General features: G+C 44.6%; 4 protein-coding genes across 7 annotated transcripts; all 4 read right to left on the minus strand.

Annotated features, from left to right (window-relative positions):
- Positions 1-22,534: 22,534 nt before the first annotated feature.
- smek1 (SMEK homolog 1, suppressor of mek1 (Dictyostelium)) lies at positions 22,535-37,917 on the minus strand. Of its 3 annotated transcripts, none has more exons than XM_071920423.2 (15): positions 36,795-37,917; positions 35,940-35,995; positions 35,746-35,844; positions 34,973-35,590; positions 33,792-33,869; positions 33,573-33,689; positions 32,413-32,529; positions 32,056-32,187; positions 31,567-31,669; positions 31,289-31,447; positions 30,966-31,135; positions 28,857-28,996; positions 26,461-26,651; positions 25,865-26,133; positions 22,535-24,908 (listed from the first exon to the last, which is right to left on the minus strand). In XM_071920423.2, the coding sequence occupies exons 1-15, from the start codon at positions 36,934-36,936 to the stop codon at positions 24,789-24,791; spliced, it is 2,511 nt and encodes an 836-aa protein (XP_071776524.1). In that variant the 5' UTR covers positions 36,937-37,917; the 3' UTR covers positions 22,535-24,788. The 3 variants fall into 3 exon arrangements, with proteins under 3 accessions (XP_071776524.1, XP_071776541.1, XP_071776516.1); XM_071920440.2 differs by having other exon boundaries at positions 25,865-26,076; positions 28,857-28,999; XM_071920415.2 differs by having other exon boundaries at positions 28,857-28,999.
- A 332-nt stretch (positions 37,918-38,249) lies between these two features.
- erh (ERH mRNA splicing and mitosis factor) lies at positions 38,250-40,786 on the minus strand. Its single transcript, XM_071920854.1, has 4 exons — positions 40,649-40,786; positions 40,076-40,163; positions 39,221-39,341; positions 38,250-39,107 (listed from the first exon to the last, which is right to left on the minus strand). Exons 1-4 carry the CDS (start codon positions 40,649-40,651, stop codon positions 39,005-39,007), a joined length of 315 nt encoding a protein of 104 aa, XP_071776955.1. The 5' UTR covers positions 40,652-40,786; the 3' UTR covers positions 38,250-39,004.
- A 438-nt stretch (positions 40,787-41,224) lies between these two features.
- On the minus strand, positions 41,225-46,139 carry paplnb (papilin b, proteoglycan-like sulfated glycoprotein). Of its 2 annotated transcripts, none has more exons than XM_071921036.2 (13): positions 46,029-46,139; positions 45,674-45,756; positions 45,275-45,384; positions 44,834-44,894; positions 44,604-44,706; positions 44,185-44,315; positions 43,704-44,021; positions 43,376-43,552; positions 43,109-43,259; positions 42,950-43,030; positions 42,313-42,469; positions 42,152-42,230; positions 41,225-41,823 (listed from the first exon to the last, which is right to left on the minus strand). In XM_071921036.2, the coding sequence occupies exons 2-13, from the start codon at positions 45,728-45,730 to the stop codon at positions 41,542-41,544; spliced, it is 1,707 nt and encodes a 568-aa protein (XP_071777137.2). In that variant the 5' UTR covers positions 45,731-45,756; positions 46,029-46,139; the 3' UTR covers positions 41,225-41,541. The 2 variants fall into 2 exon arrangements, with proteins under 2 accessions (XP_071777137.2, XP_071777129.2); XM_071921028.2 differs by having other exon boundaries at positions 41,225-41,826.
- A 363-nt stretch (positions 46,140-46,502) lies between these two features.
- Positions 46,503-51,480, minus strand: LOC144542730 (uncharacterized). Its single transcript, XM_078289702.1, has 2 exons — positions 51,360-51,480; positions 46,503-48,063 (listed from the first exon to the last, which is right to left on the minus strand). Exon 2 carries the CDS (start codon positions 48,014-48,016, stop codon positions 47,651-47,653), a length of 366 nt encoding a protein of 121 aa, XP_078145828.1. The 5' UTR covers positions 48,017-48,063; positions 51,360-51,480; the 3' UTR covers positions 46,503-47,650.
- Positions 51,481-60,948: the final 9,468 nt, after the last annotated feature.

Raw genomic sequence — 60,948 nt, forward strand, 5'->3', positions numbered from 1 at the left:
TAACCCCCGAGTGCCGGATAACTAACCGCCCCAGCCACCCAGAGCCGGCCGGCCAGGGGTCAGCGAGGCCGAGCCCGAGACCGGCCCTCTCTGTCTGGGGAGGTTTATGACGTCTGGGTCCCTGGGCAGGAGCTGGCTGCCAGGACTTACAGCACTAATCTAAGGGGTTATTCAACCCTTGGAGCTTACAACCGTACAGGCTTTGATGTCATATATTGTTATGGCATCTGACCGCATTCCACGGCTCGGCGACGTGATTAGATTGTGTTGTTCGCTGCACATCTGTGTGTTTGCCAGGCAGGATTAATGGCTTGTTGACCGCGGTTCAGTCTGGGTGTTTTCTATTTCGGACTACAGTGGATTTCATATAATAAGGATCTCTGTCAATCAGGCAGGCTGGAAGCTACACTGTGTTGTATATGTACATCGTATATACAGTGTTCTTAATTTATGAAGACAGTGAGTGGCAAAAATCAAACGACCTGCATGGTCTGTTTGTCTAACAGACAGTGAAATTTCTACTTGTAGACAATAAAAGTTTATATTCTATTCTATTCTATGCTATTCTATTATATTCTATTCTATTCTATGCTATTCTATTCTACCGAGCTGCTACTCATTCCACACTATCAGATCATATAATACCACACACTGTCAAGCAAACTAAACAAACACACACACAAACATGCAGGCTTATGTTTGAAGAGAACAAAAAAAAAAAACATGACACCAAGTCTATTTCAGGGCAGACAAACTGGAAGTGTGAGAGCGTGTCACTGCTGTCGCAGGTGACATGTCCCCAGCATCACATGTTCAGTATCAACAGCGTGGCGTAATGCCTCAGCTGTCACGGTGATGCTGGGTGTTTCCGGCACTCTCGCTCGGAGATCATTTCATTCCGCCGCTGTGCTGCTCTCCGCCTGGCGGCACAGAAACATGGGAGCTCATTTCCATACCGCTCCCCAAGGAATTGTAATTAAATTTCATAATTACTTAGGGGATCTCAACCCCGCCGCTTCGGCCAAAACAATGGGAAAAAGTAGGCTATGGTGTGCGCGCGCATGAAGATGTGAGTGTATTGTGCGAGAGTGTGTGTGTGTGTTAATGTGGCTTGTGTGTGTTCATGCGCACATATCTGTCTGTCCACCCATCAGTCCGACTATTTCTGCCTCTTGCGAAAAGAGCGACCATTCCCGAAGGTAATAAAACCCACTCTATCATTTTTTCCCCCTTCTCTCCTCTCCTCTTTTTCCTCTTCCCTTGCCCTCCCTCTCTCTTTCTTCCCATTTCTCTCCGGCCCATAAAGCCATTGACCTTGGGGAGTTCCACTACTTTACCATATCCCCGGTTGTTTCATTGCTTCCCATTGTGCGTACACTCTGCGGGTCAAAGGTCACGGCGGGAGGTCACGTCGCAGTGAAAGCGCCCAGACAGCTCACTCCGATGCTTTTATTGGGGGGGACCCTCGAGTCTTTACGGGGCTAATGTCTGAAAATGATACCTATCATTTTTGGATCAAATGGATTTATAGCTATTGCAGCTCCGGGAAATTATAGAACGGTTCCAGTCGACAGTAAAGGACATGAAAAGGATATAGAGACAGTAACTCAATCACCAGTAATTCATCAGTAAGTCCAAACAATGCAAAAGAAGCATATGTGAATGAAGTAACACTCGCCCCTCCTTCAACAACTTCATTGGAGGTGTACTTGAGACACTTAAGCTCCCAATCGCTCCAACGCATTGACCTACAGTAGAAGACTGGCTGTGCTGAAAAGCTCCCAAGTGTGAGTGTGTGTAACTGTATGAATGGGAAAAACCGGCGGGGATTAAAAAAAAGAGCATGTCTGCTCAGCAAAAACGCTTTCCGGGATAAATAAGGTTAACGAAAACAAAAAGATTTTCCATTGTTGCAGATGGGATTTGCCGTCGGATTAATATTGTGTAAATTACTAACCGGCCTGAATCCCCAGTTGATGTGCAGCTGGCGGTGCGGCGGTACCAAAGAGAGGAAGGGGGAATACGGCTTTGGCACAGTCGGGGCTCCTCTAGATTTCCCTGTATTGAAATAGAGAGCAACAGGGAAGTGATATAATCCTCCTCTGGACATCGGCCAACATCTGCCATCCTGTGTACCTCCAACACCTTTTCCGCGCTGCGCAGCGTGCGCGTGTGTGTATGTGTGTGTGTGTGTGTGTGTGTGACTGCGTTCTGCCTGTGCCTGTAATATGTGTGGCCATCATAATGTTATATAAGTGAGATGAGAGCTCGCTTGAGGGGGGGGCTGGTGGTAGGTGGGGGATGTACCCCAGGGGATTGGGCTGCATTCCAGTACGTTTTCCTCCTCCCTCCTCCTCCTCCCTGCTCCTGCCCCCCCCTCTCCACACACACCCACACACACACACACAGTAAAGCCTCCCCTGGGCCAGCACGCGACAGGTGCTGACTTAAGAGCCCCTCTCCTTCCTCCTCACGCGTCCACTTGTGCCCCCTTAACGCCCATTACGAAAACACACTGCCACCATTCTGCCATTCCACCAGCAGCCCCAGTCCAGCCCTAAGCTCTCCTTCTTATTCTTTCAACACACACACATGCATGCACATACCTGGACACATGGACCAGATGCGTATATACATGCACACACACACACACACAAACTCAAATGCACAGACAGACACACACACACACACAGGCCGTTCTATAGTCCATCCCCGGCCAGCTGTTGTCAGATTGGCAGATTGATGTGCTCTGCATTGCAGATGAATTTTGCCCAGACACATAGAAGACACACAGCCACACACTGATCAGCAGGTTCTATAGCTGCCTCTATACCTCTCCACCATCTCCTCTTCACTTTCTCTGCCTGTCTTTCTTCTTCTCCTGGTACCTTCCTATTGTGTTCTCGCCTCATTCATTCATCATTCTTTATGTCAGCTTGTTTGTGTATTTTTCCCTTTCTTTCTTTTTCTTTCTTTCTTTATTTTTCTTTCTTTCTTCATCGCTTCCTTTGGGATCTTGAGGGAATTAAGCAGGAATCCTTCATTCCCACAAGATCCCAAAGCTTCCCATTGTCTCTCTCCCTGTCTCTCTCCATCTTTCTCACTTACTTCACCATTCTATACATTACCTCCTCCTCCTCTGCATTAAATTCTCCCTCCCTCTTTTTTCTTTGTCCCTTTTTTTCCGCAGTCTCTCTCCTTCCCCTCCCTCCCTCTTTCTCTCTCCCTCTCTCTCTCTTTCTCCCTCTCCCTCTCTGTGTGCATTGGTGTTAGCCAGTGCCAGACTGTTGTAGAGCGAGCGTTGCAGACTCCAGGCGCTTGATGTTCCCGCCAGCCGTTAGACACACACTGAGTCAACGAGGACAATGTGTCTGGGCTGAGGGAAAAAACGCATGGCTGCGCTGCCACCCTGAGGCGACCGCGGGTATAGCTGCGGCGGGGGTCATCGAGGGGAGAGAGAGAGAGAGAGAGAGAGGGAGAGGATGATGAAATACTGGCAGCTTTTCAGTAACGGCTGAGCCCAGCCAGGGCCCGGGTGGGCGGGGCTGAGCTGCTGTGAGCTCATCGCTGCCGCTACCAGCTCACGGCCACAGCAGCTATTATGCAAGAGAAAGAGGGAAGGGAGGGAGGGAGAGAGAGGAGAAGAGAGAAAACGAGAGCAGGGAGGAGTGCAATGCGGACGGCAGGAGGTTCAATGAGGATAGCGCGCTCGGCGAGGTGATGCACAGAATGTCCTCGGCGTTGGCGCCTTAAATCCCCTCCAAAACACACACACACACACACACACACACGCAGACTTGGGTTTTTTCACTGCTCCTTTGTCTCCAAAAAGTGGCGATTCCTTTCTTTGGACTGCATTCCAATGAGGGCTGGTGCGATTTTCCCTTTCTGCCTTGAACAGTAATCATCACAAAGACAAATGGTGATGTCCTTAGGCACAGTGGGGACCTTTAGCAGATAAATGGCTTTAATTAATCTCGTTGAACGTAGCTCCCAGAGATGTTAATCGATGAAATATGATGAGAACATCCTCAGTTAAATGGATATGCAAATAGTCAACTGCGAGGCAAATTCATTCAAATTTGCATTGTTTCCCCACATTCACCGCGAGTTCAAAGGGGGACAATTTATCGCGTGCGGAGGAGACGCGTACAAAAACACAAGGTGGCCCATGTGTAACTCATGTGAAATTGAAAAGCTGCGCGCGCAAGAGAGAGCGGCGGACCAACTTTAACATGTTTCCCCGTTACGGCTTTCCACTCGATATCCATATTTAAGGTGAGGAGGAGAGATGGAGAAGATAAGAGGTGACAGTCTGGGGGGGGGGCACTGTCTGTTCCCAACATCGTTAGGGCTGATGTTACACAACTCTGAAGAAGACAGTGATAGGCGCAGAGCGGTACAGTAGAGAGTTCAGCGGGGACACCAGCGCTTTGAGCCCATTCCTTTGCGGTAGCTCTTTCTCTCTCATACACAAGCATGTGAATACATCAGGGTTGGGGATCAATGAGGTTAGTCTTCAAAATTCAAAAAACTGGAAATCTTTTTTGCCACTCGAAGGTTATCACATCAGATCGTGAACATATTCAGCATGTGAATTGCAGTTTCAATTTAGAACCGAGTGAATGGGAAATGAATTGACTCTGACCCTGACCCACTCTGTCTCCTCTGCCTTTGTTTATTCTTGCTCTTCATTTCCATCTTACTCCATCTCTCTCTGCACCCCTCCCACCCCCCCCTCCAACACACACACACACACACACACACACACACACCTGCTATCGTACTACATTGAGTGCTGAGGTGACCTTCAGGAACAGACCAAGCGACATACGCACACATGTCTTCTTTCTCTTTCTCTCGCTCTTTTCATCTGTCTATGGGCACGGTGCCTGGTAAGAGACAAGAGAGAAACATTCCACCGTTTTATATTAATTAATCACTAGCTGTATTGCAAAGCATGTTAAACCCATTCGCCTGACATTTGATACTGTAAAGCCACAGCTTCACACGCCCTTTAACCTTTATTTTACCCCTGATTTGTACAGTATGTGGATCCTAGCTGGTCTCTGGGATTTGTGTCTATTTGTTTCCAGCCTTCACATCTTGTTACTCCTCACACAGGTGTCAAGTCGGCTCCGTGTTTGTTTGTGTCAGCGCCTTCCCAGAGTCCTGTCCGCCCAATCAGCACTCGGCCCATCAGGAGCATGGGAAAATCAGTGATGAATATGAACCTCGGAGCACCATCAATTAGGAGACAATGTCTTCAAGGAGCGGGAGGACAAAAGGGGAAGACAAAAAAGGAAAAACATTTTTCTTTTCACGGCCATCTATGAAGACGGTTTAGATGTTTCCAGTTTCGTGGAATTGGGGCCGACAGGCTTCTTCGAGCCCAGTGGGGTATTTATAATTTGTTGGGGGAGTATGGGAGGGAGGGAGTTGGAGAACAATGGCATTGTCCCTGTTGCACTAGAGGCCCGGGCTGCCACCGCTGCCTGCCGGCCTGCAGATTGTTAGCAGTAATTTGCTTTATGTTGAGTGCAGGGGATCAGGGAGGAAGCGAGGCGTGTGTTAATTCCTCTGCGGGGATCACATGGCCTTATCAGTCTCCGATCACAACTCCATCGGCGGGGTTACGTAACCCTGGGTCCATCGCCACTGAGACCACACAGAGCTGTCCTGCGGCGCTGCCAAGTGGGTCACCGGCGGCGAGCGTACGGTCAACTGGCATCATATACAGCAGTCTGCCAGAAGCGACATTCACGCTCGTCCCGCCGAATGATGATCGGTACACAGGATCAATATGTTGTGGAGGAGCAGACGGGGTCAGGCTTCATGCTAGATCAACGCTCAAACACCTATTTGTTTTTTACCACGGCAGCAGGAATTCGAGGATTGATTATGACTGGCTGTGATCAATAGCAGACAAACAATTGTCAGCGTGGCGTCAGCAATGTAAAACCTTAATCCAACATTTGGCTGGAAAGAGCTGACGTGAAATAAGATGAAATTAGCTCGCGCGGAGCACGCAAGATCAATAATCGACGGTTTAAACGGTTTGATCTTGTCCACATGTGACCAGTTAAGCTTAACTGACATCTTCCAGCTTCATTCGGCATGACAGGAGTAATGACAGCAGAGGGGGGGAGAAAAAGAGACCGAGGACCAGAGAGAGAGAGAGAGAGAGAGAGAAAGAGAAAGCGAGCGAAATGAAAATTAGACACAGCTAATGCAGCAGGACAGTAGCTTTGTACGAGTCATTGTGCTGTCCAGTGTGTGATAGCTTCCCTCAGGCCTCCGTGCCCTTCGTTGGCGGTAATTTGCTGTTGTCACATTAGGTTCATATCAAGCCCCTTCTACAGGCCACAACATATGAAAAGACTTCTACAGTTTCCCTATGCTTTCCCGTGGCTCCTGGTCGGAGGCCCAGCGGAGGGGCTCAATGGCCAAGGCAGCCCAGGGTGACAGCTCTCTGTTTGGGGAGGGAAAGGACCCGGTGGGTGGGGGGCGGAGGGAGGGAGGGTGCGCGGCTCGATGGGGTCCCGGAGCCTCCAAAGGTTCTCAAGCTGAGGCCCCGGGGTACAGGCAGCTGTGAGGGGCCTACAGGACAAGAGGTGGAGGGCCGGCGGAGAGGGAGCGGAGTTTTTGTTGAAGGGTGTATTGTCACCACCCATCATCTCTCATTGCCCCATTGAGGGTTGAAGGGCTCGACTCACATTTTTCTTTTCAATTGCTTTCCGCCCCTTCTCCTATATCACAGGCGAACTTGCGCGGATACGTGAGAATGTGTTCTCTGCCGCTCCGTGAGTAATAGGTGGTCTCGGAAAAATACCAGAAGCACGCGGACGCTCGGGAGTGTCTGGTGACCCTGATGAGGAACGGGAAAACATCATCAAAACGTCATGACCCTCGATAAAAGGGTGAGTAAACCGACAGCAGCAACCAGCGCACTGCTCTCACCAACCGTTATCTATTATACACTAACTTCATATTTGAGGAATCAGGGCCCATTAGGACTTTCTTCTTTCTCTAAACACTTCAGGCTCATCACTGGTAGAGCAGGATGGACACATTTATACAGCGGCCCATTCTCCTGCTTTGATCTTCCATCTTCTTCTCTGCCGTGATTGATATTTACATTACATTACCAGAGGAACACACACGCGAGAGGGACCATATGCACCGATACACACATACACACACACACACACACACACACACACACACACACACACACACACACACACACACACACACACACACACACATACCCCATCACAGAGTGGTACTGACACCTCCCAGAGGGGTCTTATTGGCGGAAGGCATCCTGCACATCAGACCACAGGGTCATCATCATTAGTGCGCTATATGGCAAAGAGTAGGGCTCCATCACTCACACACACACAGAGAGAGAGAGGGACAGAGAGAGAGAGAGAGAGAGAGAGAGATGTATCAGGATAAACAGAGCAAGGGAGAGGAATTGAAATAGCCGTGAGAGATAGCGAGAGAAAATAGAGAAATAGCAGAGGGAGAGTGTGACAGTGAAAACAAAGAAACAAAGACAAAGGCAGAAACAGGGCAACAAAGAAAAGGTAGGATGTAGGAAGCAGACAAAGGCACAAAGAGAGCCGACGGTGAGACAGACAGAGAGAGAGAGGGAGAGGGAGAGAGAGAGAGAGAGAGAGAGAGACAGACAAAGGGAGATGATCCACTACCTATGCAGACTACAGCAGTAAAAATCCGTCTGGCCTCCCCTCCCCGAGCAGAGCGAGCGGGGCTATTACCGTAATGAGTGCAACCGCCGGAGTGACGTCACCTATCTATAGCATTACTGCATGCGCCGAGGTATAGGACAAAGAGAGGGGGAGAGAAACGGAGCGAGGGACCGGGAGAGATGGAGAGATGAAGACTGAAGAGGGATTTGAGGAGGAGAGAGAGAGAGAGAGAGAGAGAGAGAGAGAGGGAGAGTAGAGCAGTAAGGGATGAGAGGGAGAAATAACAGGGGGGTGAGGGTGGGGGTGGGGGGGTGTATCGGAGGGGAGGAGGAAGCACAGTACATATGAGAAACGGAAGGGGGTCAAAGACAAAGAGAGCTGAAGACGGCGATGGGAAATTAATTTGCGCGGGGGCCCCTCCCCGTTTTCGACGCGCCCCGGCTTTGTTGCATCTGCGGGCCGGAAAAATCAGCATGAACACATATTAGATAACAGCAACACCCCCCCCCCCTCCATCCCCCCAACTCTCTCTCTCTCACACTCACACACATAAGCACACACACACTCGCACCCTCTCACCCCCCCCCTCCCCAACCTTCTATAGTCCAATTCACAGAAACAATAAAAACACTTATTATGCACATATGCATTTTAGTAGCTCCTCCGCCCGACATGATTAGGATAATGGACGCGTGCGACAAAGGGAGACCGCCAATTATTATGTTCTCCAATCCTAATTGGCTGGAGATCACTATCCCCCCCTCTAATCTGATGTAGAGCGCTTCTGGACCGGAGCACACAGTTTGTGAATGAGGGAAATCTTGTGCTGAAATGAACAGAAATGACAATAGAGGATAGTTGTGTTTTTTTTTCTATTTTGCCCTGTATTTATCCAGGGAAAGTCAACTGACTACGCTCGCTCTTTTCCACTCACACAGTTCCATGCATGCCTTGCTCATTGCTGATTCGAGCTGGAAACCTTCAGGTCACAAGCCCACTTCTCGAACCTCTAGGCCAGTGGTTCTCAATGTGGGGTCCGGGGACCACCAGGGGTCCTTGAGGGTGTTCCAGGGGGTCCCCAGCAAATTGATGAATTGTTAAACTTCAGCATTATTTCATTTACAAGAAGTTAACACAATTAGAGAATGCAGAAGAATGACTGTTTTGATCATAGTTTCTCTGTTATCTCTCTACCTACAATAGAGAGAGTCATGGAATTCAAAATCATATCTAACAATACAAATATTCTCAGATTTGGGTCTGAGAGACAAAATCTCATCAAATGGGGGTCTGTGGCTCTAATGTGGACTAAATTAGGGGTCCATGATCTGAAAAAGGCTACTACTGCCTGAATTGGTACACTCAGCAATAGAGTATTTTTAAGATTTACAAACAATGTGAAAGATAAAGATGATGAATGCACAATCTCCACTGACTGCCTGCACAATAGATGACTTCAAACAAGCAACGTCTTCATGAACTTTTGCAGAAATGGAGGCCTGCACCATTTAAGGGTAATGACCGATGTCCGCGTTGGCAGCTGAAACACAAGCTACTTCTCTAAGGTATATCACTGATGTTTCCAAAGCACAAAGACAGAGAGGCTCTTTATTTTAGGCAGGCAGGGCAGGGGGGGCGACCCGAGGGCTATGAAAAAGAAGGGGGGGCCTCTTGAGCGCGACCACCCCAAAGACAGCCCGCTGCCGGCGCTGACACCGTGAGGGTTTCTGAGGAATTTACCGTGACAGCGGAAACAGCCTCTCCTCAGGTGGACCTTTATGAAGACAGAAAGAGGGCACACACGCTCACCTCCCTGTAACCTTGGCGGTGGGGATTCTAGGAAAAACGTAAGCCCTTCCTCTCCGCTCTCACCTTTTGATCCTCGAAATGTTCTCAGCCTGCCTCGTTCGGGGGCAGCGCTGTCAACACTGTGTCAGATTAACACTCGTATTATCATATTTCCCAGAGAACAAACTTGCGCGGCGAGTATTAGAACCAAAGTCCGCCTCGCTGCAACTTTCCACTTCTAAACAAGACATTTCGGTGCTGAGTTGTATGTTTATGTATGAGCACAACCAGTTAGTTCCTAGAATCTTTGTTTCCCGGGGGCATAATTAGGGGGGGGGAGAAACACTTCCTGTTACACGAACAAGCACCCCCCAAAGCAGCGGTACGGGGGCCTCGGTCTGGCCCGAGACGGGGCTGTTTACATCATGGCACTGGCACTTTGTTGCGGCTCCGACGAAAAGTCGTCACGTGGCCTCGAACACAACGGAGCGAGCCTTTATAACATCCAACCGCTGTGGTGGGAGCCGGGGTGGGAGCCGGGGTGGGAGCCGGGGCAGGCCTGCGCTTGATCAGCCCGGCCCGGTCGTGCATTAGCAGCCGGCTCTCGCTACCCGGGGGCAGATCCATTCCTTGGTTCTGATCCAGATCAATCAGAGAGGTATGCCTGTGAAGAAAGCCTGAACTCTGGCGACCCGGCAGCGCGGGATAAAACAACATGCATCCCGGCTCTACTTCCAGGTATTTCCGGAGTGCACCTTGGGCCTATTTTACAGTGAACCCGCAGATCGGCTTTCAGGTCCGAAAAGTAAGTGAATTTGCGTGTGTGTGTGTATGTGTGTGTGTGTTCTGCGTGCACGTGCGTACGTAGGCATGTGCTATCGGCGCGTACGCACGTGTGCGTCGGCGAACATGTGTTTCTGATGAGTCAATATAGATCTGCATTTCAAATAAAGATAATGGGAAGCAGAGCGGGAGTGAATGAAAGCGAGAGGGGGGGGGAGGGGGGAGGAGGGAGAGGAGTACGGTATCCGTAGGTGGGGAGGAGGGGGGGCGGGGGGGGCACATTCCTGAGGCCTGATGTCGGAGGGAAATTAAAAATATCCCTGGCTGCTTGGAGGGGGTCCAGGGCAGCTGACACACACCACTCAGTCAGGGAGCTCGCTGCCGATCCGGTAAGCGCTCACTCACGGCCAATTATGCCTCCTGTGATGTGCGCTCAACCCCTCCCCCCCCCTCCCCCCTCCACCCCACGCCCCCCACGCCCCTGCCGCCCTGCCTTACCCCTCTGGCAACACCAGCCAGAGAGAGAGAGAGAGAGAGCTGTCAAAACGCCGGGATCAAACCTCCAATCAAACGCCGGCTGTCACACACTCAGGTGATGATTAATGGCTTATATTCTCTGACCCGGAGAAGAAAGGAGGAGAACAGAGGGCGCGCTACAGATGGGAGTTTTCAAGTCATTACAAAGCGCGGTAACATGTGTTGAGAGGACCGGGCGCTCTCCCCGTGTCCGCGCAGCCCCGACGACTGGCATTGGGAGGCAATTACGGCGCCGAGAGATGAAAGCTCCGCTCCATTTAGAAGGCGAGGTTGTCTGTCTATTTTCTTAGCTTCCGTGCAAATTAACAGTGGATACAAGGGGCTCGCTATTCACGTGTGGCCCTCCCGTTCTCTCTCTCTCTCTCTCCCTCTCCGTCCCTCTCATACAGAAGAACAGAGGCTCTCCCTTTCTTTCTCACACACACACACACACACTCACAGTAAGGGTCCTGCCACTGGCGTCCAACCGTGTTCTGCGGTGGAAACCAAACACTGGCCTATTTTGACTGGATGTGATCCGTGTTTCCGGGCGGAACGCTGCCAGAGGCGGATTGATGGCTCTCACCCAGAGGAGGAGGTTTACAGGAAAAACCTCCTGGCTGGAATTCTCCTCCTTTTTTATATTGGACTCGAAACACAGGGTCACAGTCATGGCTGCGCCGGGGCAAAGTGCTCCCCAAGTGATAATGAAGAGAATCTGGCCGCGCATACCACACACACACACACACGCACACACACACACACACAAATACACAGACACACAGATATACACACGGATATGCACACATAAAGACATGGACACATGCAAACACATACATGCACATGCAGATACACATACATACACACACAAGGATATACTTACACACACTCACGGGAATATGCTTCCGCACACACATGCATACACATACAGACACACACACACACACACACACACACACACACATGCTCGCACACTCATAAGGATACACTTATACTACTCACATGCATTCACACACACATACATGCACAGGATTTACAGTGAGTGTTACAGTATGCCTCCTCGGTACACTTCCTAGTCATCACACACACACACACACACACACACACACACACTAGTTGAATCCATATGAGCGACAGGGGCGATGAACGAGCCTCTCCACCACATTCCTCCCCGGCAGCAGGAAGACAGACCAGCCGCTTCCGCAGTGGATCGATAGGAGAGAAAGAAAGAAACTGAGATGAAAGCAGCGCAGAGGAAGAGATGATGGGAGGGGGGGGGGGGGGAGTGGGGGAGAGAGAACAAGAGAGAGACAGAGAGAGAGAGTAATCCATTCGGAATAATCCATTTGAAATATTACTGCGTCTTAAATGGTTTTAGTGCAATTGCTATAGTTATAGTTCTAATTTAAAGCATATAGAAAAAAGGAAAAGAGAGAGGGAGAAAGAGAAAGAGGCGAGAAGAGATGTACAGAAAGAGTACACGTGTTTCAGTATATGTGTTCATATGTACACATATAGTTTGAATTGAATTGAATGTTTATGTATTATATTATTGCTGACAACACAGCTATTTATTGATTTTGTTTATTACTAGTCATCTGTGTCTCATCTGTGTCTTACCTGAGTTGACACACTAATATTGCTTTGACAACACGGGTTTCCTTCCTGACATGAAATTGAATTTGAATTTGAGAGAACCGGAGAGAAAGACAAAGAGACAGAGAGAAAGAAAACAAGAGATACACAGAGGGAAAGAAAGACAGAGAGAAAGAGAGAGAGACAGAGAGAAAAAGAGAACGAGAGAGAGAGAGAGAGACAGAGACGGAGAGTGGTGACAGTGATAGAGAGCGAGCGGACTCCTGGGACAGCAGCAGAGGCGAGTCCATCGATCCGGGACAGTGAGCTGGCTCGCGTTTCACCTCCTCAGCAGTAGCTCCGGCGCTTGGCCGTGGAACTGAGCCCTATATCCCGTCTGGACGGGGTCACCTCCACTCTATATGTGTCGGTCTGCGCGCGTGTGTGTGTGTGTGTGGGAGAGGGAGAGAGAGAGAGAGAGAGAGAGAGAGAGACAGAGAGGTAACACTGCCAAAAAGTATCCACCTCGAGGAGTTATTTAGTCCTGAGTTTTAAAATGTTATTTTTCTTAAAACAAGTGAAAATCTATCAATGGGAAGAGATGATTTCATTTCTTTCCCATGCAAATCAACTTGATTTTTTTTTTTTAATCAAGTGACATTGTCTTGCCATTACTGCCTTATTCCTCCTTGCTTCAAGATATTGATACTTGTTTCTAGACACATCTTGAATCTGCAGTGGAAACAAATGGAAACAAGTATTTCACCACACTAGCAGACTTTTTCACGCAAGTAAAACAATTCTGGACTAAATGTTAAAATGGATATTTTTTGCAGTGAAAGAGAAACTGCCATGGCGAGAGATTAACTGCAGCCAGTTAACAATGAAGAGCATGTCAGCAAAAGAACATGGTGTGTCCATATTTCACAGTGCCACATGGTATCTAAACACACTGTCCAACTTGGACCGTCCCTAAGCCACATGCCGCCCTCGTCAAGGGGAACCGATACCCTGAATGAATCGCGTCCATCCGTAAGAGATGGGCCGTAATGAGGGAGGGGTGAGGGGGGGGGGGCTCTTTTTTCAAAGCCATCCACTGTCACCCGAGAGCCTCTGAGGACAGAGGGCCAAGCCATGTGACAGACGACCGAGCATGTGGCATCTCCCTGACCCCTTGACCCGGAAAACCTTTCCCCTATCTGCCCCCGCGGTGGCTAACGGACGGCCCGGGACCGCAACGGCCACTGGCCACTGGGGCTCCTTTGTGTGAGCGGTCAATCAGATCAGAAAAGGTCAGGTGGGGGTCAGATCACAACCAGGGGAACTTTGACCTGGTGCGGGCCGGTGGGTTGTGGTATTTTGGGTAGGGGGTGTAGGAGAATGGATGAGACAGAGAGTCATGGACAGATGACAGATAAGAGACGTACAACAGTTAGCAGTGAGAAGTAGCTGCAGGAAAACCTCAACAGACCACACAGAGAAAAGAGGAGAAAAATCTGCTTTGTCCATTGAAAACTATTTACAAACATAAAGGTGAGTAAACTAAGACCTCCAGTCAGTCATCATAAGGCAAACAACAACCAACAGAAACAAAAAACAATTATATTTTCAGAAAATAATTAATTCATGCATTTCTCCTTAAAAGACCCTCTTCTCTACTTACTATGATGTATAAGGTTAGTATGAATTTGTGTCATATAGATTTATGTAAAACTAAAACGGTGGGTAAACTGAGCTACATCCCTAACTGTATGACAAATTAAAAACAAACCACAACAAAAGAAGAGAAGAAAAGAAAAAACACTTTTGTCCATTCAAGACAATTTATCAATTATTTTGTCACTGCCGCAAATAATCGAGGCCACTTGTAGATCAGAAAATCAATGGGATAGGTTTGAGCGAGTTAGTAATTCTCCGCTGAGGCAATCGGGAGGTGAGGGAAAGTCTACATTCCCGTGGCCGATGATTTCACATCCCTGCAGAAGGAGCCCGGAGGCCGGCGTGGGATTGTTTCTGGACCGGGCCCAAAACCTTTTCAGCGCCCGTTGGGTTTATAACCCCACCTGACAAACATGACCACCCAGGGGGCCGGCGACATTTACAGTGAGCCGTTTCAGCCCATTAGCCGGTATCAGGTCCACACGTACCTCGTGAGCGACACCACCAGCGGTCCAGGATTTAACCGCCCCCCCCCCTCCTCCTCTGCTGGAACAATAAAAGCTTGGTACTGTACCAGGAAGAGGAAATACAGTTTCCCCGCTGGATTTCTCCACCGCTTTTACTCCTGCTACCATTTCACATAAATTCACACCCGAAATCAAGGCTGACGAAATGACAAAAGGAAACCGTGGCTAACAGCTTACATCCTCTGTATGAGTGTGTGTGTCTAAGTGTGTGTGTGTGTGTAAGAGAGAGAGAGAGAGAGACCCAGGTGTCCAACCAGGAAGACAAAAGCTGAAAGATACGGTTCATCCCGTCTATATTTGGATTTGAATCCTTGACTGATTCACAATAAGCGTGGATAAAAACAACTTTGAGGAATAAATCAAAGACAAATGCTTCTAAAAGCGGCTCAAAGACAGTCTATATATAAAAACATCCTTTTTTTCCTCCTCCTGACTTTACCGTTTCTTGGACAGCGCTCCACAACTTCACAGACTTCATTTCCTCCTGAACTATTGAACTCGCACGGATCCGGGGTCAGGTTGGAAGCCACGAGGGAGCGGTCAAAAAAGGGATCCCTAAACTCACAGTCCTCTCGTCCCAGGTCGGCCCCGGAGCTCGAGGGACAGAACTACAACACGGCTAAACCAACACCACGCTGGTCTCGGGTCAGATATTAAGCACAAGGGAAAAGAAAAGGCCGAACGCCGCCGATTTGGACCGGTGACAGACGCGTTTCACTGGAAGTTTATTTTTGTTCGGAGCCATAGGGCTCACATGCAATCAAAACAGTGGTGTGCGTAGCTGCACGCGCGCACACACACTTACACACACACTTTCACACATAAACACACACACTCGCTAGTGATTAAAGACTGCCAGCAGCTTGACAGGGAAATTCCTGTGTGACCCGTATTCGCTGTGTTGTTCTAACTCCTTATACAATCCTCCAAATGATGTTTATTTTTACTTTTTCCTCAGCAGCAGACAAAAGGCCCTTCACAAAGATGATCTGTGCATCCTTTTTCCTTCCTATAGCTTCCGCAGCTTCACCCGCCATTTCCCTCTCTTTCAGAATGGGACTGTGTTCCCTCTCCATCTCTTTAGGTGTAATATGTTTTCATTTATCTCCGGTTGCTGTATGGTTTTACCATATGGATGTTTTACTGTGGTTTGTGTTACTCCTTGTTTTCAAATGTTGTTGTCTCTCTCTCTCTCTCTCTCTCTCTCTCTCTCTCTCTCTCTCTCTCTCTCTCTCTCTCTCTCTCTCTCTCTCTCTCTCTCTCTCTCTCTCTCTCTCTCTCTCTCTCTCTCTCTCTCTCTCTCTCTCTCTCTCTCTCTCTCTCTCTCTGACCATCTGGCTGGTCAAATGGATGGTGGTCTCTAAGGTCAAGGCAGCGCCGGTCCATCATGACCCTGTCAATATCACTGCTGCACTTATCTGTAATGGAAGACACTCTGTGAGGCCGGTAGTCAGGTGGGGGGTCGTGGACCGGGTGGCACGAGTGTGTGTGTGTGTTTGTCTTCATAAGAGTCGTGCCTATGCTCGATGATTGAACTGCGACGTGCGAGCATCACAGCCGGGATCGCGTCCTTGAAATGCTCGTCGGCCAAGGGCGCGTCGGCAACCGTGTGTCAGAGCGCGCGTTGGAGTGCGCAGCGAAAGGCTAAGTGTGTCACCCGGCTCTGGGAACCATTACGCCCTGGGTCCTTGACACACTGACTAACTAACACAATGTATCTGGCCGCGGCGGAGCCTATAAAAAGCGCTGTCGGAATGAGAGCAGGGCTGTCCTGCCTGTAGCGAGCTGTGATAGCGTAGCGCTTTCCTGCGCCGCAGCCAGATAATAATGAAACGCCGGTGTCAGACAGGAGACAGGGAAAAAGAATCAGGCCTGTGGAACAGAGGGCTAATAATAGCAGCTGAAACTGTGCTATTCCCACCACTGGCAGAGGAACCATCATCACACTTCCACACACACACACAGAGAGAGAGGCTCAGACAGACAGACACACACACGCGCGCGCACTCTGGCTTGGCACCAAGTTTGAACAGTAACCTGATCGAGCCACCGCAGAAACCAAAGCAATCAGGAATCAAAGCAAATCCAGCATGCGTACAGTGCGTGCGTGTGCCATACAAATGTGTGTGTGTGTGTGTGTGTGTGTACACAGTGAGTAGGGCGAGTGAGCCGAAGATAAATGGAAGCAGAGTTCGGTGGAAACCACTTTTCCCTCCATAAAAAGGGGAGCGAATGCCTCTGATGTGCCCTACCAGAGGAACCAGAGGAAAGAGGTCTTTTCATTCAGCGTGAGGAGATCTGTCTCTTCTCCTTTAGCCCCTCATCCCCCCCCACCCCCCCCCCCACACACACACACACACTCCCTCCATCTTCGCTCCTAGAGAGCATCTGAAGCCCATTCTCTCCTTCTCCTCCCCTCTCCATCACCCGCAAATATAACAACGGCTCTCTCTCTCCGCGACAAGACGAAAGGCTTTTTGCTCCTAATTGTACCCAGCCGTCATAGAGACAAAAGAGGACAGCAGAGGAGAGGAGAAGGAGAAGGAGAGGAGAGAAGGAGAGGAGAGGAGAGGAGTCACAGGAGGAGAGAAGAAAGGGAGAAATGAAAGATGTGTTTGTTCAGTACCACAGGCTGACACATCCCTCTTATCTCTTGCCCAGCCAAACCATATGCCCCTAGGCCACAGAGAGAGAGAGGGAGGGGAGAAGGATGAGGTGTGTGGGTGTACGCATAATATGTGATCGCAGGATGCAGAAAATCCGGGAAGGGGCACATGCCACACAGACGTGGCGGGCGAGAGTTATTCAAGGTCAGAGCGAGACGGAGCTATAAATGGGAGCAGACGGATGGCAGTGAAAGCGCGAGGAGCGGACCCGGCGGACACGCGGGCCGACTTCTGCCTCGCCCGGCGTCCCCCCTCGCTCCCCCGCGGCCTCCCAGTCGCCTGTTGACCACACACACACCGCCGGGCCCGGCGCAGCGGAACTGGCACGGCGCGGACGCCAAACGCCGCACGACACGGAGCCGCCATCAAAGCCTCAGACACTCCAGCAGCAGGAGCCATCAGGCCTGGCTGGATGGGCCGAAGCGAGGGGAAAAAAACAGTTTGTACAGGAGTTCACTGTCTGGGGGGAAAAAAAAACGAGACATAAAATGTGAATGTCAAACACCATTTTGACTGCTACTGTATTTGGGAAAAGTTGTGTTTGGTTAGTTTTGTGTTACCGGCCAAAGCCTGAAGCCTGCCAAGACATTAACATATAGCTAGAGGTTTGATTTGTTAAGTTGAATGGTGAGTTTAATGTACACAGTAGTATCCTGACTGGGTGACCGGGGCAGTGTGTGTGTGTGTGTGTGTGTGTGTGTGTGTGTGTATGCGTGTGACTGGTCCCACATGTTCAACTCCCGCTGAACCACGCGTCTGATTCCCCTGTTTATTGACTGGAAACTGATACCTTTAAGGGCTTCATTCATGCTACATTACGTGAGGTAAATTCAATAGCCCCGGCATCACGGTTTGGCCGCTCACCTCATATCTCTCCCTCTCTCTCTCTCTCCCTCTCTCTCTCTCCCTCTCTCTCTCTCTCTCCGTGCTCTTCACTCACAGAAGCCATTGTGTTCTCGTTTCTCAGCGGACACCTCCGGCTCGGGGCCGCTATACGCGCCCGGAGGGCTGCTGAAGTTAGTTTTATTTTATTCAGTGTGACTTTTACACGCTTTTTAATGGGTGTAGGAATTCACGCAGGGGGGGGGAGGGGGGAGATTTTATCTGCGAGATTCCAATGTGTGACTCTACATTACTGGAGCGGCATTAAAGTTAAACCCCTGGAAAGTACGCTGTTACGAGGAATAGGCCTGAGCGTGCATGCGTGTATGCGTGTGTGTGTGTGTGTGTGTGTGTGTGTGTGTGAGAGAGAGACTAAATGGAAAGCCCAACAGCCATGTTTTATTTTAGTTTTTTTGTTCGTGCTTACTAGCTGTCTGCAGCTCATGATGACCAGAAGGATTTACTATGCGCCTCCTGAGTACACTTCCTACCCATCACACACACACACACACACAGTCCTGGGTGCGGAGGTGCGCTCTTTATCACTGTGACATTTCCATTTAGCACGCAGCCCAAACGCACTTACATTCACATCCGTGTTTCCTGTGCCCCATACTGAGGCACAATACCAACCACTTAACATTTAGCAGTGGCAGATCGGCTCCAAATTCCCCCAGTTCCCAAGCCTTTCATGGGAACGCTCATCATTTATCTCTGATTTAGAGTGACAAGAGTTATGAAGGGGCCACTGCCCGCTACCAGAAAGACAAAGGAAGCGTAGGCTTATTGCTAGTCTATGGCGCAAATTGAGGAACAGATGTATCTGATCTGAAGTTAAGTGACTGCTGAGCTGCAGTGAATGGAAGTTATGAGCAGACCCAAAAGGCATGTGTAGACTAGAGGATTTGCTTTTTCTCTACAGAAAACCATTTTTTATGTTATTGAATAGTGGTGCAGTAAATTTAAGAAGCAAAAAAGAGGAACACTCCAAAGAAAATGGGAGATTTTCAACCAAATATTCTGCATAAATGAACTGACTGCAGATTCTGTTAAAAGAGGCCCAGGTTTTGAGTTGTAACAGTTTGTTAGGGCTATAGGGCATCACTGACTTTCAAACCAGGAAATACCTTAGTGTTGGGGTTGGAGACCCGATCCATGTCTGGTAAGGCCGGACATCACAGATGCAGGACACATGGCATTTCTATTAGATAAAAGACGGACATGGTCATAGTCATGGCTGGTAACTCATGCACATATACATACAAGACATACACACTGAATGTGCACAATATTAGGGATATTTACTCTTTTCATTAAGTACATTGATGAGGTGAATCCAGGTAAAAGTCATTATCACTTATTAAATCTATACCAATAACAAAGGAGGAGATGTAGATAAAGAGAAGCAGCAGTCAGAAGGATTTTTAAACTTTGAGACTATTGAGATGTGGATTATGCAAAACGGGCTACAGCTCAACATCAGGAAGATGACCCTAACAGCCTATTTTGTACATTCAGTGTATGTTTCTGACTTAATTTAGCCTGTCAGCCACTAATTCAACAAGTCAACTAACAGTAGCTACAGCTCATGGAAAGTAGCCGTGGACTTCTGTACGTGTCTCTATCTCACCTCCATGTTAATCTAAAACAGATGTGACGGGTGATGACTTTTCTCCACTCTTTCATTTTGCTACCGACGGATGCTGACCCGGGGCGTCATGGCTGCTCGGGGTCCCCGTCGGGCCCGCCTGCCGCTCGCGCCCCACCTCGGGGACAGCTCCGCTCCAGCGGTTAAACACGGTGATTAATCACACACCGGCGGACGTGCTGTGCTGCTGAACACGGCCAATCACCTCCATTAAGGCGGGGGGAGCCGAGGCCGACACAGAGAGGACTTTGTGCCGGGGAAACACAGGTCATTGTCCGCCGCGACGCCCGGCCCGGTAGGGGAGACATGAAAGTGGACATTGTGCGGGGTGTTTTGACAACCTCGGTGTGTAAAGGCTGGATTTCCCCAAAACCACACATATGTGCCACGTTTCCTAATTCATATCCAGGCTTCGGAAGTAACGGATAACGGGGATTAAAGTAGTCTGATAACCTTTTTTACTCTCATCAGTTGCTTAGCAAGCTGCAATAATCAGAGAACACGAAAAAAGTAGGTGATGATTTAGCTAGCTACTAGGATACAAGATCCCAGCCGAGTCTCGCGAGCGTTGCAGTGTGATCAAGAACAAGATGCAAACATTTATAACATTTTGAAACAGTGGATTTTGTGAGCAAACTAAGTCAAAAGTAACTGAATGTAACTGTAGTAATTCAATAGATTACATTGTTTAGTACACTTTCAATCAGATAATCCCCAACCTGTAAGGGTTTATTGATAATAGCTTAACTCCAGTTCATATCTTATTGTAATATTATGTGGGCCTAGGCTGTAAAATAGAGGCAGATCAACTCATGTTTACTTGCTCCATGTATCTACTGTAGGCCTATTACTTACTCCAAAAGTGGTCTACACCACCCCCCACAGATTGTCCTGCCCTGCCTGCCCTTTATGTCTCAATGCTGTTTTTGCCAATTCATTGGTATTCCCCTAGTGTGTGAGCTATACTGCCATTAGAAAAAATACTTTCCCTTATGAATGAGATGGTCTGAAGAGTTCTTTCCCCACTGAGGAACTGTTACTCATACAAGTTGGCGCATGTATGCAAATATTTGAGCACATCAAACAGTCATCCATCTATCCAAGTGGTTCTTAACCATGTGCCATCATGGCCCAAAGGTCTGCAGGTTTTCATTCCAACCAAACACTACTTCTCTCTGGTTGAAGGTATTTTAATCAGTGAAATCAGCAGCTGTCATGTTTGGTTGGAATGAAAACCTGCAGACTCTTGGCTCTCCATTGCACTGAGTTGTCCGTCTCTGAGCTAGAGAGTTCACCATTTGGAAAAGTGTTTGTCACTGATGCAGGAAAACAAGTACAGTGAACTAGCTGAAATTGGTTAAATACCATGATACAATGCAAAGGTCAATACAAAGTTGCTTCCAGTAGTTGGGGGAGTAGCGGTACTGACTACCCAGGGTCCCAGTCTGAGGCAGGGACCCTAAAGTGTCTGGACCACATTGATGAATATTTATGTTTATTTTGCACTGCTGTGGTTTTGAAACAGGGTCTGGTTCAAATATACAAACAAATAAAACCTTCTCCAAAATATGATACAGCAGCTGTCGTTTTATCTGAGACAAACTGGAGCAGGCAGAATTGAAGTCTGGCTCGGGTTTTCCTGTGCAAACTAAAACAAAATTGTCCTCCCTAGACAGATGTTGAACAGGGGAGTACAGTTATGCCAACCAATTAGCACCATCAAAGTAGTGCCAAAAAAATATGTCTGATAATTGATAAGTAATTGAATGTGTGGATGGGTAAAGACGTTTATCAGGGATGGAATAGTGGTGGGGGGAAAGTGGGGGGGCCCAGAGTAACGTCCTGTGCATAGGGCCCTTATTCCTAGCTACATGCCTGCTTATAATACACAATTGCGGTTGTATCTGTCATGAACATATGTATTTATGTATGAACTTAGTCCCAACACGGCACTATCCTGTCAGCACTACATTATGAACCTTTGCAGGGTGTTTTATTTGCATGGATTCCTAATGTGATCAATCCAGAGAGAGTTGATAACTGGCAGACTGCTTCCCTCTGTTAAAGAGGGGAGGATTGCTCAGGGAGCCGTGCCAATCAAGAGAGCTGTCAAAGAGGCTTTTCATTGGCCCAGCAGGAAGCTGGACGGCAGTGCCCCCGATGGGGACTCTTCAGCCTGGCAGACACACAGGCGGGCAGAGCCGGGGCGAGCGTCTTGGCACCGCGAGCGGAGCCGGCATTCTGGTGGAGCAGCGGTTGGCACCAGGAGCAGGCTGGCCTCTCCAGTGGCAAGGAGAGGGAGATCACACACACACTGCCACACTCCTGCTGAGGAGCAAACGGAGGCTGGCAGGGAGGGCTGCACTTGAAAAGCCGCCGTTGTCTGGAGATGGCTTTCATGTGAATGGGAGCCTTAATAGGCGTTGTGCGACGGCTCTCGTAGCACGCTGAGCTGTGAGTGATCCTCTTCTGTTGGGTTTTAATTAATAAGCAATGTTTGAAGGCCACGATGCAGTTGGAGGGACAACACAGTGACTCCTTGGTGGCCCCGATGCTGTTTGTTTTTGAGTCGCACTCAAACACCCACTGAGGTGACCACATAAGCTGGGAGGTGCTGACATTATTCATAAACTATTTTCAGTCATTGGAAAACACTTAGGCCTACCAGAGTGCTGTCTAGTCAAAACAGACTTGCAGTTGTGATACTTAAGTATGGAACAGCGCTAGCAGGCATATGTCATTTGGCTGCCCTTTGTCAAACTGAATAACAGTAACTATAACCAAAACCATTTTAATATCAGAAGTTAAACATTTGCACAACATGTAGAAAATAACCATGTCAAAAATAGTTGTATAACAAATGAGCCCCCTTTTAAGTCTGGCCTTTTGTTTCTACACAATCTTGATGTTTTTCCCCCAGGAAGCGAGATTACTGAGCAAGTCAACCTGGAAAAACATGTGTTTTGGATTGAAACTGATCTTTGATACTAGTTCATAGGGGGTCTAGCAGTCATACATACTAATGTAATTTTGTTTCGTTTCAAAGTAATTTTAGTTCAAGCCAACCACATCAACCTGCCTCTCAAACTACCCCACTGATGAAGAGGGTTGACTTTCTCTCCACAGCATAAAGAAATGCCAAAGGACAGATACTAGTACTTGAAGGATAGTACTATGGGCAATGTGGTAAAGTTACGTAAGAAAAGATGCAACATCAATTGCACACCAAAATAGATCTTTTCTGACAGTGTAAATTTAGGCTCTGCCATAATGATACCATGCCAAACATACAAAGTACAGATGAAACATGAGCACAGGCAATTCTCTTGCTGATATGTAGACCAAGGGCGCCACCTGGTGGATAGGAAGGAGAACAGCGACTCAAAAAGTAAAATGAAATTATAAAAACCTGTATTAAGTACTAAATTTGCTATTCACAATTTGACAGCATTCCCTTGACGTCTCACAGAACCTAAATTAAGAGACTCTCGTGAGATAAACTTTGAAAGAAGAATGGAGAAGTGTTTGCCCTAGTCCAAGAAAGAAGTTTGACCATTAATTTGTAGCATACAGACCGTGCCATAGGCTGGTTTCTACATAGTTTCACACAATCAGTTGGTCCAAGCAAGTTCCTGATAATATTAATGTTCAAATGGTGGACAACTGTACTTTAAAAATTTCATATAATAAGAATAATAACCCAATGAGGATTCTTAGTTTAATCTCATACCGTTGACTTTGACACACCATTCTATAATTTCCATAGTTTGGTGATAAATGGCCCAATCTAATGTGTGGAACCATGTTGCACCCGGCTGATGGCGACGTCTGTGCTACAAATGCAGGGTCAAAATTCTTCAAGAACTAAGGAAACCGCATGACTAATATACTGTATAACAGTAAGGTGCAGCAAGGACGTCAGTTATCAGGACAAAGGGTAGTAGGACATCTTACAGCAAAGATCATTTTTAATGGTCCCAAATATTCTGAACAACTAAGTGTACACTCATGTAAAAGAAAAAATGAGAAGATATGACAAAATTGATCACATCTAGAATTCCACTCAATCTTTAATCAAGACGGGATTACAAATTTTCCAAAAAATCTGCAGTTTCAAAGGGCAAAAAAGGGTAAAACTAGCTCACCTACTGAGGTCTTTAAAAACCTGTTCAAGTGCGACTGAAAACGTCCTGAACATTTAAAGGCAGGTCTTTTTTGTTGTCGTTTACAAAAACAGGAGAAAGGGAGAGAGTCAAATAGAGAACAAAAGAGAAAATAATGAAGAAACTGCTGGCTTTTTTCTCTTTAGAGAAAGAACGTCCGCTGAGCAACGACGACAACAACACCGATGACATCATCAAACGACAACAAGGACAGCATTTTGCCCCGTGCTGCCTCCCGTCTGGTCCTATAAACTAACTTAAAAAAAAAAAAACATAAAACAACAGAGAAAGAGGGAGAGAGAGAAAGAGAGTGGAGGGAAAAAAGAGGGAGAAAGGAACAGAGGGAGCAAGGTGGATTCTGAGGAGGGGAGGGGGGTGTGAGTGGTGGTTCTGGGTCTGAATTGGCCGACCCATCTGGGTCGCTGTGATGTCCTTCCCTGAGTGGGGGGGCGGGGGGGCAGTGGGTTATGGTCCGAGCCCGCAAGCTCTTTGGGGTTTCAGTCTGCGTGTACGTGTTTGTGTATGTGGTCTTTTCCTCCAGTTGCTGAATTACCAAACTCCAATCTGTCTCGTATTCTCTGACTGCGATAACTGTATCGTCTTTTTTTCCCCTCACTTTCACTCGTCCGTTCGCTTTTCAGTCGGTTCTTCACTCCTGGTCTCCTGATTGGCACTTGTATAAATTGGGATAGTCCGAGGAGGCTTCGAATCAATTCACAGTCCGCTCCTCTTTTGGCCCCCCCTCTGATGGCGAGGGGCGGCTTTCATTCATTCATTTTGTTTACAAGTTTGATCATTCCTGTGTTAAGTCTACGCGCTGAAACTGTCGAAACTGACGAGCAGAGCAAGAGCTGAGACACTGATGCTTAACTGGAGCTCAGTTTGGACTTCTTGGAAGGTGGCAGAGGGTCCTCTTTACTCTCCCCGTCCTCCTCTTCCTCCTCCTCATCATCGTCAGGATAGTCCACCAGTCCAACCAAACCGCCCTGGAGCACACAAGACACGCCGATCACAAATCTAGTCAACCTGACTAATTTAGTGCAACATTTCAAACAATATCTTAACACCCCTACATTCTCGCTGTTGCTGGTAAGTCTATGCTACCAGCCACTTTAGCACACAGCCAACCATCATTTAGCGGCCCCATTCTGTTTCAAAAGTTTCCTATGCTGCCTACACTGCACAGTTCCATCAAAGCACTCAGCTCTCCATCACAAAAGATGAATATATCTTCAACATAAAAACACCCTCCCTGTGCCCAGAGATGGTCAAGACAATAAGTTCCCCACCTCTGGAACCCACTGTCCCACACCACCGTCTCTGTCTGTATTTTGTCTCGCCTCACATCTTGTTTGTTGCCGTTATGTCCCTTTAATTTCTTCACACTGTGTATAGTTCTCTCTTGTTTTTAATCACCTGATTTTTTTTCTTTGTTGTAAAGTGCATTGTGACATTGTTGTCTTTGGTAAATGCACTTTAAATAAAATTGACTTGAAACCTGTGTGTCCAGCCAGAGCATTTTTTCCTGTCTCCCTCTCTACTTTCCCACTAAAGATTAACAAGTACAAGATCTGTGCAATCCTACAGCACATTTGTGGCGATGACAATTCCTAATACACAACAAGGATTGTGGGAGTTGTGTGAAAATTGACAGCTCAAGTGTGAAGATACATAGTTAAAGCTAAATTTTCACAATAGAACTTTTGCATTGTTGTATTTAACTACTGTTCAAGACAGAAACATAAAACAGACATGATTTGTACAACATGATTTTCTCAGGTGCTGTGACGTTTGATAGCGCACACGTCTAGACAAGCATCTCACTCCTTGCCTCTTGATTAACACAGTGATGTGGGAAAAAATACAAAAGGCGAGCGGACTGTCTCAGATAAAAAAATAAGTAAATCACCTGCTTCTTTACCATTACTATGGTGACAGGTACCTTTGTGGTGACGGCCGTGGTTGGGGGCGAGTTTCGCGCCCCTGAGCCCGGAGATCCCGGTGATCCAGGAGAGCCTGGGTTCAAGGAGGCAGAGGAAGGTGGGCTGGACAGGCTGGTTTTAGTGGAGCCAGAGAAGGAGAGCTTGAAGCTGGGGTTCTGTCTGCCCGACAAGCCTGACTTCCCCAATACTTCCTTGTCCTCTGTGTCTTTCACTGAGGGAGGGGAAGACAGGAAATGGTGATTCTCCCCATTCCCCAAGTTCTTTACATCTATTGAAAGACAAATTTACCCATTATCCAGTCCTTATGTGTATTCATTTTGGAAAAAAAGAAAAACATTCCCCAACATTCATAATTTAACTATGTATAAAACAGAGATTCCAGGCTGTGAAAGTGATATTTTGTCAACCAAGCACCTGAGCTACCCACAGTGGTTTCTTCAAGTTTGTAATGTCCATTATTTTGAAACAAAACTCCTCCAATATCAGTCAGTAACTATGGCATGAGATGGGAACAGAGTCACTGAATTAAATTCCCTCCCACAATTCCCCCCCAGATATCCTTAAAGAGATGATCAAGCTGCTGTCCCATACGTACATTTCTTTCTCTCCATGAACTTGCTGATAGGTTCCATGAGATCTTCTTCACTCTTCATCTTGTCGGAGGGCGGAACCACTGCCTCGCCGTCCTCAAGGTCGTCCTCATCCGTGTTGAACCACATCTCCTCCTCGTCCTCCAGCGTCCGTGCATCACGACGGAAACGGTGGTTCCTTAGGATGGACCGCATGCTGGAGAAGAGCGTGCACAGGTTAGTGGTCAATCCTCAAAATATATGGATTCTGACATATCAAACAAAATGATTTTTCCTTTGGATGGTGCTGCTAGCTCTGTTTTTTGTTTCAAGCACTGATTTTCACCAGCTTGAACCTTCTTCAGTAGCGTTATGCACTTCATTTGCATTAGCAAGCTCGGATTGACAACTCCAAACTCTTACCACATCCTTTGGTAATAGCAGCCTTCTTGAAAACCGAATACGACAACCTGTGCAATGTCTGAGTGCTACATTTAACTACTGCAACTTATGTTGGGGCATTTATTATCAACATATAGTCTAGAATATAGGATGAATTGGCTTACGTTTGTAGCATGGTGTATTACAGATGGGTTGGGCACAGTATGTCCTGAGAATATAATCTTTTACACTTCATGGAATGAGATGGGACAGTTTATCAAAATATGTTTCCACAAGTTGTAAAACTATCAGTAATGATGCCCATGGGCTTGATAAAATAATCTCATGTATTACACAATTCACAAGTGAGCTCATAAGGTAATGCTTGGTCATGTTTCTTCATGCTACCTAATATTTTACCATGTTCTCTTTGAGTGCACATACAGGTCCTCTACACTCAGGGATGGACAAACCACACATAGTGCACTGGTGGCTGGGGCTACGACAATCATGATTATTTGCAACAGCAGCAGCTACAAGGTCTACATCAACATGAGTCTTACTGTTGTCCTTACTTGCACCCTCACAGAATAGAGGTGTAACATAAGCAGCCTGCTCTGCTCAGTTTCACTTTCTGATATGCTTGTGTGTGCTTTAGTCACAGTCATAGATGAAAAAGCTGTACACTGCGCAATCAACTGCTGTTTGGTCAAATCACTCACTGTGTTTAATCAAGAAACCTGTAACAGAACGTTTGATTTGATACAGTAACGGTTCTGAATTAAATGAATTTGGATGGTCTTAATATGACCAAATTAAAAGATTATTCTTCATGAAAACAAATCACAATATGCAATTATATACAATTGACTGTGCAATCCTTTCCAGTGGACTACAAAAAGGCAAAACCTGATAGGCCAGAACAGGTTTTCAGTAATCCATACAGACCTATGTAGTCTGCCCAAAACAAAGCAATAGCTTTAAGCTTTTAATTCAAGAGCCATTATATCAACAGAGAAACTGCCTTCTTGAATAGGACACTCAAGTTTTGAATGCATTTACAGCTCAATAGTAAGCCTGCCAACACCGACTTCTTTAAGACTATTGTTTTTTGGCAACATGCATGCAGCCTGGGCCGGCCGGACTGGCCTGGCCTCGTTTAAAACAGTGGTTGTCTCAACTGTGTGCTATTGTGACCTAAAAGTCTGCAGGTTTTCATTACAACCAAACACTACAGCAGCTGATTTCACTGCTGGCACATGGTTAACAACAACTGCTTTAAGGAATGCCAATTTCTATGGTGAATATCTTTTACATCCTAATTATGTTGTTACAACTCACAGCCAATAGTAGTAGGCTAGCAAGCAGATGGTGCCATTTTATTTTAGCAAGCCAACATTCAGAGGATCCGACTTTTAATTACAGCACTTTTAACTGGAACAATTCTTCACTATCTCTAAGCTTGCATATCTTATAAACAAAATGTAACATTATACTGACTTCTCAGTCCATTCAGTGTTGACCATGTAGGACACAAAAGCTCTGTTTAATGTGTCACCATGGCAGCAGCTCTAGCCAGCAGGGCAGTAGAAGATTAAACCAAAATGGCACGTATCGAGGGAGGAATATTTTGGCCCAAAACATGGATAAAATGGGCAAAAAAAACACTGAAGAGATTCAATAACCACTAAATTTCCAATGATACAGATAAAATAGTCATATCATAAAAATGTGACAAATACACATTGGTCACTTGATAAAACAGAACTTTCCAGCTACTGTGACAGAATACACTGGACTGCTAAAAACACATTATGATACATAGGCTATAATATATTGGTCACTTTGCCAGCTTAACATGCCAGTTGTCTCATGGGGATGTCACACTGACTTTATTGTTCCTACCATTTACTTTTTTTGTTAGCAAGGTGCAGTGGAACCTACTGCCCTGGGACACACACACACACACTATAATTACCTCGCTCCATCCAATCACAAATAGTGACAGTGTAACAAAGTGCTGCAGCATCTGCTTTCTCACCTATCCAGTTTGGGGTTGTCCTGCCTCTCTCGCTGCTGTTCGTAGCGCAGCTTTAGGCCCTTGAAGGTCTGGACATAATCCACGTCCTCCAGAGCCTTCCAGTAGTTCTCTACTATATGAGCTGTGAGAGACTTCACATCCTCCTGGGGGCAATGGGAGAGAGAGGAGGGGGAGGGGTAGAGACCCAGTAATGGGAGAAAACAAAGGAAAAAGTATGGAAAGGGAGGAAGACAGGTAGGTATGGGAGTTTAGGACAGAGGCAGAGACAGAAGATGAGGAAGAATAAAGTATGGAGAGAGGGGGAAATGGAGAGGGGAGATCACACCAAACTAGTTAAGCATGAATCAACCACTTTAAACAAGGTTTGATCTATATGGGTTTCTGAAGGACAATACTGATACTCATTTTTCGGACTGCAGCTGCTGCTAGCCGAAATTTTGGCCTGTTTTTCGAAATTTTAAAAATGTGTTTTAATGCCGATTCCACAAGATGACAAGTATTCAGTGTTTCCCCCAGAATTATTTTCTTGGCAGAGTGGAAAGCCTCTGAAATAGCATTTAGTCTGAAATTCAAATAAAACCTAAGATAATAATAATAATAATAATACATATTCATGCATTCTTATATGGAATCCGATCAAAATGCTGTATTAGAATCAATTCAGGTTGAGAGCTTCCCATAGATAACCAGCATAACATTGATCAATTATACAAATATGTATTCAAACAAACTGGATCATATCGGAGGTGGATGACACTGACTGGATGATAATACATTTTTAATCAGGTACTCTAGGGAACAGTGGGGAAAAAACTATGGGCTTCCACAATAAAATGAAAACGTTGTCCGGGACAAGTGGAAAAAAAATATTCGGACAAGTACATATTTGTCACTTGCCCAAATGGACAAGTGAGAAAAAACAACAACAAAAAAAACAACAACTGCTGGGTCAAAGAAACAAGTACTCTGCTTTGAATTTAGGCGTACGTTCTCTAGGTGTGACTATGTGTAGTGGTGTATGCACTAAAGTAAGTGGTACATCACCACTATCACACTGTGTAAGATGTGATTGGTTGAAAACTTTTGAGTTGTATAGCGTGAGCTTTGATAAGCTGCTCAGCTCTGAGAAGAGTGACAGAGAAAATGTGAGAAAACGGAAGATTTAGGAGACAACAAGGAGCAAAGCAGAATAGAGGAATTATGTTCCTCCAACCACCTAAACCAGGCCAAGCACAAACAAGCAAGAGCCTGATGGTGAACCGTCTGCCTCTAAAGAGGCATACGAGGTGAAAAGAAAGAGGTCATTTATGGCTTGAGAAGTTCCCGTAGGTGCGACAACACAGCAGGTGATGAAGAAACAATGTGTGGGGATTTGCCTCAGATTACAGACACGTAGGTGTTGTAGAAACAGAGAATTACTTGTAGTTAACCGAGTAGAAACATTTTCCATAACATGTAAGAGCAACTACTATTACCTCGACTGACAGTGTGCTGATATGGAGGTAACAGTCAGCTGACAGCTATTGAAAGTTAGCCATCTAGCTAGTTGCTAAGCTTCGACTCAGGCCAATGTTGTTGTGTATATTGGCTCCCTGCTGCAGTGGCACAGACTTCTAGCAAGCTATGAATTGTCAGTTGCAAAACAGGATTTGATATTGTAGACAGCTGTCTAGAATGGGGCTAAACAGGGCAGCTGGGGCTTACTTTTTAGCCATTTGTTCACTACAGGGTTTAAAAGATAGAAAAAAGAATGCATACATTGACAAGATAGGTAATAGGTAGGTAAGATAAAAATCAAGAAATGATGACAAAGATGATACAGATATAATCTGTTTAGTAATTATCTTCACCTCTGAGTGTTCTGGTTTAACACTTTCACGTTTGATATATTTTCTGGAATGCTGACAAGTTTTGTTGATCTATTAAATTATAAAAATGATCGAAATGGATATGCAAATAGTGTTTGGTTTTCCTAAATAAGTTCATCTGTAGGTCGAGTGAAACTCTGGTGCCACTCCGTTAGTGTTAACCCCTGGCCAATAGGACCAAAATTGGCATGAGCGAGCATACGTTTTGCAGTTTCACAGGCAATGTGCAGGCAATACTCACCACACGGACATACTCAAACATCTCAATGATGGCCGAGTTCATGAGGTTGTAGCGCGAGCCGTTGTTGAGGAAGGCTTTGACCACTGGCTCAAACAGGAAGTTCCTCATGATGTAGCGATTGTAGAATTCATCCTTTAGACCGATGATCCTTCGCATGAAGCGCAGGGCGCCTGAGGCCACAGAGAGGAAGGAAGCTATATTGAGCTCACAAGTCCTTAAATTTCATCAGAAGTATGCTTTCAAAAATGCAAGGCAAGTACGGTTTTAACTGAGCTGAGAGGCCGTGAGAAATAAAGGTTTCTTAAGGATTGGGTGTGACTCACATAGTGCCAGGAAGGCGTGCTGAGAGGCGGTGAGCACCAGTACCCTCCTGAGAATGTCCTTATTAATGATGTAGTTCTTGATGTGGTAGGTGTGGTGCTCAACACAGAATGTCAGCAGCTCCAAAATCAATGCCAGCAACTGGGACGTTTGAAAATCATCTATGAGGAGGAAGAGGGTAAGCGACAGTGTGTAAACATAAAATATTTGTGCATAAACTGTACAGGTTATATTCTCAAAACCCACACACGTGCACACAGACCTCCCAGATATTACATACCTTTGCTGGGTTTTTCTTCTGTGGTGTTGGCCAATAGTGGAGCCGAGAGGACGTGCATGCAGTGCTTGTAGAAGAAACTCAGGAACTCTGTCTTCTCAGTTTTCTGAAAAGGAATGAAGTCAAACCATCAATCGAGTACTTCTCAAGAATGACCAGTTCAAAAACAAGACTATATCGCAACAATAAAAAAACTGAATATCATGAATTGCGATAAATGTCAAGGCAGCGTTCACATTTTTCATCTTTTAGACTTTTATTTTATTTTTGAAATGCAATTTATAGGCCTGGGATTTGGCACAAGCAATGAACAGGAAAATGTTTTAAACACTTATTTAAGAAACAAAATACAGCATGTTCTGATTGTGCAGTAGTGATTATTGATTTTAATTGACTGAATTTTTTATTGTGCACCCCTAGCAGAAGTGGATACTCACTGTCATGTCATTATCAGTATGAATGGATGAGTGTTGGGGTAGCATGCAAACTCACATTAGCCGTAGCCAGCATGTTCTCCGGGTCCACCAGAGTCCGTAGCAGGCCCATCAGCTGCACCGCTCCACCGAGCTCTGGGTCTGTGTCACAGATCATGTGTTCTATGATCAGGTTGATCAGCAGGATGTCCTGGAGACCGACAAACAAACAAACACGTCAGTAACAGCACATCTGTCTCTCTAAAACAACTTCAATAATGCAGCACGTCATTCTTTCATTTCAGTAGCAAAATAATGAATATTGGATGCATGGACAAATTACACCAAATTCTAGATATGGTTTCAGTTATTATGTAAATGAATGGGAGGGCAGATCACACAATTCCCAAAAAGTTGATGTGGTTTGTATACTCACGTCATCATTCTGCTGAGACTCCTGCATGACGAACTCTCGTACCATGGAGGGGTTGTACTCCACCAGATAGGAGAAGATATCTGTGGCTGCCCCACGCACCTGCACATCATCCATCCCCTGTTTCATAAACACACACCATATTAAAACAAAATAAAAATACAAATACAATTTCTTCTCAGTGTACTTCTATGGGTATGTTGTGGACAGGAAGAGGGAGGGTGGGGGAGCAGGTATTACACTCACAAATATCTGTATGTGCAAAGGCGTGTGTTATATGTAAAATATGTATACATATCTGAACATATGTGCATGTTTATAGGCAACCGAAAGTGCTATTTATGTGTTATATCTGCTTTATCTGTTTCTGTATATTCTTTTCTCTAATGAATTTATTACGATATATTGAAAGGAGAAAATTTTCAGAAAATGAAATCAAATGGAGCTGCAAGTTGTGAAAAACAGGTGAGAAATCACAAATAGGGATGGGAGCAATTACATGTTAACATGATTAGCTGTGGGGAGACATGCTAGTCACCTTTGTTCAATTTGGTTTATTTGCCTTGCTAATTTGTCCCATTATTTCAGAACCATTATTCTTGTCATTTGTCCTCTTGCATTAATCAGCATGGTGATAAAACATCAAATAATTGATGCCATTGACAAATAAAAAGATTAAAAACAAATAAAAAATGTTCATTAGAACATGATAGAAAAGGGAGTAGGGTACAACTGCACTGGAAAATACCTGAGAAACAGATGTCAGTTATGACAGTCATGGTGCAGTTGTAGTTTCAGACCAATGACTTAAACTCCTTCATATCTGTCATTTAAACTAGGGCTGCATGGTTACATTTTTGTCAAAATCACTACTGAGTTGCAAGAGACCTTAGTCTGAGTCAGAGGAAGTCTTCTTCCTAAACAGGGCATTCCTGTGCGGAATCCCTGGCCAACCTTTTCTTTAAATAGAGCAAATTCTAAGCATTAACACTCATCAAATACACACATCCACCCACCACATTTTAACAACGATAAATTATGCAGACAGTATTCTTTCATTGTGCAGCCCTACTTTCAAAATCAGCAAAAGCAATAGAAAAACTAATGCCTAACAGCGACTGTACAATCTTTCCATGGGAGCATGTTAGAGTGGCTACACTCACCAGTATGACCTCTAGTGCAGGAAGAATGCCCATGTTTGACAACGTCTTGAAGAAGGCGTCTCTGTTTTGAGGTTGTAATGTTTGTGAGAATGCACAGAATTCCTTTAGGAAGTTTACCTACAAGGAAGTAACAAGGACAGCTCAATGAGGCTGGATACAAGGGGGAAAATAACAGCATTATCTGACAAATCATCAATCTCTGATGAAGGTTTGGCATACCAGTTCATGTCTCTTGTCGTCGTCTGTGGCCTCATCAGTGAGCTGTGCAAAGAGGTCCGTCAGAAACTTCTCATCATCCTGACGTCAAAAGGGAAGAGGGAGTGAGGATGATGTAGACGGTCAAAGGAACAGGATGAGGAAAATTACCCTTGACCCTCACGCTTATCTAGGGTCAGATGAAGTGGTGCATTCCACAAATCTATCAGTAATGATGTTTGTGTCAGATACCAATAACCAGGAAAGAAAATTAACACCAATATTTCTACCAATGACTGATTTTGGTATTACTCAACATAATTCATTATTATAATACTTCTCTAGACCCAATTCCAGACCAGAATTCAAAAATCACACATTTCCTCTTATGTCATTTAAAATTGTTCTCAAAGGTGTAGTGTAAATTAAAGAGAATGTTTAAAAACAAACTTAAGTACTAAAAACTGCAATAAATCCTATTTTGTGTGGATTTTACTAGTGCGTTATCTTTGTAACATACCGAAAACCCAATATCGGCCAATAATGTCTGTGTCCCAACATATCAACTGCTACTTAACATGAATGGAACACTGCAGCTGGTTTGAGTCATGGTTTGCTAAGGCTACCTCATGAGGAAGAGGAATGAAGCAGCTCATATCAGTGGTGTTTGACTTCAGAACTTCACATAGCGCAGTGTACCAGAGTCAACAGCATGCCAGTTTCAGTTTTCCTCTAGCACAGCATAACTGATTTACACAACACTCCTCCATCTCCATGGAGACGGCCATACATAAACACTGCTGAGTTGACACAGTACAAAAACAAAGGTCACATGACCATAAAAGACTAGCAGACGAACTCAGAGTAAAGCACAATCAGCCAAAAATAAAACCTTCGCACAATCCTACAATTACTGTAATTTCCAGTCCACATTGCATAAACACCATTCTAAAAAATATTCTCTGGGTATGTATTTCTACTTCATGAAATATTTGTTTATATCCACAACACTTGTTTGTATTGGGCCTATTTACATTTGTTTTGTTATTGGGCTGCCACTACAATTACTCAAATGTAGAAAATTGAAAATGCAAAGAATTGCAAGCAGCTGAACACATAGGTTTTATTTTTTTTAAAACACAACCTGGACTAATACACCGTCATCTTGTGTGAGGTGTGTATATGTACATATCTGTCCATCTCACCTGTAGCATGCCGACAATCTCCACCTTGTTGAAGAAGATGAAGGAGTGCAGGGTGGACAGCATGTTTTCCTCAAACACAGAGGGCGTGGGCAGCACCATGTCCTGGATGTACTGCACCCGGTACGTCTGGTGGATTTTCTGACGCAGCTCCGGGTCAGAGATGGGGATCACCTCCTTAAATCGGGCTGTCTTAGTGAGGAACTCCCGGTGGCGCCGCGGCTGCGGGAGTGCGGGGTCAAACTCCAGACAGCCAATGACGTCCATGATGCACTCCTCGGAGAACATGACCTCAAAGAGTGCGGTACGATTGAGCAGGAAGATGCCCTTAACGATTTCGTAAAGGTGGTGCAGTCCCTCTCGGTTCTCCAGATCCTCGCACACGCGGAACAGCTCCAGGAGCTTGCGGATGTAGCCCTCATTCTCCACGGCCAGCGCCAGCTTCTCGCGCCGCAGTGGCGACGGGAGTGAAGACGCCACTAGCTCGGCCAGGTCCTCCAGGCGGTTCAGCTCGCATGGTGGCAGCTCCAGGCCCGGTGACGACATGTCGTCAAAGCGCTCCTCCTCAGACTCGTCCACCACGTCCTGGGTGATGTCCACTGATGGGTCTTTGCCCTGCACCTGACCAACAAGACAAATACATGAGCGAGTGATGTACGAAGTGACTAGTTACAAAAACGAAAAAAAAGAACACCCAAATGCATTTGATAGCAAACGCATGCACAGATGGGCGGCTGGACAAACACACACCCACACATAAAGAGAAGTCCAGTTACCTGGCATATTTTCTCCCAGATTTCATCACAGCCGGCCTTCTCCTGGAAGCTGAGTGCCAGATCATAATTCTCAGCCTCTGACCATACTATCAATGTGTCCTGTAGAAAAAAACAAACAAACACAACCAATTTACAATCAATAGACAAGAAGCAAATCCATGCTCTACATATACTGCAGCATGCTTTGAACTGACCTGTTGTTTCTGGTAGGCTGTGTTTGGGTTGATTTTGGACTCCAGCAGTAGGGAACCTGCAGAGTGACAAACAAAGGCATCCTCAAACATAGTTGGCGATGTACTCTCATAAAGACACTAAATCAAGTTGCAGAGGAGCTGAATGCAAAGTGAGAGTAGTTAGAAATTTAGCTGCACATCTCAAGCCTATGAAGGGCTATGGATGTTGTGGAAGTTAAGCCAGTTTGGACAAAGTGCTATGGCCTAAATAATTAATATTTATGAGGAGAGTATGTTAGATTTGTTGCTGCACACCGGTGAGGGTGTATGTGTATGTTTCCAGCTGAGGCCGCTGCTCAGCTATGCAAGTGTGACAGGCATTGTTGACATTTAGGCTACTACTTACTGAGCTACTGATGCATTGGCTAGTAACTACAAGTTGACTCAAATGAGAATAATACTCAATTAAAATTTCCAATTTGATATTTCTCTGGCCGGTGTTGATAAACTCTACCAGAACTAGAAACCACAGAAAGTCTCTCATTTGTGTTATCTTAAAGAAGTAATCTGGAGCTACTTCATTAACAATGACTAGGAGACTGAATTCATTCTGTCAAAATATGCTACATTGCTGTGATTACTGCTCAAAACCAGAAAATGTACCAATATCTCTCTAGCTGCTCTCACAGTTACCTCATCCAGTCTCAATGGAGCTGTACATCGCTAAGACTTAACAGATTTGTGGTCGGTACAAACTTCTTATATGTGGCTGTAGAAGTCAGTGGCGAATGAACACACACTAGGAGAGACCTTATTGGGGAAATGTAAAAACCTGAATACAGCAATTATGTGGGAATATTGTTCCTTTTAACTTACCATCACTCTCCGCTCGCACCAGTAGAGACGTGCCTTTCAATCGCTCCACATAGCCCGAGGAGACGTGCCCGGTCCCACGGTCGTCCCACTGTCTGTCCTCATTGAGGGTATAAACTTTAACTCGGCGACGAGTGTCCGTCATCCTGGCAGGTGGTTGTAACCGGCTTTTCCCTCCCGGGCCTTAGCCTTGCGTTTACAGGCTGGCTACTTCACCTAGTACCGCGACAACTTCAATTCACTTGTTACACCTGTCCACTACAATGCGGTTCTGGTGTACGTTACGTTAAGGGTCAACCAGGCCAACTGTTACTTGAAGCAGCTCAAAAGTAGAACCATACGGGTATCCAGATCTATTATGTGGTTAAAACTACAATATCTGATGATCCTGACAAGGTCCCTCAAAACTTATCTCGCCCAGGCTACAGGCAACGCGCCACCGAAATCAGCTTATTGAACATTATAGCAAGCGAGCACTAGCTTAATTCATAATGCGGAGGACACTGACGTTAGCTAGCTTATTAATCGACAAAAGGAGAGCCGACTAACATTACCCAGTCTTTACAGATAGTTGAAAGGGGAACATTCAGAATAAGTCCGCCTGGTTATGTTCACTGGTTCCAGGTACTGTCTGTCTGCTTATCGGTAACGTTACAGTTTTACGCTAGCTCGCAACGTTAGCCAGTTACGTTAGCTAGCAAACCTAGCGAGTTGACTAGCTAGCTAGTACGCTAACTGCCTACGCGGAACATATTCAACGCTAAACAACAATTCACAAGAAAGAGACGAGGGTCATACACCGATAACATTGTTTCATGTTTGCGGACCGCAAAGTCCGTGTTTTGCCCTAGACCAACGTTTCTAATTGTGTGTCTCAATAATACGCTAGCTGGCTAACGTTAGCTGCTATTTCGTCCCCAAGTGTTCCGCCATGTTCTGGCTCGGGGCCGCGGAGAGACCAGTCTCTCCTTACTGGTATCCGTGCATTCCCAAAATATGCAAATAAACAAACTGTAGTCGTGTAGTTCCGTCAAGGTTACCCTTTACATTACAATGCTATTTGCCATTCATTCCCGACGTCTTGCTTAGATAATTGCTAACTGCCCCCCCGTGAGTATTCAGCCATCTTGGGTCCCTTCAGAGTCAGTACGGGGTTTCCAGCACAGCAACAACAGGGCAGCCCGCCACATTTAAAGAAACAGTACAGGCAACAATGTGCTTTGAAGAGGTGGTGAGTAGCTCCGGCTTGCTGTGAAGTCCAACACCAACATATAATGTCCAGCTGGATGGCTGCATCCATCACCGGTATTCTGTCCAACACCTTTACATCAGCATCCCATTCAACTGCATTCAACTGGTAGTCAGACCAGAAAGCACACATATTTCGGTCCTAAGATTCTTTGGTCTTTGGCCCCTCGTTGTTGTCTGTGTATTCAAGGATGAAGCAGTGGAGACCAGTCACAAAACAATAGTTTATTTGTTTAAATGAAAAGAAAATACACTAAACAGAAGTAACAGGGATAACATTGAAATAAGATGTCAGGCAAAAACCATTAAAAAGTTTACAAAAATGCCATTTCACATATCTAATGATGGTATAGTAACAGATGCAATGTGGAAAATAAATCTTCTGGGATCACTGAAATTAACCAATCAGTCTGTAGACATTCACCTTGTTTAAAAAGGAATAAATCGCCATCATTCAACAGAAATCAACAACTGCATGTTCAAATCCAACCGTCCAGTAAAGGTATATATAAAAAAAAAATTCACATAACTCTTATAGGAACTGAAAATACATTAAAGAAATTAGGATTTGTCTAACAAAAAAAGTCTGTTTTTATCCATCCTGTGGAGAATTTCTCCCAACAGAGATCGCTCTTCACCAATAAGTTAGTCCTTGCAGCAATTAGCCCCATCCTCAGCATAGACTGTAACAAATTACAAACTAATGTATGCTGCCAAGCTCAGCTCAATCAGTTACCATATAAAGCCCATAATTTTTAATTTGTACCCATTTATGAAACCCCCTCCTTTCCCAAATGTACTGAAAATTTGAAAACCCTCCCCCCGATCGATCTGACAATGTTGTCCCTATGCACAGATCTATAAGATGCTTGGGAAATTTACCATGAAGTTGTTACCAATTTTAATTAGTGCAGGGTAAACTGCTCCTAGGTCTGTGTAGCAGGGACAACCTCTTCCTCTCCCTCTTACTTCCCAGCCTGCTGAGCCTGACGCCGCAGCAAGACATAGATCTTCTCCTTGATCCAGTCTTTGTTGTACGGCTGGTATGTTTGGGTGTCAGCCCTGTACCTGGATGGAAAGAAAATGGCATATTTACTGGAATTGATCAACATACATACCCAATACATGATTCTTTTTCAACAGATGAACCCTTAGCAGTTTATTGTCAAAATCATACTTACACAAGACAGCTCAGGTCTGCCAAGTCGTCAATAAAATCAAACAACTGACTGATGTCGTAAGTGATGGAGGGACTGTTTGGATTCATCCTCTTCAGATGCTCTTCATACATCTTGCAAACACCTGGAAGAGAGGTGCATAGAGGGGAAACCATTTCTAACAGTATGTACTGACAGAAAATAGCTACATGACAAAAATCAAAAAGCCAAAATGAGGTGTTGTGCTGAGTATCTGTTATAAAAGGACCCAGTTAATGATATACTGTGCATGTTATGTATTTTATCGCGTCTTTCCTGTCACATTTCCACAATATAGGTACTATCCAATAACTGAGTAATTCCAAAACTAAAACAATTCTGATATATGCATGCACTTATGTATACATAAGAATAGACATGTTTATACTTTTTTATACATATACTATGTACATAAAATAAACATTTATACATTATCTCACACATATTCCAAATTATAAAGTCTTGCCCAACCATGTTTGATTTGAGAGTTAATGAGTGTTTGAGTGTGAGATTGCCCTACAAGTAATGTCATGTAGATGACAGTGAACCCTTACTGTGTTGTTAAAGCTAAATGAAATGATGTAGATTAAAAATGAGCATGGCCCAAAGCCTCATTGAGGAATACTGTTAGAACAATAAGTTGTTTATATACTAAGAAGAGAGAGCATAGTTTTATAGTAATACAAATAAAGGTGTCAACCAAATAACCAATAAGCTAAATATGCAAGTAAAATGTTGAGAAATGAGAAATCAATTAAACCACAGGTGAAGCCAGAATAGCAATGAGGTGAATTTACTGGTGAATAACCTTTTTTTTTTTTTAAACAGCAGAGGACTCACCTTCCATGCATTCATTCACTGACTCATAGTCAGCATATGTGCGGCCCTCAGGTCTCTTGGTTGGCTGGACAAGCAAAATTGTGTGCGACTGTAACACAATAATCAGCAATACCCGTGTTACTGTATGTTCTTTGTTTCTCAGACTAGACAAAATCTCACCACTTCACCTGATAGTACAAGCAGACATGTGCCTTGCTCTAGTACACAGCAGTATCGGTAGCCCTCGCCACATAACTTTGTTGTATTTCACAAAGGAGCTATTTAGCAACAGAGATATTTTTGACTGAAATTAATTGCTGCAAAAATGCTGCCTAGTTTAACTATGATATAACCCGACTCAACAGAAAGAAAATGAATGGATTATGATCAGACCACTTGTATCAGCCTGATCAAATGTGCTGTTTAACTGAGTTAGATGTTCATGGCAGCAGAAGAAATGGGTCAAAATATTGCTTTGACACAGTAACTGTTAGCCTCGTAGCTAGTTAGCTTAGCTATGTTAGCTTAGCAGTAGCATTTAACAAGATATAGCAACGTTTTACTTACTGGAACGTGAAACAAAACCACACTCACCATGTTTGCGCTGACCGCAGACTTTGACTATTCGTTTGAAATGCAAAACTGCGTTTAAATGTAGTTTATCGTCTTTCAATTCCCCGTGCGAAGCAGCTGTTTTACCAAAAAACACAACGGAAATTAAGTAGAGTGTCCTTCCGGTTGGAAAGTCAAGTGTATTTCAAAATAAAGGCTTGTCACCCAAAATAAAAGTCCTTAAATTCTGTGTTTAATACCAACAAAACGAATCTCTTCTTTTTAATTTTCACAACATGTTTTTTTTTTTTTGTAAAATCAGAAAAAAGTTTGAATAAGAAGCAGCCGTCATTATCAGATTAAGTTAAGTGGCAGCTCCTCAGGACTCTGCATGGGAACATTTCAAGAGCAGAGACAAAACACATACCAGTCTGTTTTTTCTCAAGGTTACTCCACTTATTGTGATTTTAAGCTTTAGTTTCCATCACACACTTACTCCTTTGTCCATCAGTACAGACACTTTATTGAATCATTTTTATTTAACCGGGGCAGTCACATTGAGATGAACTTTATTTTTTGTGAGTGAGTCCTGACCAAAAAGGCAACATACACAAATGTATACATTGAGCTACACAGACAATAAAAGCAATAAAATACAGATAAAAGAGCAGGGATCTTGTCAGAAAAAATGGAAGAAAGTATACTTTGAAGGGCAGGTTTATTCTTTTTAATATAGTCAGGTGTTTAAATGTAGGGGTGGATATGGTAAATTTTATTATATTTATCTGTTATTATCTTATCTCATCTGTGTGTGTGTGTGTATGTGTGTGAGTGTTTATGTGTGCACTTGCATGTGTGTGTGTGTACAGATGTCATGTAATACGTTTCAAAGAGAGGGCATTCTGGTTCATCCCATGTATAGGAGGTATTAGGTATTATGCCCTCGCCCTCAGGACGCCCCTGGTTGTCGCCCTCCTCGCAGTCGCTCGTGGGGTTACACGTGGGGCCTCCCTCACCACACCGCCACACTCTCTCTGGCACGCCTCCAGGGACGCAAAATTATTGCCGTTGCCCTGGCAACTTCCGTACCAGAACTCAGTACATTTGCCATTGCCTGAATCATAGTAGACCCGGACCTTCCAGGTATCACAGGGCCCCTCGTCACGTGGCAGGGAGCACACATTACCAGTGGGACGACGGACAGGGGTGGGTGGGTGCTGCTGAGAGAGAGAGAGAGAGAGAGAGAGAGAGAGAGATAGAGAGACAGGGAAAAGACAGATTAGGAAATTAGCAAGTATAGCTGGTAAGTTTGTTTACCCTACAAGCTACTTGATGGCAGGCAAGCAGCCACCATTTTGTTCTGTTCTATTCTAAAAATCCATTCAAAATAATGATGATGACTGATGGATTGTGGAATCCACTCTAGGTGGTGGACACAAATGCTAGCGACCTGTCTGGGGAGGGAAAAAGGTCAAGAGAGATGTAAAGTCTAATGGGAAAAGAACAGTAATAATTTTGACGAAAGAAGAAGAATGCAATTCTTACTACGGTTGTCTGGTACTCGGGACATCCTGCCCTTCCAAACCCTTGAGCTGAAGTCACTCCATCCAAACAACAGCCGAATCTAAGGGAGAGAGACTTTTCAGCATGGGAAACAAACATGTCAGACGCTGGTTAGGAGGAGGGGGAACGGGAAGCAGTCTTACCTGCTGCGAACACAGTCGCTTTGGGTGCAGCCCTCGTTCCTGGGCCCGGTGGCGGAGGTGTGGCCATCAGGACAGCAGCCATAGTAGGACTGTGCACAGTAAGGGCCAACTACTGAGGCGTAGGGATCATAGGCAATGTTTGAGTGTGGCCTGGGGTCTAAATTGAGTAAACAGAGATACAGACATGGTTAAACATACATATATACTGCTACAGTACATACCTGTGCAAAATATAGGTTTATCTTTATTTGTAGGCATTTGGGATTATATTTGGTAGTAGCTGTGTAATTTATTTTAGGATCTAAATATGGCCTTTGGTAGTAAGGTAGTAAAAGAAACAGTTTGAGCTTTGTGTTTGTGAATGAAACCAGTGAGAAAGCAGTATAATCACGGTCTAGACAGGGAAAATTAGACCATGAAGGTAGTTTTTGTTCAATGCCTGAGGACACATTCATTCAAAACTGGCTTGTTTGGGTGATCTTGTAGAACTGCCTGTACATTCAGTTTTCAGATTCCTTGCTCATCTTTTTTACTACTACTCTGTCTTTTAAGCACACACACATAGAAACCTGTGTTCACATTTCCATGTTCAAACATACAAAAGAGAATAACATCACTGAAACAAAAACATACATACCTGCAGACTCTCCTGGAACATAGGGCACAAATCCTCTCATGGTGCTTTCGTGTGATCTGGGGTCCTGCACACTTGGGACCACTAAAGAGAGACAACATTGAGTAAATAGAACATACACTAAAGCAAAAAGAGTGTGTGGCAGAGTAGGATTTGGCTCACTTTGTGCTCCGGGGCAGGGCTGTGAGTTGCACGTCTCCACGGTAGTGGGTCTGCCACTGGCTCCACACCTGGCCTCCGCATAGGGGTTCAGATCTATGTCGAAACAGCCCACCCTCCTCTCCCTCACCCCGCCACCACAGCTCCTAGTGCACTGCAGAGAGACAAGGGGAGAGATCATTATGAGGTGAAACAGGGGGAAATAAGTAAAGAACGAGGAGATAAAAAGCTTCAGTACACTCTCAGTCACTCTCTTTTCCCATCACTTACCAGTCCATAGTCGGTCACATGCCAGGTGATGTGTGTGTGGCAGGCGGGCCGGCGGCAGGCCTGGGCAGCAGGGGGTCGAGCCAGTCCGCTACAGGCGTGATCAGCCAGACGCTCTCCTCCAGAGCCCACGCAGAACACCTCCCTCGTCTGCTGGCCTTCCCCGCAAGTCACCGAACACTGACCATCACCAAGGGAGAAAATATTCCGTATTTGAGTCACCAGAGAATATAATGAATTAAGGTTGCTAGGTGTAGCATTTTTAAACAGTAACAATTATACTTATGTCTCAAAATTAAAGTTTGGGATTCCTCTGCTGTAAGGTACTGACCACACTGAAGCTGGACACGCTGTATTCAGCGACACATGGATGCATGTTGCAGGCCTGCTGGCTCGCTGGCCTCTGCAGGCGCTGGGTAATGCAGTAGGACTCGTCCACCACACGGGGGGCCGCCGGGTCCTGGACCAAGCACTCCACACTGCGGTACTGCATGCCTCCGTTACAAGTGGCAGAGCACTCGGCGTAGACGCCGGTCCTGTAGATGTATGTGCGCGTCTCCCTCGGGTGGGGAGCAACAGCAACAGGAATACCGGAGTGTACAGAGTTCACGTCATCATCCAAGCCTGGGAACTCTCCATGGATCAGTAGCTGGGAAGGGACAAATGAAAAGTATAGTCATCGGGTCCAATTTACTGGAAAACACACAAAACAAACCCAAATAAATACAGGTGGTGTGAACCATAAAAAGTGCATGCATGCTGAGTGAGCTTTCCCTAGATAAATAAAGGTTAAAATAAAGTTTTGTTCGTACCCTGCAGACACCATCCACACAGATGTCACTGCGGCCCACATAGCACGGTGTCCCATCCACCACTGTAGGTCTGTGTCTGTAGTGGAAGTTCTCTCCTCTGGGGACGCAGTTCAGCTCACATGGATTGGATGCTACAGAACAGACAGACACATCTGTAAAAATCCTGCCATGCATAGGATATAAAAGCTGTAACAGTCACAAAGATGGATGGGGTTTGCCATATAGGACAATGCAATGAGAAAGATAAGACAATGATTGACTGATTAACTGAAACTCAGTTAAATTTACTTTTCTATGATTGACAACTTGCCTTGATGGTAAACCCCACACATCTGCTACTCCAAGCGGGTTTAAACAAACACCAAGAGCAATTTTCACCCAGATCCACATAATCTGGATGCACCTAGTAAACCTTTTACCTCCATAGAAAGGCAACCATGTGTAGCTTTTGCTCTGGAAGTCTGCTCTGTCATACTGGGAGCACTGCTCCTCTCTGAAGTCCCTGGCTCCTACTGGACATTCCTATTGAGCAAGATTTTAGATTATTACCATATGTACCATACGTACGTATATATGCACACACGTAAAGATCGCATGTGCGTATAATTGTGTTCGTGTGTGAGAGAGAAATGAGTGTAAGCATGATTACCTGTGTATTACAGGTGCGGAAGGACTTGGAGGATCCTGGGCAGTTATGTCCTCCATCTGTCCTGCAGGAGAGAGGAAAGAATCAGAAATGTAAGCCAAATATGTTTATTTCTCTCCCTCTCTTCTCTCAATTCAGTTCCATACAATTTAATTCAATTCAGTTCAGTTAAATGCATTGGGCTTTATTGGCCTGGTAAAAGACATTTACATTACTAAGCATTTGATGACATCAGTGATATCATTGTAGTAACAAAAGAAACACCAGTGGTAGAAATAATAATGGAAGTCATACATCGGTCGATTAAAAATATGAATAAAATGAAAATAATACACTTTATTTGTATAGCACTTTTTTAAAAACAGGGTTCACAAAGTGCTTTAACAAGCAAATAAAAGCAAACATCATGCTCAATAAATAAATTAGTATGTCTCCCTGTCTTACCTTGATGTAATACATTTCCTGGTCCTCATTGCCACTCCTGTGCCACAGGTGCGGCTGCATGGCCCATAGGCTCCAAACTCTCCCCAGTAGTCATGGCTGGGCCGCGTTAGCTGGAAAACAAACAAGAAAAGTACAAGCTGGAACACACAGTACTAGTACACGCCATACCATAGCCCGCCTCGAACCACTAACACATACTAAGAGCAGACGAGACACACCAGAATAGAAGCGGGAACATTTAACCACAAAGCAGTCCCTGAACGTTGCATAACATTTACATAAAGCCGCTCTGTGACATGTGAACGCATCGCTCCTGGTGCATTTCTGTATCAAAATGACATGTTGAATTGTTTTCTTTGTTGAAGTAACATAAATGGCGTTGTATGAAGTGAGACTCACAGTGAATGCAGGTACAGCCAGCAGCTGTAGGAGAGCCAGGACCTGCAGGATGTTCATGTCCACCAGGAGCCTCTGCAGGACAACTGATGAAGACAGTAACTAAATAATATTATCAACTTTTCATGCAAGTACTCACTGTGGATATAATTAGTCCATTAATTACATTTATGTGCACCAGTATGTACATTTGCCTAATTTCACAGATACCCCTGATTATTTTTTTGCTAAATTTTAATCAAAACATTAAATGTGTAAATCAATTTCTTCTCCTTGATAGATGGAACAGGTAATTGTAGATCACATTCTCCCCCCAAAAAAGGATAATAAATTGCAGCAGATGGGTATTGTCTCTTACCTTATTGAATTGAATCCCTAGTGGGTGAAATCCAGTTGGATGACCAGTAGTCCAGAGCGAAGCGCACCTCAAGAGAGAAGGTATGGCACTGACACCCAGCTTTCTATCTTCTCACCCTCTCTGCTCGCCAACACCACAGCCCATAGGTGTCGGGTTTCAAGCATAGAAGACACAGGCTTTTTTTTTCCCCAGAGGGATTTTGACTGTTTGGCTGTGATTACTCCCTTCTATTTTTAACACTTGGAGGGAAACTTGTCAGAAGATTGCTTTTGTTTTACTAGTTCTGGATAAAGTCTGTTCATCTGTTTATTTTGTTGAATGGCACATATAAGTCTGATTAGGGCAAATTACCAGTACTCTGTGTTTCAGTTGTAAGACAAAATTTAAAACATATAATACTGGTGTCCTTGGGCAAGAAAAAGAACATAATCATTGGATTTTCTCATTGCAAAATACAGAAGAAGAGAAAGAGGATATTAGAGCAGACATAATTTAATTATTTTATACAGAAATTGCCGTAATACCATAATATACATAAAAGCACAAGAAGATATAGACGATAATGATGTAGTATCCAGGTTAAAAAGAGATCCTAAAGTTTCCCGTGGGTTGATATTGGTTCAGGATGCGGACCACTGAATGTTCCTTTCGCACGTCCCATAACCACTAAATATACACCGATAAATCACAGCACAGGAGCTGGTGGGAGGTGCATGGCGTCAGGGGGCTATTTAGGTTTATTTTAGAGAGAAATCACAGTGGAGCGTTGCCCCAGCGGGGAGAGAATATGAGGGGTGTACCACCAGCCACCAGGGGGGAGCGACACTCCCATGCCAGGACTTCACCAGAGGACGGGCTGGAGGAGACACCCAGGCTGACAAGACTGAAACATATACTTTAATCTATCAACACAAAGTGACTGAGTGAGAGGAAGACAAAAAGATAGTGGTTGGGTGCAGAAACGTTCCTAAATCATTTGTTGACACATGGCACGGTGTTGGACCTCTGCATGGTCCTCACCTGTGGTGAGTGCAGTGATTTATATTCACTGTATAGACGTCCCCTCTCACTTTGGTGATGTGGATGAGTGTCCCCTTTGACCCAAAGGAGACAGTGTGGCATACTGGACTGAGTGCAATGACACAGAATCACACATGCTTTTACAAACTCCTTATCAGTGAATGGTGTCTGATGCAGCCCTAAAATAACCATTTGCACAGCAGAAGTCTATAGTGAAAACCTTGTATCTCCAAAAGAACAGTTTTGTTTTTAGCTTGATGGCCATGCATTTTTGAGTTCATTTAATTGGTTTTGAATGTAGAATGTAGAATTTTCCCAGTCCATATAGCATGTGATCCTTCAACTGGAGTTAAAACACTGAAAATCACCAAGACTGGAGTTATAAGGTTTTCACCTGACAACGACAATATAATACAATTCAGGAATCTCATTAAAGCATAGTTTCGAAGCCATGAAAATCCAATCCACAACCTCTACCTCCCCCTTCCATACCCAAATGCAGACTCACACATCCCAAATCCACAAACCCCACCCCCACAGTCTTGGTTTTCCCCACAATGACGAGCAGTTTGTCACAGCCTGTCCCAGTCACGTTCTGCCCCTCAGAGCTGCCGGTTCAGTTTCTGCGCCTGCTTCTCCTTGGTGTCGAAGGCACTCTTGGTGCTGAACAGGTCCTCCATGGTATCCATGACCTCCTGCATGTCACGGGTCAGCTCCGTGTAGCTCTCCTTCAGCTCCTCCTGCTGCTGCCTCAGCTCCACCGCCGTGCGCATGAGCTCGGTGGCCTGGTGGCTGCAGTGGCTCCGCAGCTGCTCCACGTCCGACAGCAGCACCTCCATGCTCTTCATCAGCTGCTCCAGGCGGTCGGCGGTGACCTCGAACCCGGACGCCCCCGGACTCCTGGCCCGGGCGTCGGAGCCCTCCGGGAGCTGGGTGTCCGACCCTGGAGCCTGCGCGTCTGATTCCATCCTCCTGAAGTAGCTGCTCCTAGCCGCCTGATACTCGAGTCACACTTCTGTAAAACAGATACCGGGAAGGTTTAGCTGGTAGCCAACAGATGTCAAAGGTCAAATGGTAGAGAGAAGTCGAATAGTGACTGAAAAGGCAGAGAAAGGGCGAGAGATGTCAAAAATATAGAGACGCTCCGCCACCTTTCGTCTCAGTCAACCTGTAAGGAGTTTAAGCTCCTTGCAGGGGTTGAAAAAAATGCACTTCTGACTAATCTCTGCTTGTGTGTGCATGTGTGTGTGTGTGTGTGTGTGTGTGTGTGTGTGTAGGTGTGCGTGCGTGTCCAGCCACCCTTTCACTGACATGTGCTGTCCTGTAATCCAGTTAGGGCAGCTATCCCGAGCAACTCCAGACCGTTGCTGGTTAGGGTGAGTGGCAGGCGGGACATCAGATTACGTGCTCCCAACCTATTCACTGCCATGGCTGTCTGAGCAACAGATTAACCCCGTCTCCTTGAACTCACCTGTGGGTGGCCTTGACACTCACAGGACTTGACAGTATACTCTCTCTCTTATATTCTCTCTTTCTCTTTCTCCCCCCCTCTGTCTCTCCGTCCCACTACCTCAGGTGTTGATCGATGAATAGCTCTATATTCCACAGCTGGCTTCTCACTGTCTGTTTGGGATAAATTCCTCTTGTATCTGGGAATGTGTTGAGGAATTACAGTAGCACCAGCCACTTTAAGACACGGCTATTTTGAGGAGGTACAGTCGATGCACAGTACAGTACTGTTGCAGTGAGACTCATCTAAGAGCAGCATTAGATTTTATTCATTGTCCTTAGTCACTAGCTGCTATCATAAACACAAGTAGAGAGAAAATTAACTGAATCCTATTCCTATAATTTTGAGCGAATGATGCACTGTTCCACAATCACTATCATCTGTAATATAAACACCTCAGCTCATCTGATTTTACAATCAGATTAGATATAAAGTTGAATGCTAGTACATCAGTTTGGAATGGTGATAAGTAAGGATTGCTGTTGGTGTTTGGTCACCATCAATGGATGATTTCACCAAATACAGAGCATTCTTTACCAGCACTTTCCATGGCTCAGCTTCACTGCCCCTTTCTACACCATGAATACCAGAGGGGACATTTGCCATTGGACAACTTTGGGAAAACAAAGGGGGTTTGTACAAAATACAAGTGATAGACAAAAGGCAGATGGATTGCAGGGAAAGATAATAATGTGGACTGTACCTAATATGGTGAGTTTTTCCATTCAATTTGAATAGCTAATGGGCTATATTATAGAAGAGGTAGCTACACTATTATATTATATCACTCCACTATAAAAAAACAACAACAACAACTGGGAAACTAAGTCAGCCAGCCTCAGCAATGTAGCCATCTATAATGAGACCACTCCCAACTATTCACCTAAAACTACACTATCATTAATGTTGGATTTGAAAAATGGCAAATCAAATTATCCTAGATTATAGCTCCAATCCACCATTTATTAAATTATATAAATTATAAACATATATACACTTAAAGAGCTGGACTTGTTTATGGTCAATAATCTTTTTGCAAACTTCAAGATTCCTTGTGTCAAAATACTGGTAGATTTTGCCAACAAAACATTTATAAACCTTATTTTTTAACTGTCTGTCCCTAATGTGTAATTGCCTACAAGCTATCTGATATCAAGAGCTCAGACAATCAATTTGAGGGTAAAAATAAAAATAAATTCTCCACTGAATCAAACAGTAGGCTAAGCGCTGCCAGTCTTTATCCTGTAACTGGATTGGAAGCTTTTTACTGTAAGAAGATTGTGAAAGGACGCCCTCTGTTGGTTCCTTAGGGAATAGACGCTCCATTGAGAAGCAATACCATGGCATCATACCATTAACTAGAGATGGGACAGAGTTTGGTTTAAAGTATAAAATATCTCAAGTCAGAAACATATTCACCTGTAGAATTATATTTAATCAAAAAGTATAACTTATAGATGAAATATAACTACACTAATTTACCTGTTAGAGGTATTTGTGTATCCTTGTCAAAAGTGCAAAGTGTGACCTTTAACAAACAGAGTGGAGATGAAGATAGGAGAATAGTTAAGGGTAAGAGTCATACAGAATCCATAATATTCATTCATTAAGGGTGTGCCCAGAGTGCCTTAAGGATAGCATAATCAATGCCATATGAAATAATTGGACTGATGTTCAAGAAGCATTGCTATAAACAACTTGTATTTGTTTTGACATCTGTCCATAGAAGATAAGAAGTCGTATCATTTCATATGAAGAGATAGTATCTTGATGGGCATATTCTGCAACATGTGTGACGCCAGCATATTCTAACAATTCTGATATAGTCACTTTGTGGGAAAAGAGTAAAATAATGGACAAGGAAAATCCACGTGTTTAAAAGCATGTTGAAGAGTTGGCAAAAGGCTCCTACCCTCTTAATGGCTCTAAAGATAAGGGGTTGGAGTGGTGACGGCCTCGCCACCCCCATTCTCTTATCAAAACAAGACAAATTGCTCCAGTGAGGCGAGTGCCAAGAGAAGCAGCCATCTGTGACAAACACAGACTTTCGGGTCTCTAATTGTAAACACACTGATCGCCTATGACCAGAGAAACTGATGAATTAATTAGTTGCAGGAGTGATTTCTTTAGAGAAGGGGAATTTGTATGAGCACAAACTAAAGCAAAGGTTCATCTTAAAAGATAGCCCAAATAACTAGGAGAAAGAAGAGATAGCTGTGTTATTGCATGTTAGAATAATGTAAAGACAAGGCAAGAATAATGTAAAGACAAGGCAAGACTGTCAAGCCAGGGAACTTATGTTTGTCCTTGTTGCTTTACAGATGTAAAGCTGAGCAAAACAGTAGCTTCAATAACTTCAATAACGTTTGCCAGTTGTTTAGCCTGACTGACTTTACAGCTCATTTTCTAGCAATATTTGCAATGCAACAAGCCTCCAAATAAAAGACAAGCACTAATCACTAATAACTAGACAACATGAAAGGACAAAGTTTCCATATATATTTTGTTAGTGTAATTTGCACATCAACTATCTCAATAAGATAAAATTACCTAGATGAATAAACTATGGAGCTCATTTAGTGACAACCTTAGAGAAGAAACATATAACAGAGAAAAATGGCAAATTAAAACAAGTGATGTATATTAAAGTGCTGTTCAAAAAGGGTACTAAAGAAATGTACAAAGCACCTGTAGTATTAAATGTGACAATTCTCCCCTCTCATTCACAGGAGTATGAGATATTAGTAGGTATAGCAAGAGTGATTAAAGTTCAAGGAAAAACTGCAAATATTTGGACTTACCAATCTTGTGGTGGACCTGCTATTTAATAATAACACAAACATTAGCAGATGCAATTTCCTGCAAGTCCATTGGAAACGTGAGAAAATGAGTTATGACTTCTAACCTCTAACTGTGGTAAATTACTGTGCTTCGCCACCAGGATGTTAAAACATGCAGGCGAAAGATAAGCTAGATTGTGTGCTGAGCGTGGATCCTGTCCAGAACACAGGGGGTCTGCCCACCTCACTGCCACTGTACCCACTCACTATGATCATGATAGGACTGCTTGGTCATGGTCTTGCTATTTTAGACTGAACATTGTACATTGATGCTGCTGCATCTTATCAGCAAGTCAACACAGAAACCAAATTAGAAGAGGAGGAAGTTGATGTTTTGAAGAATATTGCTCCAAAACGTGATGTCTACCATTTGAAAATGTGACAAGTACTGTGACAAAACGGTTGTTGTGATAAAAGTAAAACTCACTATTGATTATTTACTTGCAAAATAGTAATGATTTAGAGGATGTAATCCTATATGGTTTAAAAACACTGCAATAAAAGAAACAGTATATTTCCGAAATGGTTATATAGCATTTGGGAATAAAACCTATAATTTATAATTAATGTAATGTGGTGTAAATCGAACTATAACTGTTTAGATTTAGGAAGCTTAGAATGTTGATGGAGTCTTTAAGGTGCTAAGGGCTCTGCTCTGGGAACCACTGTCTTCACAGAGAATGTCTCTGCTGTAAGCTTAACACCTTGCAACTTTAATTCAAATTGTATTATTTGTTTACTTGAATTCAAAGTTTACAAGGTCATTTATGAGATCAGTACGTTTCATGAAACTAGGACTCATGAAACCAATTCAAAACCAATCATTCTGATATTAAGGATATTTTTCTTAGCTCCTGAAAAGTGTCAAAAGACATATCACAATCACAAGTAGCTGCTGATTTCTGTCACTTACTATCATCACTGGCAGACAGTCTGATCTTGAGCAGAAGTTGGAATATTAGTGTTGTTCTTCTTTTTGGCCTACTCTGAACACTTAATGTAAAGAAATTAGCACAATTAGTGAAGAGGCATGCAAAACTATGACATGTTTTGAGCTTGGTCAGAAAGGAATTGAAGGGAAACAGCTTTGATTTTACAAAGAGCTTTTTAAGGCCGCAGAGCCAACTGGAAGCGCTTTTCTTCCCTTCCGCTTTGGGGGATTCTGCCTGTGATAACAGCATTGTTAAAAGCCAGATCCTCTGAAGACATACCCACCTGAAGCATATTTGCAAGGCCAAACTCTTTCAGGAGGTCTCTAGTATGAGTCTGGATAAATCAGCATAGTGTGTGCTAAAATGTTAGCATGGTGCACCGATGCAAATGATCTACCAGGGACACATGGATGATTTTGGTGTCAATGTTCTCATCACTTCATGGGTAAGATGACCAACGAGCCATCTCCCAAAAACTTGGTGTAGTCCTTTCAGGGTTATTATATTCAAAGTTATTATTAAGATGAAGGCTCTGAGGTTATTGTGTGAATTGCAGTTTCAATCTAGATTTTGAATTGAATGACCTGAAAGTGAATTCAATTCACACATTGGTCATTCATGTTCAGACTGATGCCTCTGCTGTTGCTGGGCAGGAAAGTGACGCCTGTCCAAACATGACTTGGCCGAGGTATTTCACAGACAAAATAGCTACTGTTCACACACACTTTCTTTATTTAGAATACTGCATAGGCTACTATTCCCCCTTCCACAGCTGAGGACACAAACAACAAGTGTGTCTCGTTGAGAAATATGTCTGTGGAACTGCAGGATATTAAACACCCTCATTCCATGCAAATTCGCATACATTAACACAAACTGTCCACACGCTGTGCACCCTCTGTCATTACCTCACTCACACACAGTGAAGTAAACTCTGACTCATCTCTTTGTCAGGCCTCATTGCCTCTCATTTCAAAAGACATGTTCAAACACTCCTAATCTCTCTCTCCTCTGTTTTAAAGTTGTAATCCGCAAAATCACCATTTTATTTTTTTATATTAGCAGCATCTTTGGCGCTCATTGCTGTGGTGTTTCTGCACTGCACTTCCCACAGATCACCTGTCAATCAAACAGTGTGTCCAGTACTGTGAAGGCCATATCTATAATGCATTATAAGCACTTTCATAATAAGTTTTAATGCATTTATAAGGCATTATAAAACTTGCATGACACAAGCCTACCAGAATTTTTTTTGCATTACTTCTACCTCCCTCAGATAACCACATGGGGGCAATGTTGTAATTCCCAGTTTGATTTGTATTCCAGTGGAAGCTGTGAGACGCCTGGTGCTGCTGTGTGTATTGTGTGCATTGTCTGCCTCCACTCTTGCATGTGTGTGTGTGTGTGTGTTTTTTGTCCCTCTGTGTGCATGTGCATACATTAGACATGTAGGTGTTTGCCTGGGCTTTGTTGGATGCGCACGCTTGTAAATTCTTCAAGCGATGCTCGAGTCTGGTGAACTCCAACACGTGTGACCATTTAAGTGCCAACATGTGTATCGGTGCATGTGTGTGTGTGTGTGTGTTACTATGTATGTGAGCGCTGTGTGGGGGGTTCGGGGGGTATATGGATTATCTTGCCCTGGGTCGTATTCAGGGAGCCCAGCCAAGCGTGAGGCGGAGAGGAGAAAGGGGGCATTGTTGTGGTCCAGATGAGTGTCAGAGGTGCCTCAGAAAATAGATTCACTCATGGGGGTTTAACAGAAACACGCTCGCAGCAACCACCCGACCCCTCAGACTATGACCGGGCTTGAGCCCTTTTTACAATAGTCGAGGGATTAAATGTATCAATTCACATGGTCTGGCATTTGGATATGGTTTATGCTGGAAGGTGTGGTATGTGACTGGTGTTGTATCGATCAGCAAGGAAGTGCTGGACAAGAATAGACAAGAAAATGAAAGTGGGGTTTAAACAGAAATTATGTGACCGAAGTGGACCTGGTTTAAACAGCAGTAGTAAATAATTCTTGTTAAGTTGTTTTTATCTACTTTGAGCACCAGATGGGTGGAGTTTACCAAATCAAGATAGTATCAGGTCAGTTGTCAATTCACGTTTGGCACTTTCTGGAAGTCATTTCATTTGCATGTGTGATAAAACTAAGTCATCTAGTACAAAAATGCTAAGAATTATTTTGAAATAATATGACCTCTTTGACCTCTCTGTGTCTCTCTATCTCCTTCTCTCTCTCTCTCTCTCTCTCTCTCTCTCTCACACACACACACACACACACACGCACACACACACCCAGACATCTGGTTTGTCTCTGCAGAATGCTTCCAGACAACCCACCATCACCAGTGGTCATAGCCACAGAAGAAGTGCATCCCAGTGTTTCCCCCTCTATGATTTACTCCAAAGTAAATGAGAGCATAAAAAAAGCTCTGTGTCACTAAGAGAATGGGAGAGTTATGGGCCGATGTCTCACATGTTGCCTATAGGCCCTCGGGACCCTCAGGAGACCAGGGGCTTACCGTGATGTTTCCCCCCTCCTCAGAACTGTGGCCCTATTTATGGACTCTCCTCCTGGGTGAGCATGGGCCTGTGATTTATGGGTCTCCATCTGGTGCTGTGGGTGCGTTGTTGTCGATCCTCAGGATATGGAGTTCAAGACGGGGTCCCTGCGCCGGGATGATCACGGGTCTCCATGGGGGGATCACAGGGATCAGCGTGTGGTTGGTCGTGGGTGGGTGGGATGCGGAGTTAATGGTGGAGTCTGGGTCTTAAAGTGTGTGTTGTGTGTGTTTATGTTGATGGACACTGGTGTGAAGTGGGTGAAGCAATTTAAGGTGAGTCAAGGGTGAAGATACACAGGACAGGGGGATCTAAAAGATGTTTATAGTAGAAAATTACCTTTTACTGCGAAGTGACCTGTGAAAACATGAAGGACAAGACTGTGCACAGAAATTTAAAGGTGGGTAGGAGGTCAAGATAATATTATATCCAATCCAATCCAACACATAGGGGTTCAGTGTCTTGTTCATGGACAATTGGGAACCAGACCAGACCACAAAAGGTCACTGTTTGAAGTGACGATGATAGTAAAAACATATTCCTATACAAAAACAATACATCAATGAGCTGACTGTAGGAGAGCATTGTGTTAGTGACAGTACAAAAGGGCAGAGGGCTTTGGATGTAATCTATCCACATTCCTTATGGGGGATACATGATATAGCCCAGTGGTATTTGTGTTTTTTACAGTGTGTGTGTGTGGGCCTTTATACAGTGAATCTTGGCTCAAGGACCCGGACCAACTGTTGCTGTATCCTCTATCTATGGAATGATGAATATGCAGATTGAAGCAATTTGAGAGATGTTTTATGTATGAAGGTGATGGAACAAAAACAAAGTGTCCTTGGGTCCAAAGCGTCCTAAGAGACAGAATGGGGCCATTTCTACCTTAGGGGTTTTATAAATACGAGAGGTATTTGTGTTTAAACTGTCATTTCTCTTTCCGTTGTCAGTCATTCCGGATATGAGTGTCAGCTAAATCCCTAAAATGTCAAACGCACGTGAAAGAAGAATGACTCAGAGATAATGCCTTTTTAGTAACGGAAGATTTAGCTGAAGAAAGTGGAGGAAAAACAAGCGAGGCAGCGCTCCACCCTGAGCCCTTAGATCTGGATCTGTTTCCCCGTGATGTTCCTGTTTCTGGTAAACGGGCGGGATTCCCGATCCCGTCCCTCCAGGGGAGTACAAGTGTATGAATAGCTGATGTTCCAAGAGAGAGAGAGAGACCTCCCTTGCTTTCATTTGATGCCAGAGAATAATGTGAAGCCACCGCTAGTTCGAGAGAACAGTGTGTTGGTCAATAGTCTACTTCTTAGGAAACTATAGCTGTCAGTGTCAGATGGGAAGTTAAACTATTTTCCCCATGAGTGATATCTGTGCCCTGGTTTGCCTGGAATAACAGGCCCAGAATGTGGAAAATGTGATTCATATTCCTATTGGCACCCATTTCAAAATGACTCATACGAATACTATGGTATCAGTTCTATTGATTGCATGCTATTGCATAGGCAGGGCCTTGGGGCTGTTTCTGGGGCTGTTTCTGACTATGCGACCTGACCAGTGGACCCGACCGGGAAAATCACTGCAAACAGAAGTGATCTAGATCGAAGACCTTGGAACACAAAACAGGAGTCTCCTATTCAAATGACGGAGATGTAATCCGAGGTGGGACGCATCAAGCTGACCTCCTCATGACTCGTGCCCATTATGAATGCCTAATGTGTCCAGAATGTCTGTCAAGTGAAACGCTTGGCCCTGTTCGTGATAAACGATACATATGACATTGATCTGCTCGCCGGCCCAGAGTGCTCCATTGTTGGGTCTCCGTTGCACCTGATGGGAGATGCCTGCCAGCCCTGCACTCCCTTAACAGAGCTTTAATTGTTTTATTTCCCTTCCACATTCTTGGGCCTGTGGTTTCACCTCAACACACACACACACACACACACACACATGCACACAAGCACACACAGATTGAGGAACACTCATCGGACCTTCGCTTTTCTCTTTTTTTCCTCCCACAGTGAAGCGCTACGCTTGACTAGCAGCGCTAACATACACTACGAGCATGTGGGAATGTGGCCTTTTCAGGAACCCCCTGCCCCCAAAGTGAAACCACATTGACTCCAAGCAGAGAGGGGAGCATGAGAGGGAGATCGTGTAAAATTAAAATCTTGGCTCACCTGAACCATAATGCAGCACATAGGTGTACTTTATAGATCTTGTAAAAACTTGAAAAGCTTCAATAAAGTTTAATGTAAACCGTTTTTGTAGTTTAAAATGTTTAAGAACGGCTGTGAGTGTTTTGGGGCGGTTGCACAACAAAGAGTGATGGCATTGTTGGACATATGAGTGATTAAGCAATATGAAGTATTTGTCATTGTGGTGCGAGACGGAGGAACTCAAATTCCCCTTCCCACGAGCTGGGTTCTTCCCATCATTAAATCACAGCCTCACTTACATCCACTGGCTGATAAACCTCTTTGTATTCCAGCTGCCATGTTTTCCCTCTTTTATTTTGGGACATTTCCTGCCGCTGCCAGGACCTCATTTACTCTTATCCAGGCTGGGAAACGGGGTTTTAGACACCGGGGAAATCTGGTGCGCCTCTGCTCCTCTCACAGCTAATTAGTGTGTGAACTAATTGCGTGGCTAACTTTAGCTAAGTGACAGCCTAGTTCCATCTGTCCGCTCTCTATAAAGTGTGTTGAGGGAGAGGGAGCTAGCCTGCCGGTGACACCCCGGCTCCTTTTAGAATGTTCTAGCCAGAACTTTAGCCTTGGGAGTCCATCCTGCTTCTACTGAATTTTTGTTAATTTGGCAATACACTGAAGGGAGAGACTGAGACCGTTCGCAACCACGACACAAAATATCCACTTCCTATGTCCTGATTTGATCTCAAGATGTTTAATCATATATCATAAGTTTCAAAACATGATGTTGTCCTTTGAAACACCAGTCTGGCTGCTCTGAAACATCTGTCACAACTTTCATTTATGAAATTACAGACTCCTTCCTTCTGAAGTGTCTGCACACTGTCTGGTGTTGCTGTATTCTTTATTTCTACCCCAATGCCCTTTAGTCTATCAAAACACCTTCAGTCTCCCTCCAAACATCTGCTTGGTTGCACTGCAGTTCTCCGCTCCAAAAGCAATTACAATATTTTTAGATACTTTTCTAACAGTGTAGGCTCACAGCAAATAATTCATAAGATTACATGCTGCAGACAGAGCTGGGTAAATTAGAGAAACACTTTTGTCAGCCACCAGACACTTCAGACTGAAAGGTTTCACACACTTTCTTGATAGTAACGGCCTTTTTTAAACCTTTAAACACTAGTCCCTTTGTGGCAGACGAAATCAGAGTTTGTCTGAGGTGAACCAGAAGCTCCGGGGGGTTGGTGACCTAGACTTCCCCCCTGATCCCTCTCTCCTGGCTGGGGCTGATGAAGAAAGCAGACCCCCTGTCCGCCCCTCACCTTGCCTGGTGCTGAGAAGATCTTGACAGCCAGAGTGTGTGTGTGTGTGTGTGTGTTTGTGTGACGGTGTTGGGTGGCTGGGTGGCTGGGCGGAGGTCCTCCCCTCCGAATCAAATGCGATATGTAATGCAACAGGGAAAGAACAGATGACAGGGGAGAGAAAGATGGAGCGAGGTAATGAGAGTTGGAGTAAAAGGCGAGGTCTCTATAGTAGCGGCGGATCAGATTTCTGGGAAACTGAGTAGCAGGTAAGAAGGTCGTGAGGGGGCGGCAAGCGTGAAGAACTGAGTACAGTGTTACTCAGCTTCTAACTTACTTATTAAAGTGAACATGTAGAGGCGTCAGTCACAAGAGACGCGAAAGTGGCACTCGGTTGAGAGGTTTCCATACCAGGTGTGAATTGAAATGATCTATACAGGGCTGATCTGAGGTCAGAGGTCAGGGTGGAGGCTGCTGCTGGACATTGAACCCACTGAGCAAAAGGAAAGGAGAGGAAAGGAGAATGTTGTGGAACAAGTACATAGAGAAAATAGACAGAGAGAGAATTCAGAACTTCTCATGGGAAACATGGCCTTAATTTCTAAAGGGTTCTTGCCCATATATTTTGTGCTTATGACGAAATCAGAGCGAAAATTTATCTCAGCTGAAACTAATTTCTCTAATTTCCCCTGGCAAGAGTGATATAGATAGCGCTTTCATTTATCATCATATTAATTGAAATGATTGTACAGCAAGTAAGAGAACATTTCTACAAATGAGGCCTCTGGATCATCGTTTCATTGCAGCCAGATGAGTTACCCAGATGACATCATCATCGCCGGACACCTCTCAGCACCAGGTAATGACATAAGGGGAATAGGTAAGGAAAGAAAGAGGACAGGGAGACACAGACATGGTGCGTTTTTCCCCTGGGAAATGACAGCGATCTGTGGAAAAGACAGGTTTTCTAAGCTGATGTTCTGCACTGAAGTGACGGATGATCAAACAGTCAGTGGAGCACCGGCCCACAGGTGTGTCTGCGCTCCTCTTACACTGATGACTTTTACATAACACCGCAGGTCATGTTTCTTCACAGGGATCGTTAAAGTTTAATCTGATCTAATATCTGACAGCCACTTTACCACCGTCCCCATTATTTCAAACATAATCAGATTGTTACCATTGTTGGTTATATAAGTATGGCAAAGGTATTAAATGTCTCCGGTTTTAAATATAAATGAAAAATACTCGTACATAGGGAAGGTTAAACTGTAAATAGTGGATTTAAAAAGCAGTTTTTCTATTTGGTCACCTTGCCTGCATACAGTAAATACACTAACTCCAACATCACCATTTCAAGGCTTTCACAACTACTGAGCTGAAGAGAAAAGATTTTCATTGTTAATCACTGAGCGGTCAACTCAGTAAAATAACAAAGTGTATCCTTGGAGTGTTTTCTAAGGATTGTGAATGGGTCCAATGGCGGTGATGACAGAGCCGAGGTGGTTTCTTCCTGTGCTGATCAGATAGCAGCTCTCCATCTCTCTGTTCCACTGAGTGTGAAATACACACATAGGGGACGAGCCCGGCTTCACACACCTGGGGGATCATGAAGAAAAACATTCTGTAACTTACATTTCATCATTTCTAAGAATATGATAAAAACAAATTGCAGATCACAGAACATTGAAGAAAATCAGTGTAACCTGTTGATTTTTGTTCCTAAACTACAACTGTGGTTTGTATTTGGTCATTAGGACAAAAAACACATAAGTGCCTTTTTAAATAAGGCAGAAAAACAGACAATTTTTTGTGTTTGAAAAAGTATAAGAAGATAATATGAAGATCATACTGTATGTATATCTTGCATAACATTTTGCTTTGTCATGTTTGAGCAAATGCTGCAATTTTAAATTATATATATATCAAATTATTTATAGGACTGTTACTGTACTGTAATGGCTGCTATTTTTTTTTGCAATGATACGAAGATGAACTGTCGTATCCAATCTTGATGAATCTCATTCATTATTGAATAGACTTTTAATTATGTTAATTGGTCATGCCGTTCCATATTACATATATTAGATTCATACCAGATATAGTACACATGAAAACCTTGATGCCTTAAATCAACTACTTTTTTAAAAGTATCTCAAACATCTTGGCACATTATCATCCCGCTTGTGCGCTGAACGTACAAAAGCCCTCAGTACTTTCCCACCATATCAGCATACATTATGAGGGTGCCACATGGGCAGTGATCAGAGATGGCATTACACTCCCTCTTAGGCATTTCCTGTGGCGTTTCCTGCTCTCTTCATGACTTCATGTGCTAATGTCCATTAATCCTGGCAAACCCTCGACAGCTCTTTCTGTCTCAGGGTCTGATATCACAAAGGCGCTCTCTCTCTCTCTCTCTCTCTCTCTCTCTCAGACAGACGGGTCTCGCTCTGAAAGCAGCGGACCCGGGCTCCCAGTATTTCACAGCCGATGGTGAAGATAAGCTTTCTTCTGTGTGTGTGTGTATGTGAGAAAGAGAAAGACCTACAGTATATACAGAAAAGCCCTGGGGTAAAACAGTCTGGGA

This window comes from Centroberyx gerrardi, chromosome 18 (assembly GCF_048128805.1).
Source record: "Centroberyx gerrardi isolate f3 chromosome 18, fCenGer3.hap1.cur.20231027, whole genome shotgun sequence".
Lineage (NCBI taxonomy): Eukaryota > Metazoa > Chordata > Actinopteri > Beryciformes > Berycidae > Centroberyx > Centroberyx gerrardi.

Bases quoted from the DNA above. Each gene is read 5' to 3' on its own strand.
- smek1 (XM_071920415.2), bottom strand. From the start codon at position 36,936: ATGACGGACACTCGTCGCCGAGTTAAAGTTTATACCCTCAATGAGGAC. The intron at 32,530-33,572 runs GTGAGTGTAGCC...TTTATGAAACAG, and splicing joins CTGCACTAGAGGTCATACTG to GGGATGGATGATGTGCAGGT. The intron at 26,134-26,460 runs GTACGTATGGGA...GTCTTTCAATAG, and splicing joins GTTCATGGAGAGAAAGAAAT to ATGTAAAGAACTTGGGGAAT.
- erh (XM_071920854.1), bottom strand. The intron at 39,342-40,075 runs GTGAGTCCTCTG...CCTCTCTTCCAG, and splicing joins AGTGAATGAATGCATGGAAG to GTGTTTGCAAGATGTATGAA. The intron at 39,108-39,220 runs GTAAGTATGATT...CTTTCCATCCAG, and splicing joins GCAGACCTGAGCTGTCTTGT to GTACAGGGCTGACACCCAAA.
- paplnb (XM_071921028.2), bottom strand. From the start codon at position 45,730: ATGAACATCCTGCAGGTCCTGGCTCTCCTACAGCTGCTGGCTGTACCT. The intron at 43,553-43,703 runs GTCAGTACCTTA...GGTGATGGTCAG, and splicing joins GCGTGTCCAGCTTCAGTGTG to TGTTCGGTGACTTGCGGGGA. The intron at 41,827-42,151 runs GTAAGAATTGCA...TCTCTCTCTCAG, and splicing joins CCGAGTACCAGACAACCGTA to CAGCACCCACCCACCCCTGT.
- LOC144542730 (XM_078289702.1), bottom strand. From the start codon at position 48,016: ATGGAATCAGACGCGCAGGCTCCAGGGTCGGACACCCAGCTCCCGGAG.